Source organism: Megascapheus bottae, chromosome X, assembly GCF_031878675.1.
Source record: "Megascapheus bottae isolate mThoBot1 chromosome X, mThoBot2.hap1, whole genome shotgun sequence".
In the NCBI taxonomy this organism is placed as follows: domain Eukaryota; kingdom Metazoa; phylum Chordata; class Mammalia; order Rodentia; family Geomyidae; genus Megascapheus; species Megascapheus bottae.
The window spans coordinates 81,000,826-81,072,914 of NC_143547.1; the positions used below are offsets into that span (position 1 = coordinate 81,000,826).

General features: G+C 40.0%; 1 protein-coding gene across 3 annotated transcripts; it reads right to left on the reverse strand.

Annotated features, from left to right (window-relative positions):
• Positions 1–2,992: 2,992 nt before the first annotated feature.
• On the reverse strand, positions 2,993–54,569 carry Lamp2 (lysosome associated membrane protein 2). 3 transcript variants are annotated; one of them, XM_090326461.1, is made up of 9 exons: positions 54,386–54,569; positions 37,487–37,605; positions 34,197–34,410; positions 30,525–30,674; positions 28,909–29,096; positions 25,408–25,530; positions 18,534–18,597; positions 17,820–17,984; positions 2,993–3,281 (listed from the first exon to the last, which is right to left on the reverse strand). In XM_090326461.1, the coding sequence occupies exons 1-9, from the start codon at positions 54,447–54,449 to the stop codon at positions 3,139–3,141; spliced, it is 1,230 nt and encodes a 409-aa protein (XP_090182587.1). In that variant the 5' UTR covers positions 54,450–54,569; the 3' UTR covers positions 2,993–3,138. The 3 variants fall into 3 exon arrangements, with proteins under 3 accessions (XP_090182587.1, XP_090182588.1, XP_090182589.1); XM_090326462.1 differs by lacking the exon at positions 2,993–3,281 and adding an exon at positions 5,912–6,418 and having other exon boundaries at positions 54,386–54,568; XM_090326463.1 differs by lacking the exon at positions 2,993–3,281 and adding an exon at positions 15,383–15,576.
• Between the last annotated feature and the right edge of the window lie 17,520 nt (positions 54,570–72,089).

Below are 72,089 nucleotides of genomic sequence, written 5' to 3' on the forward strand. Positions count from 1 at the left end.
CCTTGATCCTAAGATCTTGGCCTCCTGAGTAGCTAGCTAGGATTACAGGTGTGAACCACCGCCTGGCTTAAAGACCTTGAAACTTTTATCTCCAATTAACCACTAGGAAATGGGGAGTGGGGCTGAGGCTCTAGGGGTAGTACAGTAACCTTGAGCTGAAGGGCTCAGGAACAGCACCTAGGTCCAGAGTTCAAGTCCCAAGACCGACCCCCCCCAAAAAAAATGAACCTGTAGCTGGGTATGGTGGCTCACTCCTATAATCCTAGCTACATTTAGGAGGCTGAGATCTGAGGATGGCAGTTCAAAACTAGCCCGGGCATAAAAAGTCTGTGTGAGACTCTTATCTCCAATTAACCACTAGAAAACCAGAAGTAGCACTGTGGCTCAAGGGGTAGGGTGGTAGCCTTGAACTGAAGAGCTCAGGGACAGCACCCAGGCCCAGAGTTCAAGTCCCTTGATTGACCCCCTCCCCCCCAAAAATGAACCTGTCATTTCAATTCATATACTTACCAAGGACACAGGCTGACTTAACTAATCTGACTTTTAGAAAATCACCCCTAAATATGGATGAGATGAGGCACCTGTTCTTCATGGTACTATCATTTTATTTGTTATTTGCTTTTTTCCCAAATAACAAATTGTAGATGTTCTAATAGGAAGACATTTTACAAGAAAGCATTCTTGACCTATTAGGGTAAATAGAGAAGTTGGGTCAGTAAGGCAGAGCTACATAGTGATAACGATGGAAGACATGCTGACATGATGTATATACACCTCAGACAGTGAGGAAGTGTGTTGAAGAACTTTCTTTTCAACCAAATTTCATGATCCCAGTCACTGGAAACGACTTCTGGCATCAGTGAGAATACAGTGGTGAGCACCTGAATTGTGCTGAGAGGTAGATTGCAACTGAAATCTTGGGTTGAATAACAAACTAGGGTCATGTAAGGTTGACTACACTCATTTACTTAGGGGTAAACTTCAAATTTTCATCGAAAGAAATTTCTGAAGTGAAAACAAGATCTTCAGGAGTTTGTTTTTAGTTCAGTGGAGAGATAAAAGAGCTTCATAAAATACTCGCCAAATGCTTTTGAGAGGAGTGCAAACTTGCCATTTGGGTCCTTGACAACTATAGCAAATAAAAGGGCAAGTCACCAGCTGAACAATCAAGCAAGTACAAGGATGAGGGGTCTCTAATACCTTATTTCAGAAGATGGCAATTTTATAGATCCCTACAGAAATATAAGTCTTTCTAAGATCAAAAACTTTACAGAATAAATCTGGGGCAGTTTTAGTTAAGCAACCAGCTGACTGATGATATGTCAGGGCCCACTAGCTTCTAGAGTTAGTACTTGCTGCTATGAGAAAAAAATCAATGCATGAGGAATATTAATGTGAAGTCATAAGGAATCAGAGAGTTCAGGAGGCACACGAAATATATAGATCTTGTTAGTGCATGGTGAATCAACTTTTGGAACAAGTTAAGGCTCTACAGGGAAAACCTCTAAATCATAACCTCAAAAAACCATACATCAAATCCCCTTGTATGACTAAGGTATGCTGATAAGTATTTTTTAAAGTAACCTGTTTTCAATCTTTAAAAAAAGTGATGGATTGACTTATTTTGTCCTTCAGCATAAATAAATCTGAGATAATATTTTACAATTTCTAGAAGACAAAAATATGATAAAAATAAATAAAAGAAGCTGGGTGCTAGTGGCTCATGCCTATAATCCTAGTTACTCAGGAAGCTGAGGATCATGAGGATTGTGGTTTGAAGCCAACCCAGACAGGAAACTGTGAGATTCTTATCTACCAATTAACCACCAAACAGCCCAAAATGGAGCTGTGGCTCAAGTGGTAGAGCACTAGCCTTGAGTAAAAAAGCTCAGAGACAGTGCCCAGACGCTGAGTTCAAGTCCCAAGACTGCCCCCCCCTCTGACACACACACGCACACACACACACACACACACACACACACACGCACGCACGCACGCATCCTGCTAAAATATGATAGCCATAAATAGTAATGGAAAAATCTACTGGATTTCTTTTGCTACTAGATACATTATTGTGACTGTTTTTGGCTGTGCTGGAGATAGGAGCCAGAGTCTCACACATGCTAGGCAAGTGATCTATCACTGAGCTATACCCTCAACACTTTTTTTTGACTAACAGAATGTCATAGATTTAGGGGAAGGAAGTATTATTAAGAACCAAAGTTTGTGTTTGTCACCAATGAAAATGAATTCAATATGTTCTTGAATTTATTTCCAGAAGCAACAATTCTCTAGCAACTTGATTTTTGCAAATAACAAAGTAGCAAAATACAAGTAACTGCAACATATAAAATTATACTTCAGTAAAAATGCTTTTATAATTGGATCCAGAGGCTTGAAATCATTATTTACTTTAGAAAGACATAGAGCAGGCCAAGTATTGACAGTTAAGTGAACGATGCTATGAAAATCTTTAACTTTGTGCTTCCAGATTTTTGTTTATTGGTATCTTCTCTATTAAACTAATTGGTGCTGCATATTTAGAATGCTATGTTGACATTTCACTTATGTTCAGTAAGTATCTTAATTTTGCCCCACAAAATTTACATAATATTATTAGCCCATTGTTCTAAGTAACTGTGTTTTGTTTGGCTTACTCTGTCACACTAGTGCTCTAGTTAATTTGTTTTTCTTTTTAAAGAAATGATTTCGGAACATAATAGAACAGCAGTTTCACATTTCAGCTCACTTATACCAGTTTGAACACATTTGGACTGTTTTTTTCCCATATGTTTAATTTGGATTGTGATTGACATATGCTAACATTTAGTGTTTTATTTGCCCAGTTGACAACTGAGAAAATAATAGTTGTAGCCAATAAATTACTAAAAGAGAGAAAAAAGACATATGCTAAGCCATAATTTTTCTTTCAATTACATCTTAACAAATGAAGAAAGTAAAGATGGAAAAATGGTCCTAATACATTTTCTTGTTAAATAACTGTTACTCATGCCCAGGTTAACTAGCAACTCTGAGGTTAGCTTGTATATCTTAAACAATCTATTGCACAGTGTTTCCTGGCTTTAAGCCAATGGAAACATAACTTCTGATTGCAAAATAAGCGCTAGATTTATTTGTTTATACAGTCTGATAACCAGTACGACTTTTTCGTCTTCCAATCATATAAGATATAAACACAACAATTATAAGGGAGCCCAAGGCCACACCCACTGCAACAGGAATAAGAAAGTTGAGGTCAGAGTCAGCAGAACATTCTTCAGCTGTTAGAAAAGAACAGACAGAGAGCAAGGAAAGGAAATTAGTAAAGAATGCATTTAAGTAGAAACAAACAAGCAATAAGCATTTGAGTGTGCATTGGATTCATCTTTTCTAGCATTAACCTTATTTTTTTTCAATATCCACCTGAACAAATCACAGCAACTGGACCATGCCATATCTAAGTATCACTTCATTTGAAATCACACTCAATTCCTCGGCATCAAAAGCAGACATGAAGAGCAGAAAAGAGAGAATTGAGTTGGCCCAGTATGGCATGATTTTACATTTAATTTTCTAATAGCAATGGACAAAAGAGCAATCACCTACACGTAAAACAACTGCCTGCACATTTCCCCACTGTTTCTCCCTTGCCATATCTGTCACTGAAGTATAAATAAGAATGCAGAAGTAAATGGGGCTGAGGGGCTGGGAGTTTAGCCTAGTCTTAGAGTGCTTGCCTAGCATGCATGAAGACCTGGGTTCAGTTCCTCAGTACCACATACATAGAAAAAAGCCAGAAATGGTGCTGTGGCTCAAGTGGTAAAGCTCTAGCCTTGAGAAAAGTCCAAGGACAGCGCCAAGGCCCTGAGTTCAAGGCCCGGAACTGGCAAAAAAAAAGAAAGTAAATGTGGGCTGGGAGTATGGCTGAATGGTAGAGGGCCTGAGGCCCTACCTAGCATGTTTAAGACCCCCAAGTTCCATTCTCAGTACCACATAAAAAAAGAATTGTCCATAGCAATTAAGTTCAAATACTTCGGATAAATAAATACAATATAGCCAGGCATTTGTGTTTCACGCCTTTAATTCTAGCTACTCATGAAGCTGGGATGTGAGGATTGCAGTTTGAAGCCAGCATGGACAGGAAAGACAGTGAAACTCATCTATAATTCACCACTAGGAAACTGCAAGTGCATCTGTGACTCAAAGGTGACAGATCACCACACTTGGGCAGAGAAGCTCAGGAACAATGCCCAGGTCTGGAGTCCAAGCCCCATGAATGAAAAAAAAATTACAATATAATGTTTTTTTTTACACCAACATTTTATTAGGTAGCTATGAGGTCGTATAAAATTATTCTCTGCTGTTTGGTGGCCTGAAAAAAATGGCAGAATCGATTACACACAAGTCCACTCCATTGCACCACCAGAAGGCAGCCCGGGCAGGAAAGTCTCAAGAGACTCTCATCTCCAATTAACTAGCAAAAGCTGGAAATGGGGCCCAGGCTCTGAGTTCAAAACATAGTATAGCATTTCCAAATGCCCAGCTGTGATCTCATCATCATGTGTATAAACTTGCAGTTGCTTCCCTATTTCCATTTCATTTGGGGGAAAATACTAGCATCTTTGTTGTCCATTGTATGTGGAGGCTCAGTGAAGTTATTCCCTAGTTTGCAAAATTATGGTGTTTGAGGAGATAATCCCAAGTTCCTTATCTTTCATCCTCTTATAATTTTGCCATTCACACAAAATTTGTTATGGTTCTGAAAACAATGTGGATTTCATTGACCACATTAGCCTTTCTGGGAGGACTTATGGCATTTTACTGAAAGCCCTCAAATACATCCAAAGCTGAGTAACAAGAGAAAATGTGCTGTTAGTCAGTAAATTCCAGAAACCTTAACAAGCCAACATACACATGAGAATAACCACTACAATATGAAACTCTTCGCGTCTATTAAGCTTCTTTCTTATTTATCTATACATTTAAAACTTGTGCTTCAATAGATGTGCCATGTTTCAGTAAGGGCTGTTTATGTAGCTCATTTTAATGTCAACAGCTTCTGTCTATGTCCCCACTCATGCTCTGCTCCATAGGGGCCGTGTGGAAGAAGGAAGAGACTCACGCTACTTTAGCACCTCCCTTGTGAGATTGCTATTAGCTTCCATTTCATAAGTAGCAGCATGATGACAACACTAAATCGATTTGAATGCTCCAGAGATCAACAACATGAAGTTGAGAAACACAACACAATCTGCCCTAATTAGTTCCTCCACTATTTCTATCTTACAATGCTAATCAGGTTTCCAAAGGAAAAAAAGGAAAACAATGCAAGTGTTTAAATATGTTTGACTCTTTTCAGCCTATATGGATGAAGAAGAAATAATAAAAGACGTTTTAACTTTAAAAAAGTATAAGTTCTGTGAAAGCTTCTTGGGACTATTTTTTTTTGCCAGTCCTGGGCTTGGGCTCAGGGCCTGAGCACTGTCCTTGGACTTTCTCAAGGCTTAGCAATCTACCACTTGAGCCTCAGCACCACTTCCAGCTATTTTTCTATGTATGTGGTACCGAGGAATCGAACCCGGGTCTTCGTGCATACTAGGCAAGCACTTTAACCACTAGGCCAAACTCCCAGCCTCTTGGGACTATTTTTACTGAAGGGAGGGGGGAATCACAAACCAGAGGCACTAATTTTGTCCTTGACATGAATGAGAAAAAAACAACAGCAGCAAAAGTCACACCATTAAAAACGTGAATGGTCTTTAGGACAGTCTCTACACTCCACTGACAAGCAAGGTTGCAATGATCTGATGGTTATGAATTCCACATCAGTACTTACTGAATGAACTATCTGCAAAGGTACAGTGATGAATTTAAACTGGGATGGTTTTCATGCATTGAAACAAAACACCAGTAGTGAAATAGTATTTATTAATTCCAGTAAGATACAACTATGTGTTTTATTCTTATAATGGCTATGTTAATAAGTTTAAGGCATCTTAGGTTAGAATCAAAATTTGACCAAAGCTTAAGACATATCTTAAAACATTACATATCAACAGTCTAACAAGTTGTCTCCAGGGCCTGTAAATTCAACACTTTCAACTTTATCCTAATCAAGGGAAGAACAGTTTTTTTTATTAGTAAATACTAATCTCAAAATGCTGGAATTTAAAGTTAAGAATTAAAAGTTATCAGCATAGCAATTTGAAGGAACAGAGGGTTTCATATGCCAAGAAACACAGAAGCTTAGTTATTTGCATGTATTTTTGTGTCATGACTCAGAATTGCTCATATCCAGCATGATGGCGCTTGAGACCAATAAAATAAGCCAGCAACACTAGAATAAGTACTCCTGCCAAGGCTGCTCCCACCGCTATGGGTACAAGGAAGTTGTCGTCATCTGCACTGCAGTCTTGAGCTAGATGTGGAGAAAGGACAATTGAGAACAGAAACAAAGACAATATTTCACATCTGCCTTTTTAAGTTAAAATGACACATTTCCCAGCACACATATTTTATTCTGTTCTGTTGATAGGACTTGGGCTTTGAACTCAGGGCCTTATATATACTATGTAGGCATGCTCCCACTTGAGCCACACTCCAGTATTTTTGACAGGTAGGGTCAGATACCTCCTCTTATGCAACTGATGTGAGACCACAATCCTCCTATGCCTCCCAGGTAACTAGAATCACAGACACACACCATCACATCCAGCCTGTTTATTGCAATTGATTTCCACCACTTATTGCCCAGGCTAACTTTGAATTTCAAGCGTCTCCATTTCTGCTTCTAAGATAACTGGGATTACGAGTGTGTATCACCATGCCCAGCCCTACATTTCCTTTTTGTAATGAAGGTAACAAGTCATTGGCATTTATTATCAGCAAATAAGGCAGCTGTTCATCAAGAGTGACTTTTGTTTGCCAGTCCTGGGCTTGAGCTCAGGGCCTGAGCACTGGCCTTGGACTTTCTCAAGGCTAGAGCTCTACCACTTGAGCCTCAGCACCATTTTCGGCTTTTTTCTATGTATGTGGTACCGAGGAATCGAACCCGGGTCTTCGTGCATGATAGGCAAGCAAAGAGTGACTCTTGATAATCAAATCATACACATGTTGGAACAAACAAGGTCAATTATTATTGTAAAAAGTATACAGTGATCACATACTTCCCGGATTCCTTATGCAGATGATAATGAATATAATTAGTTTTTCTTTGGGTGAGAAACTTCAAAGGTAAAAATGTTATAATGCTGAAAAAGTACATGACCTAGAGTACTGAACACTAAGAAATTATAACTCACCAAGCAAACAACCATGCAACGCAGACCCAAAAATTGAATGAGTAGCAACCTGAGGTCATTTCATAATGGAGAGAGAGCTATAAACTGACCCTGGTACTGTAAGTGTTCATTTAAAGATGCTCAACCTGGAGTGGCAGCCAGGCAAGGAAATCAATAGTTATAATTTGAAAATATGCAGAGTGGTAGGGGAAAACAATGCACAAAAGTTATCAGGGAAGTGTTTGACATGCACACTCAACTCAGCCTTGTTACATAGCATTTTGAAAAAGTGACATTTGAGCTGATGTGTTAAAGATAAGTGGGAATTAACCAAGCAGGTAATTGTTATAGAGAAAACAGTCAAAAAAAAGAGGATAAGAAAACAAGCCAGTGTGGTGGCTCACACTTGTAATCCTAGCTACTCAGGTGGCTAAGATCTGAGGATCTCCTTCAAAGCCAGCCAGGGCACTACTAAAGTCCTACAGTCCTTGAGACTCTTATCTCCAATTAACCCCCCCACCCCAGAAAACTGGAAGTGGCGCTGTAGCTCAAGGACCACGCCCAGGCCAGTGTTCAAGACCCATGACCATCAAAGGAAAAAAGAAAAAAAAACCACAACATTCTAGGGGCAAGGCAACCAGGTTAACATAGCCACAACATTGAGCCAAGAGACAGAATATATACTAGGACCAGCTCACAGGACCAGCATGGTATGTATACTTGGTAGTTTTGTCTTATCCCGATGGGAAAAAAATTCATTTGTTTCAGAAATTATGAAAAAGAGAAGACTAGCAGTAATTAACTGAGGATGCATCCATATTGCTAGAGGCCAAGTACCCTAGGACACAGTCCTGAACTGGGTGAGTGAAGTACAGAAGCAGGAGAGACTGCATACTCATTTCAAAGTTAAACTTGACCAAATAGATATACAGGGTATAGGAGGAGGTGATCACAAGATAGCTTCCAATTCCATACTTGATTATGTAAATACTGGTGCCAGCCAATATGATAGCAATCCAAGAGGAAGAACATATGCATTTCAGATTTGTTATGTTTGTAGGTATTGAGAATGGGCGGAGGGAGGTTAGGAAAGGTTATGTGGAAGAGAAAGACTGTTTTTGATTGAGTTTAAGGTATCTGAAGTGGCTATATAAACCTAAGTGTCAATAAGAATCACAGAAAAACATATTCATAATCAACTTTGTTAACTGACCACTTTGTACAACTACTTCAAGATGATAAAAAAAAACGTAGACAAAGATAGTTATCCATTTGGGTAAGTAGAATAAAATTAGAACCAGAGACAAAACCCTTAGGAACACCAACATTTGAGGACAAAAGGGGGAGAAAAAAAGGCATGTAAAACAATGGTCCCATAGATGCCGGGAAGGAAAGAGCTTCAATTAGCAAAGAAGATTAGCATAAAATATTACAGAAGCCTGAAAAATGTCCATTAGGTCTAGCAATACAGAAGGTAGAGATATGAGTTAAATTCTGCAGGTTTAAGAATGTAGAATGATTGTTGAGCAAAGTCAATAATCTGGAATATAAACATAATACTCCCCTCAATAAGTTGAAGGTTAAGAGAGGATAATAGGAAGGGATTTCGAAGGAAAACATGAAGAGAAGATGCCACTTTTTGGAACACATATATGCTTATAGAATGAGACTTAGATGAATATAGGATGAGGAAAATAGCCATTAGTAAATGGTAAGCTGAAGCAGGAGGGAGGAGATTCCAAAAGCCCTGACCAAGAGAGCTTCCTATGACACTGGAAAAAAGGAATGGTACAGATGGATGGACACACACCTGCAAGGATGTTCAACTGCCATTTCTATTCCCATTCCCTACCTCTCATCATTCTATTTCTCTTCTTGGCTTGCAATCTACCAGAGATCAATCAATCAGACAATTAGGCTTATTGAAATTATATTGAAAACCAGAATGGACAGGCTATGAAGCCATTCTAGTGGTGCTTACACTAAAGAAATGGGCCAAGCTTGGTTTTGTTTGTATGTTTGTTTTCTTTTATTGCCTCAGCCTCTGGGGCAATAACTGAGAACAAAAGATGCAACCCTGGCATTTATAGTTTTTGACATTGAGTTTGGCTGCCAGTTCAATTAACTTTTAAAACTTAGTTCTATTAAGAGTCCAGATAGCTACAGTTGCCAGATGTGAGTTGTGAATAGATGGTGTTAAAAGTCCCCAGTTAGCTCATCCCCTTCAATTTCCCAAATTACCACACAGCCAATAAACTATTTGGTGACACGTACCATAAAGTATTATGCCTTGAATTTAATATGTCTTGGATTTTAAAAAATTCATTAGTAGATTAATTTCTTATTCTGGCAACAGACTCATAGTCCTCTTTCCCAAATTGGGTATTTGACCTAGTACTGAAATGACTTTCATAAATACTGCCAATAAGGCTTTCACATAAGACAAATATTCCCAGAGTAGATCAAAAAGGCAATTCCACTAATACAAAGATGTTTCTAGATGCTGTCACTTACTTAAAATGCTCTCAATTAGTATGTGAAATATTAATTTATAATAACTATTGATTTTATGAATCCATCCTTTAAAATTCTTTATGTAATGGAAAGAAATTGTCGTAAAATAGTCCGTTTTAATGGGATTGTATCCTAAAGAAACAAAATGCTCATTGTGTAAGTCATTTTGACCTGATCTATTTGTCCAATGTACATATAATACCTACCATAAGGAAATTATTTCTGGAGAAAGGAAACATGCATTTATGTCTTATTTTTCATAGACTTGAGGATCACATATGGTAGGCAAGTGTTCTACCACTGAAGTACACCTTCAGAAGTAATAACATATATACAACATACAAGGTAACAAAGTCAGATACAGTTTTTAAATGTAATGATGTATTTTTTAAAGATTAAGACGTTTCATGACTACAGAAATTTCATTGGAAAATTTCATATAGATTTAAAATACTGTTAAAGCTGGGTGCTGGTGGCTCACTCCTAGCTACTCAGGAAGCCGACATCTGAGGATCATGGCTCAAAGTCAGTCCAGGCAGGAAAGTCTGTGAGACTCTTATCTTCAATTAACCACTAAAACAGCCAGAAGTGGAGCTGTGGAACAATTGGTAAAGTGCTAGCCTTGAGCATAAAAGCTCAAAACAGTGCCCATGCCTTGAGTTCAAGCTCCAGGATTAATACCAAAAAAAATTAAATACTGTTAATCCTCAATTTTCAGTTCAGAAATTTTTAAAGATAATTTTCAGCCTAAAAGTTGGAAAGCTGAGACATACACTTAACTCTCCAAAATGATTACTCACGTGAAAATGGAACAATGAAGTTCACTGAGATTGGTTTGAGAAGGAATAAGGATGGTGAAGAAGAGTGATGGAAGAGGTGAGTCTAATTAAGGCTATATATATGTAATATATGCATATAAAATATATAATATATGCATATAAAATATAATATATATACATGATCTGAAATTCCCTGTACAAGTTAACACTAATTTTTTTTTTGCCAGTCCTGGGCTTGAGCTCAGGGCCTGAGCCCTGTCCTTGGACTTTCTCAAGGCTAGAGCTCTACCACTTGAGCCTCAGCACCACTTCCGGCTTTTTTCCATATATGTGGTACCGAGGAATCGAACCCGGGTCTTCATGCATGCTAGGCAAGCACTTTAACCACTAGGCCAAACTCCCGGCCCAGTTAACACTAATTTTTAAAATGAGGAAAAAGAAGTAAAGCTGTGGGCTTAAGTGCTAGAGCACTAGCCTTGAAAAAAGGTCAGGGAAAGAGCCCAGGCCCCAAATTCAAGCACCAAGACCAGCCCCCCCCCCCAAAAAAAAAATAAGGGAAAAGAATTACGAAGATAAATTAATGAAATCTCATTTGTGAACACACAGAAAAATATTAAGATTTTTCTTTGGGTTTGGCATGGTGGCTCTCACCTGTAATCCTAATCTTACACAGGAAGCTGAGATCGGAGAATCACAGGTGAAAGCCAGCCTGGGCAAGAAAGCCAATGAGACTCTTATCCCTAATGAACCAAGAGGGAAAGTGGTACTGTGACTCAAATCAGTAGAGTGCTAGCCTGGAGCAGAAAAAGCTCAGAGACAGTGCCAGGCCCTGAGTTCAAGCCCCATGACCAACAAGAAAAAGAATCATGAAGTATAAAACATGCAAAAAATTTAAGATGATGCATGCTACACTGAATGCAATGTATGCTCTTGATATACAACAGCTTTTTTTTTACCAGATTCTTTCTGAAAATATTCAAATGTGTGTTAAGTCTTCTGTGAAATAGAAGTTATCATTAAAAAATATAAGAATTAACAAGGGCCGGGAGTCTGGCCTAGTAGTAGAGTGCTTGCTTAGCATGCACAGACTGGAGTTGAATTCCTCGGTACCACATACATAGAAAAGCCAGAAGTGGTGTTGTGGCTCAAGTAGTAGAGCTCTAGCCTAGAGAAAGGACAGTGCCAAGACCCTGAGTTCAAGCCCCAGGACTGGCCAAAAAAAAAAAAGAACAGGATTTTAAAGCCGCCAGAACCTAGAACTGAGACCCTAGAAGTCAAGCAACCTGCCAAAGCACATGGTAGCTAGTAGTAACATTGGGAGACATAATGGCTAAGTACGTTTACATTGCTTAACTGGGTAACACAGAGGAGGAAAATCACTGCTAAGGTTTTTAAGTTTTCTTGTGTGGAGTACTAAAGGGACTGAGAAACTAAGTAGAAATTAGAAGTTCCACTATTTGACTCTGCAGTACTGGGGTTTGAATGAAGGGCCTTATTCTTGGTCGATAAGGACTCTATTTCTTGAGTCACACTTAACAGCATAAAGTTTAAGCATTTTACAGTAATCTAAGAAATACACTGGACACATTCTCCTTTGGTCACATCAACAGTGTCATATGGATGTCTGCAGTGTACATGTGCACATTAAATAGCAGCCTTAACTTACAAGGTGAGAAAGCATATAAAGAGACTATAATATCCTGAGTTGATGTGATTCCACTGAGCCATGCTACCAGCCCTGAAATAAATATTCCAGATCATAGTTTCCCTCACTGGCTAGGTATCCTCCCTCCCTCCCCCCCCCCTCTCTTTCTCTCTCTCTCTCTCCCCCTCCCTCCCTCCCTCCTTCTCCCCTCCCTCCCCCCCTCACCCCAAACCTGTTAAATGAAATCCTGTCGTGATGGGAAAATATATACTTCCCTAGTGTTTCTTAGACTACAGTCAACCTAGTATCAGTTGAGGCCTACATAATTCAGAAAACATTCTGGTAATAACTACCTTCTAAGCATTTCTAAAGTTTTTACTTTTTTATTGCCAGTCCTGGAGCTTGAACTAAGGGCCTGGGCATTGTCCTTGGACACTTTTTGTTCAAGGCTAGCACTCTACCATTTGAGCCACAGCATCACTTCTGGCTTTTTCTGTGTATGTGGTTCCAAGTAATTGAACCTAGGTCTTCATGCATGCTAGGCAAGCACTCTACCACTAGGCCACACTTCTGGCCCAAGTTTTCACTTTTGAAAGAAATTTCCACTATGTAGCACATAAAATCTTAAATTTAACCAATAGGAAAAAATGTGAGCAAATTTCCTTAAGAAACAAAAAGAATCTTTATTGTTTTAGAAGCAATGTTGAGCAAACAAGACAGGCGAGTATCTAAAAAGAGAGATCATACATCAACTAGCGGCTTAAACATTTGAGAGAAAAAACATGAAAGGTATTTACATGGACCAGTTATTTCATACAGATGCTAAAACATGAAAAAAGACCTGAAATGAAATAGAGTGTTACCATTAAGGTGTGAACTCAGTAAAAATAAAGCAAAAAATTTACAAAAGGTACAAAAAGCATGTGGTTACAGGCAATAATAGTGTAAATATCAGTATATAAACTGGCCCATGTAAAATACAAAAATATTCACTCGTCATATTTTTCTATAAAACAGTGCTTAATAGTACTTTAATATGTATTGGATTTATAATCTAAATGTAGAAACTTTTAGAAACATTAACAGCCTTAAGCCAGTGCCAGTCACTTATAGTTCTAATATTTCTTAAAAAAAAAAAGCTACTCTGTTTTGATTCATTTGAAACACCTAAGGCCAATGTTCATAAAAGCATAATCAATGCTTATAAGATTAATCATTTTACACTGAAACATAGTTTAAATGAAAGTAATTTGTAATATCCAGGTTTAGATTTGGTTTCTAAGAAATGTTTTGAAACTATTGATGCAGCTCAATGAAGCTCTAGGAGAGAATCAGTGAAGAATACAGTCTGGACTAATAAGTTTTTAGGCTAAAGAGACAGCAAATTTCAATGAATCAAATAGTACTTATTCCAAAATAGCTCAAAAGACAGTTATGTATACACCTAGCATGCAATCTCCTATGGATATATGCACATCGTGGGTGTACGTGTGTCTTGACACATTCATTCAATACCCAAACTTTGAAACCAGATAATTCCTCATTTTCAGGTAAATAGGAGACATTCAATCTGTCCTCCTCAAATTACCTAAGAACCTGCCACGTATAGCTGAAAGTTAATATTTTTAATGTTTGTTCAGCTATACCTGTATGTGTATATATATAGTATATGCATATATGTATAGAGATGTATGTGTGTATAAATATATATGCATGTAAAAGATCTCCTAGAAACTACAAGGAACAGGTCCTGTGCTATTAAGCTGAAGCAGTTTGCTTTTTTATATAAGCATTAGAGATTGCACACTCAGTAAATGGACAACTGGTGCATCTCTCTGAATACTAAGTTGAATACAAAATACATGAATTAATAATGCCTCTATCATAATGAACAATAACGATATAAGTTTTGATTAGACCAGAACAATTTAAATGTGAAAGGCAAATTAGTAAATGCTGCAGCAATCAACGCCATCTAGAAATGAGTAACATTTTAATGGATAAAGGAAAAACTAAGTCTTTTGGATTAGATGCAAATTATTTTCTGAGTGTAAGTGCACTTCTTATCTAGGTTCTCGGATATACTAGCATTTCTTAAGAAAAAGAAGAGGAAAAATTACATTACCACCAACAAGGAAGACAGGAAAGTTAAAGAGAAAGCTGCATTAATTTGAGTGCTGTCTGCAGAGGCCAATATACAGGCACAAAAGAATAATGCCCTCCATTGGCACTGTCTAGCAATTATCTCAAAAGCATCTAAAATATAGATTGAAATGCCTAGTTGGAATCGTGTTGTAGCTAGCAATTGAAAAGACTGGAATACCCATTTTTTAAACAAACAAAAAAAGCAGATTAAGTAGTAAGTTAAACATTTATTCTAAACTTTAAAAAATCTTCTCTATCTTTTGCTGTTACAGCAACATTAAAAACAAGTGTATTTAAAACACAAGAGAAAAGAATTCATTAGGAAGAACATACTACTACTTACTAGGCCCTGAACAAATATACTAGCATCTCCTTCCTAGATCAAATATGCAGCAAGACAAAGTAGCTAAATTAACCTGCAAACAAAATCCCCCAAACTGCAAAAAGAACAAGTACAAACCCATTATAGAATATATTGTCCCAACTCAATGTCATGCAGGGAAAAATCTTTTAAAAAATTATTTTGTTGGCAGACTACTGTTTGCTCACACTTGAAATCTTGCCAACTCAGGCAGAAAAAAAGTTTGTAAGACTATCTCCCAATTAATCAGAAAAATGCCAGACTGGAGGTGTTGCTCAATTGGTAAAGCTCCCAGCCATGAGTGAAAAAGCCATAGAAGAACTCAAAGCCTGGTGCTGGAACACACATAAAATATTTTTTCTTGTGTATTTCTATTTAGAACATACAGGTGAAGACAAAACACTGAATCCTAATTCAAGACAGTAAAATAGAATTGATAATCTAGGTAACTTTGCACATGACTTTGTTATAGAACTCTGTTACATTCCATGGTTGAGGACACCAAAATTGAGGCCATTGACACCATGGTTGAGGCCTAATTTGTAGTTTATAGTTTTAAATATATATATTTTTTGCTTCAGGTTGAAATCTCCCATACCACCCATTTTTAAGAGTACTACTAAAACTAAATGTACCTTAAATTGAACATTATTACATGTTTGTACTTGTACTTGCTTTATTTTTTGTAACAGACATCATGAATGGATTAGTGTTACAGAGTCTGATATCCAGCATAGCTTTTTCTTCTGCCAATTAGGTAAGCAATCACTATAACGATAATCAAGCCTGAAAGACCAGCACCAACTATAATTGGTATTAGAATGGTGTCATCATCCAGCGAACACTCCTGGGCTGTAGGTGAGAAAAAGTGTGTAATAAATAGTGAGTATAAGAAATTTCCAAAAGTAAGAGATGTTGATTTAAAAGTCAGAAATGTTCTTATATAAAATCAATTTCAACAGGTATATTTTTTGGATAAAGCTGTAGAAAACTATGGACTAGTCTAAAAATCTTAAACTGTAATCATCCTTTCATTTATGTTGGTGTATATATAAAAGATATATTCATAGATAAAGCTATAAATATATACTGTATTACATGATATATATAGGCATATGTATGTATGCTTGTGTTTGTTTATATTTCAAGTCTATTCCAAAATAGCATATTTATCAAAATGAAGAGTATTTATCTAATTGAGCCTATTTCCCTAATGCTAAATCAGGCTTTCATCAGTAGAAAAAAAAATGTCTCTAGTGACAATGGAAGCATTATAGCATTATGCAATTGGGTAGTCAGGCTGGTTTTGAAATTTCTTTATAGAGAAGGTCAGTTTATGTGCTAAACCTTGCCAAAGAGTTTAAAATAAAAAAATAACATTTTTTTCAAATGATTGGAGTGGGAGAAGAGGATATATTATAACATATAACTTGCACATATATAAGTTGCACAGAAGTTCAGAATCCATAAATAAAGTTTTTATTAGAACTCAGCCACATTCATTTCTTTATGTATTACCTATAGCTGGTTCTATATATAACAATAGCAGAATTAAACATTTTTTGACAGAGACTCTCTGTTTTTTGACTCCCTGTTTGGGATTTTTCCAAAAACGTTTGCAGATCCCTGATGCAGAAGAGTCAAGGAACTTAAGAGTGGCTATAAGAGTGAAGGAACAGGGATTTCTTCTTAATTTGAATGTGTTTACTAAATTTCTTATTACTCTAGACCAGGCTGACAGCGCACAAGAGCTACTTTTTTATGTTTCTAGAGAGTGTGCAGAATGATCCAGTAAAATTCTATCAACACACTTCTGCCTTGTTGTGATTCTATTTCCTCCCCAAATACATTCAAGTATTACCTGGCATTCTATTTATAGATACTCATAACCAAGAGCCTAGTTCCACAAATAGATTATGCAGCCAATATCAGTATTAAATGTTATAAATTACTGTGGGGAACATCTTAAATTCTGTGTACATAAAAAGCACAATTTCAAACTAGACAAAGATAGAGCTCTACTACAGCTGATGAGATGCATTAGGCCTGAGCTGGTAACAATACCGCATATGATTTTCAATTCTAAACATAAATCTGGACCTAAAATTAAGGTTATGATATAGAGAAATTAGATGAATTCCAAAATAAATCTCTCAAAGGACCAAAATAACTAGCGTTCATAAACAAAATCAACAAAAGCGAAATGACTTTTCATGTTGTGATTAAATTGACCAGTCTCAAGAGAAAAAGTGGAGAGCCTAGTTTACTTTGGCCTAACCAAAGCAGAATTAGGTATTCACCACCTCTGCAGAAGCAGATGGATGGCTCATAACACATTCACTTCATTCACTTTGAAACAAAACTACATTTCCTTCCAAACCATAGAATTAATTGTTTAAAAGGATGTAGATGACTAGATTGGCTTTGCTCAGCAAGATTTGTGATCCACAAACCTCCAATTTTAAGTAATTACTTTAAAAGGATCTGACACTTAAGGAATTTTGTACACTCTTTCCTTTTTCTTATATGCCATTCACATGATCACACTATAATGAGCCCCACACAGTTTTCATTAAAATCTGATAGATTCTATCATTAGTGCAGAGGAGATATTCCAAAAGCCTCATCCACACTGACACATGCTTGGGGAAATCTCCAGATCATTTTGTCAAAACCATAGGTAATGAGATTTGAGGCTTTGCGGGCACTCTTTTATCATGTTTCATAACAAATCAGACCAAACTGCTTTCAGTCAGGTATGAACATTTGCCAGTAAGAAGATGGCCCCAAGAAGGCAAATGTAAAATGCTCAAAGCTGAGGTTTCAAGTGCCATCCTCTCCCCACACTCAAACCTAGGGAGAGCATCTTATGCCTTACATAAGCTCAGCTTAATGCTCCAAATGAGTTTCAGACTTGAAAACTACATCTAGCTTGAAGCTTGAGCAAAACAATAAGCCAAATATAGTTACACAATGTACAACATGCTATGAGAACTAAACATCAGAGTCAGGAGGTGAGTTTGTATTTTTCTATTTCAAAGCCATCTCTTGGTCAACAGAACATAAATTCTTAATAAGGTCTATTTGATTCTTACCTGTAGAATACTTTCCTTCCTTCACATTGAAAGGTTGGATCCTGAGATTAAAGGTATTTATCTGAAATATTTCAGACACTGACAGAGTCTGCTCTTTGTTGCACATATAAGAACTTCCCAGTGGGGCATCCCAGTAGCTAAGGTTGTTATTTGCAATGCTGAAATCTTCACAGAAAAAAAAAAGATCAGTAACTTTTAATCCTCTCAAAATAAAAAAGTGAGTCCCCCCACTTTTTTTGAGACAAGGCCTTACTATATAATATCCCAGGATTACTTGGAAATAGCTATCTAACCTAGGCTGGCGTTGACAGTAGGATCTTCCTGTGTCAGCCTCTCAAGTGCTGGAATTACAGCTATGCCTCACTATAGCTGCAATTTGCCCTTCTCTTTCCATAGCTGTTTCTAATCTAAAAATCCACCATTAACTATTTCCCACCATACTTTGAAAGGATGGATTACTCCAAAGATAGAATACCACAGTTTTAAACTATAGCCACAGCATACTTTTTATGTAACATCCTTTGTCCCCATGTTACAGACTCTCTATCGTGATATATATATAGATAGATATCTATATCTATATCTATCTATATATATATATAGTATTTTCTGTCTGATTAAGTAAGGGCACTATCTGGTAATGGACTAATTATAGTTCCACTTTTGGTATAACCCACACTCCTCATTCTACCCCCAGGACAGTGCTTTGCTTACCAGAGCCATTAGTCAGAGATATGCTGGCATTCACTTCCTTCAGATAGAATCGGTTTCCATTTTTCTATGTGTAAAAAAGATTTCCCAGTTAACAGCATATCACAAATGTCTAAAGATAGTTACAATCTAAAGAAGAAAAGCAATCTAGTATTAGCGGCTCAGAAGAGGAGCTAGGCATTAGGCCTGAGCTAACCAAATAAACTGCTACTAAACTTTGTCATTGTTTTGGCAGTACTAGGGTTTGAACTCAGGTCTCAACACTGGCTAGGCAGGCACTCTACCACTTGAACTATGCTTCTTTCCCTTCTTTTTGGCTGATTGTTTTGAGGATAGGTTTTGCTTCCCACCTATCTATTGCCTGAACCATCTCCTCTGGGCTTCTCCTCATTGTCTGCATGACAGACATGTGCCACCTCATCCAACTTCTCTCCCTCTTGGAGATGGAGTTTCTTGGATTATCCTGCCCAAGCCCATCTTATACTTCAGTCCTGTCAATCTCACCCTCCCATAAGACTGGAATGACAGGTGTGTATATCACTGTACCTGGCTATGAGCTGAAAAGGGGCTGCCCTCCAACTGCAGTCCTCCCAATCTCATCCAGCAAAGTAGCTAGGATTACAGAGGCAAGCCACTAACTAGCACCAAACACTTGTCACACTTGAAGTGGCACTTTCCATTGCATTTTTTTTGCCAGTCCTGGGGCTTGAACTCAGGGCCTGAGCACTGTCCTTGAGCTTTTTCTTTTTGTTTTTTGGTTTTTTTTTTGGCCAGTCCTGGGCTTGAGCTCAGGGCCTGAGCATTGTCCTTGGATTTTCTCAAGGCTAGAACTCTACCACTTGAGCCTCAGCACCACTTCTGGCTTTTTTCTATGTATGTGGTACTGAGGAATCGAACTCGGGTCTTCATGCATGCTAGGCAAGCACTTTAACCACTAGGCCAAACTCCCGGCCCCCATTGCATTTTGATTTAACTCTTTATTTTATTCCTCCTGTCCCCTGCTGAGTTCATAATACCTCTAATGTAAATCATAGTATCTTCTTCATCAGGCTCCCAGATTTTGTCTTCTAGCTCTACCTTTCCTATTCAATGCTATTATCTCTTTTTGTTTGTGTTATTCTTTTAGGAAAACCTCAGGAGTCTAGCTGCTTCTCTCCTACTTTGCAAGATGCGCACAGAAATCAGGGTGAACAATGAATGTAGAGTTCACAAAGAGCAAAAGAAAAGCCAGCCACAGTGGCTCATGCCTGTAACCCTAGCTACTCAGGAGGCTGAGATCTGAGGATTAAGTTTCAAAACCAGCCTGGCATAAAAGGACCTGAGACTCTTATCTCCAATTAACCTCTAGAAAATGGGAAGTGGGGCTTGGCTCAAGGGTAGGGAGGTAGCCTCGAGCTGAAGAGCTCAGGGACAATACCCAGGCCCAGGGTTAGGATAGTAGCCTTGAGCTGAAGAGATCAGGGACAGTGCCCAGGATGAGTTCAAGCCCTATGATCCACAAAAAATAAGGTAAAAGAAGCTGCAGTTGTAGGCTGCCCTCCGTGGGGGTTGTGCAGCTCAAACTACCCTGCCATGGGACCTTGTTGGCCAAAGTGAACCACTGAAAGCTGCTGAGGAAAAAACTTCCTATAAGAAAAACTAAGGGGGGAGTAGGGGGGAGGAGAAGTGGGAGAAAAACATGAGAAGGGGTATCAGTGTTCAAGAAGAAATGTACCCACTACCTGACAAATGAAACTGTAACCCCTCTATACATCTCCCTGGCAATAAAATACAATTTAAAAAGAAAAAAGAAAAAGAAAAACTAAATGAGGGAGATAAAAATTGAGATTATGGGGGAAGCTGTTTAAATGGTCCAGGCAAGAGGTAAGCCGGCGGGAGGCAATCCAAAGCAAAAAGGAATAAAAATGAGGACACACTGGAAAAAAAAGTTCTGGCAGAAACATAAAGGAGGACTTGACACCTCATCAAATTATCCCTCTGCATTCAAGGCTCTCTATCATTTATCTCAATGACATTTCCATGCATTCATTAAACATGGCTACATGCATCACTTTGCTACTTGGTTTTAAGTTCTTGTAGCCAACAATGACCTCTACATTTTCCTTTACTGATTTGCCTGTGTACAAATCTGACCTGTCCTTGAAGGCTTGAGTGATCTTTTCCTTTGAAACTTCCTGACTCTCTTCCAGCTAGAATTAACCTCTCCTTTAAAAAAAATGCTGGTGTTTTATGTTAGGATCTGTGCTTACAATACTGGTGCTCTACTCTTTGAGCCACAACCCCAGCCCAACCTCTTATTCTCTTACAACATGTGTGAATGTCTGGCCATCCCAATCTGTATGTACCTTTCACAAGTCAAGAATGAAGTTTACAAGCCTGATGTTGCTGTCATGACTTCCACAAAAATGGCAAGTATTTATAGATTTCTATTCTGACCACTAAACTGTGGGTTTCCTAAAAATATAGCCTTTCTAATTCATGTTCTGTATGCTTCCATTTGGGAGTTATTAGATAATGAGACAGGATTCTGACAGTGGTTGCACTGTAGATCTTGCCTAGATGTCAGAGTGGTCTATCAAAGATCTTGTTTTAAAGCTGGGCGTAGTGGCTCACACCTATAATCCTAGCTACTTAGGAAGCTGAGATCTGTGGTCACGGTTCAACCAGAAGTGGCGCTGTGACTCAAGTGATAGCCTTCAGCTGAAGAGCTCAGAGACAATGCCCAGGCCCAGAGTTCAAGCCCTATGACGCAAAAAAAAATCTTGTTTTGTTACACTTGTTACCTGTGCAACATTTGAATTTTACTGGCAGTGAATCACTAAGTTATAGTTGCTAGGGTTACTATTAATATTGTAGTGATTCTTAAGCATGTCATTCAGACTTTGAAAAACAGAATGTATATTTTAAGCTTTGTAGATCTTAAAAGAAGTTCCCTTGTAACAAGTATGGGCATGTATTATCATTGTCATGTGTCAAATCATTTATGCTATAAAAATTAACCTTTGTTTAAAGAAGAAAAGGGTAGAGTCAGGTGCTGGTGGCTTATACCTTTAACCCTAGCTACTCAGGAGGCTGAAGATTACAATTCAAAGAGAGCCCAGGAAGGAAAGTCTGTGATTCTTATCTCCAATTAGCCAGCAAAAAGTCAGAACTAGATGTGTAGTTCAAGTGGTAGAGGACTAGCCTCAAGTGAAAAAGCTAAGCAAGAGTGAAGCCCTGAGTTGAAACTCTAGTACTGACAGAAGTAAACAAAACACATAAATCTGTCTTTTCTGAATTGTTGAGTGATGTGCCACTATAATATACTGTGCATTTAGAATGGAAATTTAGTATCTTAAGTATAGAGTAATAAGTTTAACCAAAAACAGTAGCAATTTATAACTGTTTCCTACAAAGTTCTTAAAAGCTACACATGCCAGTACAATGACTTTGAGTGTAGGAATCCAGATTTCTACATACTTGGCTATTTTAAATGGCAAAATGTGCCACTGTGGCAAATTGTGCTGACATTTTTCATAATGAAATGAGCTACTATTTTTTTTTGCCAGTCCTGGGCTTGAACTCAGGGCCTGAGCACTGTCCTTGGACTTTCTCAAGGCCAGAGCTCTACCACTTGAGCCTCAGCACCACTTCCAGCTTTTTTCTATGTATGTGGTACTGAGGAATCGAACCTGGGTCTTCGTGCATGCTAGGCAAGCACTCTACCACTAGGCTAAACTCCCGACGAGCTACTAATTTTATAGTAGATGTCATTTAAACTACTGGAGAGGCTAACACTGGAGGATCACAATTCAAAAGAAGCCTGGGCAAGAAAGTCCTTGAGACTCTTATCTCCAATTAATCACCAAAACAAGCTGAAAATGGAGTTGTGACTCAAGTAGTAGAGCACTTTCCTTGAGAAAAAAGCTCGGGACAATGCCCAGGCCTTGAATTCAAGCCACATGATAGAGAAAAAAATCCATGTAAAATAAAAGTTGTACAGTGTTGTTGTTTTGTCAGTCATGGGGCTTGAACTCTGGGCCTGGACACTGTCCCTGAGCTCTTCAGCTCAAGGCTACCACACTATCCCTTGAGTCACAGCGCCACTTCCGGTTTTCTAGTGGTTCACTGGAGATAAGAGTCTCACGGACTTTAGTATCTGGGCTGACTTTGAACCTCCATCCTGAGATCTTAGCCTCCTGTGTATCTAGGATTACAGGTGTGTGAGTCACAACGCCTGGCTAGTTTTTTTGTTGTTGTTTTTTGCCTTAAACTCATTATTCTTCTGCATAATTACAGAAGTATAGCACCTTTGCTGGCCATGTCTACTCTCTAATATTTCAAATGTTAAGATGTTTCCCCATCCTTAAATACAGTGACCTGATTGAAAAGCAGTACTTGCTTTTACCTAACTATACAATAGCTCATAGTTTGCAAACTTGCTGGTCATTCAATATTTTTCTTCAACTGTCACTCTCTACTATTCATCCATCCTATTTTCTATAATATATACAGACATACATCCACTTACCAAAAATTATAAAGCTGCTGTATGCTAGTGGCTCACAACTATATTCCTAGCTACTCAGGAGGCTAAGATCTAAGAATCATGGTTCAAAGTCAACCAGGTAGGAAAGTCAATATGAGACTCTTTTCTCCAATTAACTACCAAAAAGCCAGAATTGGAGCAATAAAAAAAGAAGCTTAATGACAGTGCCCAGACCCTGAGGTTCAAGTCCCAGGACTAGCACAAAAAAAAAAATGTCTAAAGCTAGTCATTGTTTCTGAGAAAGTGCAAATAAAAGTCCTTAGTAATTAATTTATGCTAGCAAGAAGTAGAATAAGTAGGATCTTCTGTTTAGGGTTCAGCTTTTGATATAAGCATGAACAAAAAACCTCAAAGCAGCATTGCAACTAAGTGTGATTTAATAAAGTAGTATATGAACTTACCTATTGTGTAGATATAGTAAGTTGTCAACCCTTCGATCCTCAAGAGGATTGGTTCCAGGACCCACTAAGGATGCTTATCTGCCTTTTATGAACTACTGTAATATTTGTCTATGACTCATACATATCTTGTGTTCTTTAACTCATCAACATGGCATAATTAATGCTACTGCTTAGGGATTAATGACAAGAACAACAGTCTATCGTGTTTATCGGAAATGCAATTATTGGGGGGTGTTGAGGATCAAACATAGGGCCTTACACATACTAGACAAGAACTCTACCAGTAAGCCGCACTCCTTTCCCTTCTTCGTTTAGTATCTTTGTGATCCAAGGTTACTTAAATCGATAGAATCAGGATCTACAGAAACAACATGTAGTATATGTACTACATAAACAATACATAAACTGGGCAATGGTGGCTCACATCTGTTATCCCATCTACTCAAGGAGGCTAATATTTGAGGATTGTGGGTTGAAGCCAGCCTGGGCAAGAAAGTTTATAGGACTCTTATCTCTAATTTACCACCAGAAAACGAAAGTGATGCTGTGGCTCAAGTGGCACAGTGCTAGCCTTGAGCAAAACAAACAAAAACAAAAATGAAAACAAAATAAAACCCTCATATCTGTAATTCTAGCTACTCAGGAGGCTAAAATCTGAGGATTGTAGTTCAAACTCAGTGTGGTCGGGCTGGGAGTTTGGCCTAGTGGTAGAATGTTTGCCTAGCATGCATGAAACCCTGGGTTCGATTCCTCAGTACCACATACATACAAAAAAGCTAGAAATGGTGCTATGGCTCAAGTGGTAGAGCTCTAGCCTTGAGAAAGCCCAAGGACAGCACTAAAGTCCTGAGTTCAAGCCCCAGGACTGGCAAAAACAAAACAACAACAAACCCACCGTGGTCATGAAAGGAAAGCTGTGAAATGCTATCTCCAATTTACCATCAGAAAACCAGAAGTGGCACTGTGGCTTAAGTGGTAAAGCAGTAGCCTTGAGCTGAAAAGCTCAGGGACAATGCCTAGGCCCAGAGTTTAAGCCCCGCAAGTGACAAAAAAAAACCCTCCAGGACAGTACCCAAGCCCTGCATTCACGCCCCACAATGGACCAAAAAACTCATAATATATATATACTATGTATAATATGGATACATAGTATACTACACACAGTATATATGGTATAGTTATATACGAGACATGGAATATATGTATGTATATGTAATATACATACATACATAGTGTATATATATAGTATATATAATGTACATATGTATACTATGTATAGTGTACTATATTGACTATGTTAGTGGTTATTATCAATACCACCATTACAAAAATATTAGCAACAAATGGCTTAAAATATAGTAGACAAAAATGAGCGCTGTCTAGCCAATACTAAAGAAAAAGGTCAGCCAAGTGTGGTGGCCCATGCCTGTAATCCTAGCTACTCAGAAGGCTGAGATCTGAGGATCAAAGTTCAAAGCGAGCCCATGCACTAAAGACTGAGACTCTTATCTTCAATTAACCACTAGAAAACCAGAAGTGGCACGTGCCTCAAGGGGGTAGGGCAATATCCTCGAGCTGAAAAGCTCAGGGATAGCACACAGCCCCAAAACCGACAAAAAAATGAAAAAGAAAAAGATCCATCACAGGATTTACTTATTTATGCAGAGATTACACAAATAGTTTTCTGGTTTTTATGTAAATTAATTCTTACTCCTACCATAGCATCTATATAAATGATAGTGGCCATTCTTGGTGATTATTAATTCAAGAGTCTAGCCCAGAGACCACCAAGTAGACTGAAAGATAACTAGGGCCATGGGACTATCCTTATAATTCAGTTGTATTGAAACAAAAATAAATATAGTCCCCATAAAGACACATCACCATTTAGACTTTCCAATATGATTCTCAGAGAATGACCCTAACTTTGGAAATATGTGTTACTCACCGTGGCAAAGACAAAGTCAAGATACTTAATGATGCTGTTGTTCAGTCTAAGTTGAGCTGTTTGAGGATGACAACTGCCAGTGAAGTTAGTTACATTGGGGTTGATATTAATAATGAAAGGACTCTGTAAGGGGAAAAGAGTGAGAGAAGAGAGAGATAAGCTATAAATTGCAACACAAATAAATACTATCTATTCCGAAGGCTGAGATCCGAGGTTGGTAGTTTGAAGGCAGCTTAGGGAGGAAAGTCCCTGAGAAATTTATCTTCTAATTAACCACCAAAAAGTCAAAAGTAGAGCCGTGTCTCAAGTGGTAGAGTACTATTCCCCAGCAAAAAGACAAAAAAAAATCTTCAGGGACAGTGCCCAGGCCTAAGTTCAAGCCCCCAAACTAGAACTAAAAGAAAAACAAAAAGAAGGACTGGCAGCATGGCCTAGTGGTAGATGTTTGTCTAGCATGTACAAAGACCTGGGTTTGATTCCTTAGTACCTTTCAGAAAAAGCTAGAAGTGATTTCTGTGACTCAAATGATGGAATGTTAGCTTTGAGAAAGCCCAAAGTCAATGCCCAGGCCCTGAGTTCAAACCTCAGGACTGGCAAAAAAAAAGGAAAGGAAAACAAAAAGACAATAGAGCCTAGCACTGGTGGTTTATGCCTAAAATCCTAGCTACGCAGGAGGCTGAAATATGAGGATTGCCATTCGAAGCCAGACCAGGTAGGACAGGCCATAAGACTCTTGGCTTCAATTAATCACACAAATAAAGCTACAAGTAGAGCTGTGGCTCAAGGGGTAGAACATTAGCCTTGAGTAAAAAAACTCAGGGACAGAATCCAGTCCCTGAGTTCAGTCCTCTACTGGAAGAAAATAAAAAGCAACAGAAAGCATTATATTCGAATTAAAGACCAACTCTGGTTCAGAACAAAATCTGTTTGTATACTTAAATCATGATGTCTTTACTTTCAAACAAACTTGGCATAGGTCTTCAAGCTGAGTCATACAACTTAAACAATGACAAAAACAAGAGGGAAGCTTCCTCAGTAATGAGCCAAATGAAAACACATATTTTTACAGAGCATGAGAGCCATCTGTCTATTTTCAATCATAGGATTGTAGAACTGGTATTTATTTATTGGCACTCCCTCTAGAGCCCCAGTGGAAAACTGCATCTGGAAGAGCCATGGAGTAATTGAGCCTGTCTGTGATATGAGTCATCAACTAACTGGAAAAACAAATAGCTACACTGTTCTGCACATCAACCCACGGCGTGTTTTCACAACCAACTGTGAAGGAGCTAGTCTTGTTGAGATATTTGGCAAGGCTGGGATGATGAGATCCACAGTATTTAGAGGAAAATTTTAAAGGACTTGGGCAGATAGTGAGGGTTGAGATAGGCTGGGCACTGGTAGTTCATGCCTGTAATCCTAGCTACTTAAGAGGCTGAGATCTGAGGATCACAATTCAAAGCCAGTCTGGGCACAAAAGTCACTGAGACTCTTACCTCCAATTAACCTCTAAAAAACTAGAAGTGGAGCTGCGGCTCCAGGGGTAGGGCGATAGCCTTGAACTGAAGAACTCAGTGACAGAGCCCAGGCACAGGGTTCAAGCCCCATGACCATGACACACACACACACACACACACACACACACACACACACACACACACACACACACACACACACACAAAATAGACTGTATACATAAACTGACAGGCGGAACTGCTCTGTAAAACTATTTAAAGAAATGATACTATTAAAACTTATTACTGGGCTGCAAGTGTAGATTGCTTGCCTAGCATATATAAGGCCCTGGGTTCAATTCCTCAGTTCCACATACTTAGATAAAGCCAGAAGTGGCGCCGTGGCTTATGTGGTAGAACACTAGCCTTGAGAAAAAAGTGTCCAAGGATAGTGCCCAGGCCGAGTTCAAGCTCCAGGACTGGCAAAAAGAATTTGTTTTATTACTAAAAAATTTAAAAGTGGCTGGGTACCAGTGGCTCATGCCTATAATCCTAGCTACTCAGGAAGCTCAGTTCTAAGGATTTTGCTCCAAAATCAGCCTGGGCAGGAAAGTCTGTGAAAATCTTAACTCTAGTGAACCATCTAAAAGGTGGAAATAAAGCTGTGGCTCAAGTAGTATAATGCTAGCCTTGAGCAAAAGACGTTCAGGAGCAAAAGAAGTTCAGGAACAGCATCCAGGCCCTGAGTTCAAGCCCCAGAACCAGCACAAAAAAATAAAAATAAATACAGAGCTGGGTGATGGTGGCTCACACTTGTTATCCTAGCTAATCAGGAGCCTGAGACCTGAGGATTGAGGTTTGAAGCTAGCATGAGCAGGAAGGTTTATAAGTCTCATATCTCCAGTTAACCATCAAAAAGTCAGAAATGATACTGTGGTTCAAGTGGTAGAATGTCTGCCTAGCATACACAAAGATCTGGGTTTGATTCCTCGATACCACATACATAGAAAAAGCTGGAAGTGGTGCTGTGGCTCACGTGGTAGAGTGCTAGCCTTGAGAAAGCCCAAGGACAGTGCTCAGGCCCTGAGTAAAAGCCCCATGACTGGCAAAAAAAAAGAGTATGATGCCTTGAGTTCAAGGTTGAACACCAGCCTCCCCCACCAAGAAAAGCCAGAAGCTGGTGGCTCATGCCTGTAATCCTAGCTAATGACACAGGTTAACATCAGAGGATCATGATTTGAAGCCAGCCCTGGCAGGAAAGTCTGTGAGACTATTATCTTCAATTAACCACCTGAAACCAGAAGTGGAGCTATGGCTCAAATTGGTAGAGGGCTAGCCTTGAGCAAAAAGTCAGGCATAGAAGAAAACAAGAAAGAAAGAGAAAAAAAGAACCACAAGCAGTACAATTTTAAAAAGAGAAACCTCTTGTTTCCATTTCTTAGACTTCATTTCAATAAGCATCATTTTATATGAGCAATGCACATGGCTATTGAGTCCTTATGAACCTCTCCTAAGAATATCCTCCTTTGGTGTCATTGTGTCAATGTTTACAGTCCTGTTTCATTAATCATATCCAAGTGTAATTTTTTGTCTTTTACGATCAAGTATGTTTGCTTATAGATTTATAGTCACATTCCAATGTAAGTTTATCTGACGTTGGGGGAAGTGAAGGGAAAGCACAGAAACAATGGGACAGAGAGTGAACTAATTTAGTAGTGATACTCACAGACACTGTGTTGAAAATGAACTATACAACTTACAAGGGAGGAGGTTCAGAGGGGGAAAAACCTGGGTGAAAATGAAGAAGGGAGTAACACTGTTCAAAAAGAAATGTACACATTCCCTGACTTATGTAAATGTAACCACTCTGCACATCACCTTTACAGTAATGTTTAGATAATAATAATATTCATAATACTAAAAATACTAATAACACTCAGGGACAGTGTCCAGGCTTTAAGTCCTACGACCAAGAAAAGCAAAACAACTTTTAAAATGCTAAAAACATTCATATTTACTCATTTAAGAAAAAAACAGATGACCATACCTTGTCTTGAGTGATGTTCAGTTGCAGCCCCATGGTAGCCAGTAGACAAGTGCCATTGACATTAGTAATGGTATAGTTTCCCACCGCTGGGTTTCCCTTTGGAGTAGGCATTGTAGGAGATGGCACAGTGGTGTGAATGATGATGGGTGCTATTGTTGTGGAAATTTTATCTTCATCACATAAAAATTCTAAAACAACCAAGGACAAAATAAATGGAGGTGGTCTTTTTCTTAATTCATGAGGCCAGGGAAGAGGAAAATGGTACAAAATAGTTCTCATAGTTAGAAATCCAAGAGAGTTAATGAGGAGAAAGGTACAGCTTGTTGGTGCATAGCCTTGTAATCTCTACAAATCCTGTCACAGCAGATAAACTTAAGATATATCCATGGGGTTGCAAGAGAATGATGGAAAGAGCGATATGGATCAAGATGCATTGTACTCATCACTGACATGTTGAATTGCACAATTAAAGATTAAAAAATAATAATAAAAATTGCCGAGCACCTGTGGCTTATGTCTATAATCCTAGCTACTCTTCTAGAAGGCTGAGATCTGAGGATTGCAGTTTGAAGCCAGCCCAGGCAAGAAAATACAAGTCCATGAGACTCTTATCTCAAATTAACCACTAGAAAACTGGAAGTGGTGCTGTGGCTCAAAGTGGCAGAGCACTAGCCTTGAGCTGAAGAACTCAGGGACAGCACCTAGGCACAGAGTTCAAGCCCCACAACTGACAAAAAAATTGAAATTAAAATTAAAAAGTCACATCCAACGGTTTTAGCTACAAATACAGGGTTACACACTCATCTCTTCCAGACTCATCAATGCCATTATTACCAAAGATCTCATCTGCCTCCAATTCAAAAATCAGAAGTAATCTGAAAATAGTTAATCCCTACCAAGTGTACCTACTATAAAACACTGTTTTCTAGAAAATACGCTTAGAAACCACCATGGTCATGGTGCATCTTGCCTGTAATCCTATCTATTCAGGAGGTGGAGACTGGGAGGATCTCACTTCAAGGCCAGTGTCACCAAGCAGTTTTATGAGATTCAATCTCAACTAATAAAAAGTTGGGTACCCAGCTATGCAGGAAGCATAATTAGGAGGTCAAGGTCCAAGCCAGCTTGGGGAAAAAAAGAGACTCTATCTGAAAAGTAACACAATCAAAAAGAGTTACAGGTATGACTCAAGACGTAATGCTCCTGCCAAACAAGTACCAAACCTTGAGTTCAAATCCCAGTACCACCAAAAAAGAATCATTAAAGGATTTTTAAAACAAATGATCCTTTTGGTTCATATTACTTCTATAGCAAATCACAGGCATTTCAGCTCAGGCTGGAAAATTCATGAAGCTAATATCTCCAATTAAACACCCAAAAAACCAGTAGTAGAGATGTGACTAAAGTGGTAGAGTATTAACTTGAGCATAAAAGCTCAGGGACAATGCCCAAGCCCTGAGTTCTTCAAGCTCAAGGACTAGCACAAAAAAAACCACCCTAAAATACATACATTTATTTAAAAAAACAGTTTGATAATGACCTCGATGAATGCTACCTGGTATGCTCTACCCTTAAAGTAAGATCCAAGTATAGAAATATATACTTTAAGTACTCACCATTTTTGCTCTTTTTGCCAAAAGGTTGTACAAGAATATCCCAATATCGCTCCTGAACTTCATCAACTGGTACAGTTAATACACTATTACACCTGAAGTTGTCATTTAATGGAACTTTGATTGTCACAGGGTGATCAACAGTCACACTTCCTATAAAACAAGAATAACAATGGTTGTTTCCAAGAAAAGAGAAAAAAAATTACAAATAGAAATGTTTGTGAGGAGGGGGTGGGGGGAGAGAAATGGGGACAAAAACATGAGAAGGGGTATCAACGTTTGTGAAGTAATGCACCTACTATCTGGCGAATTTAATGTAACCCTTCTATTAATTACAATAAAAAATTATACCAAAAAAATCTATTCACGGAAAATGTAATCATCAGCTTGCTTAAGATAAAGGGTATTGCCAGGCAGTGGTGGCTCATGCCTATAATCCTAACTAATTAGGAGGCTGAGATTGATTGAGGTTTTAAGTCCAATCAGAAAAGTCCCTGTGAGACTCATATCTCCAATGAACTACAATTAACTACTGAAAAATAAAACTAGAAGTGGATCTGTGGCTCAAACTGGTAGAGAACTGCCTTGAACAAATGAGCTCAGACAGAACCCAAGCTCCAAGTTCAAGCCACATGACTGACAAAAAAAGGCAGTGCGGGGACAATGCGACTCTCCAGACTATCCCTGTAATCCTAGCTACTCAGGAGGAGGCTAAGACTTGAGGATCCATGTTTGAAGTCAGCCCAGGCAGGAAAGTCTGTAAGACTCTTCAATAAGCTACCAAAAACCTGGAAATAGATGTATGCCTCAAGTGGTAGAGTGTTAACCTTGAGAGAAAAATAAAAAGTTCAGGAAAAGTATCTCAGCACTGAGTTCAAGCCCAAGGACCAGCAAAGATAGATAGATAGATAGATAGATAGATAGATAGATAGATAGATAGATAGATAGAATAAAGAATAAAGAGGGCTAAGGAGAAGAGCTGTTATTTTAGTTTTTCTGTCCTATCATGTCAGACTAAATCTCCCTCATTTACCATTGTACCTTGAATATTCTTCTTTTCAGAAATGCCTCTGAAGCTGACACCTGGTCTTATAGTCCATCCGCTTTCATATGAATCCTGTTTTGTTTCACCATTCTCTCACTTACAAAACTTCAAAATGGTTCCCTTTTGCCTATTCCCTCAATCTAAATGTTGTCCTTGGCTTCAGTCCCTTATAATTCAGTCACGTGGTATTTGGCCAACTTTCATTTCTTTTCCATTGTACACACAATGTTGCAATTTTCATCAGGCAACTGTCCAATTACTACTGCCCATACTCTGCTTCCCCCTGGTGGAAACATCCTAGTCAAATTCCACCATTTACATGGTTTTAGCTCAGGCCCCACTTCTTAAGCAGGCTTTCTCATCCCTGTCACACACTGGCCTTATCTTTCGCTAACTCCTGATCAGAACCACTAAGGGAGGACACTTTTAACGCAGGCAGGGACCCACAGATAGGATCAGGGGATATGACTCACACCCACTCCTACCCACTTCATCTTGTTAGAAAAAATGTACACACTAATCCCTCAAACCAAATCAGACTGAATTCCATGTTTTCAAATTTCTCCACATAACTTGGGGACAAAATTTAGCTTGGTCTCAACTTGTTTTCTAAGCTTCTTAATGTTTTATTTCATAAATTAATATGTATCTATGATATATAAACCCTTAGCCTAATTTTGATTATGTTCTAAAAACTAAGTGCCAGTGATTGTATATAGAGATTTCCATCTTGAACACTTGTTTGTTAAACATGTCATTTGAAATATGATGTAAAAATCAATGTTAATAAATTCTTTAATAAAAAAGTGAAAAATTATGAGTTATTTTTCACTCACCCCAATTCTCAAAGACAATGCAGGACATAAAGATACATATCTAAGATACCCAATAACAACTTTTGCTTCAGTCATCTGCTCAAACTAACAGATTAGTAAAAAAAGAAAACTTTAAGTTTCAGTCTGTCCTGTCTCCGAAATATAATGTGCTCCTCATTTATTTCTTGGTTTATAAATTATGATCTTTTCCTATTTGTACGTCAAATGATTATTAATCCACAAGTCTTGGTAACTAATGCTAAATTACTACAAAAAAGCAATTTAATCTAATGTCATTGGAGGGGGAGGAGGGAGAGGATTATCTCCTTAAGAAAATTGCAAGTGGCTCATGCCTGTAATTCTAGCTGCTCAGGAGGCTAAGATCTGAGGTTGGCAGTTCACAGCCAGCCTGGGCACTAAAGAGACTCTTATCTCCAATTAATTGCTAAAAAAACAAACAAAAACAAAAAGAAAACTGGGGGTGGGGGGGGAGGGTAATGGGTACCAAGACATGTGAAAGGGTATCAATGTATGTGAATTAATGCACCTTCTATCTGGCAAATATCATGTAACCCTTTTACTAATTACAATAAAAAAAGAGGATATGGAAAAAGAAAAAGAAAACTGGGAAGTGGGGCTGTGGCTCAGGGGTAGGGTGGTAGCCTTGAACTGAAGAGCTCGGGGACAACGCCCAGCCCCAGAGGTCAAGCTCCATGTCCCACTAAAATTTCAGACCATGAGTGTAGCCTACCATGCACAAAGCCCTGGGTTCAGTTCCTTGGTACCATATATGCAGAAAGTGTCAGAAGTGGTGCTGTGGCTCAAGTAATAGAGCACTAGCCTTGAGAAAACTCAAGGGCAAGTGCCCAGGCCAAGCTCCAGGACTGGCAAAAAAAAGTGACCTTTCAAACTGAGTGTGGCAGTGCATGCCTATAATCCCAGCACTTAGGTAGCTCAGGCAAGTAGAGTATGAGTTCAAGGCAAGCTTGACCTGCCTCAAAAAGAGAACAAAAATTTAAATATCCATTATCTGTTCTTTTCAAAAATATTTATTACATATTTCAATTCTGGGAATGACAATGACCTAATTGCCTGTGCTTTCCCAAGTTCATTCTGACCTGAAATTGTCTCAAAACAGCAGTAAATGTTGACCTTAGTCATTTAAACGTTAATCGCTATTTACTTTTCAGTTAAAATATTATCTGAATGGTAGAAAAGATCTAAAGACAAGCCATTTCTTTTAGTCTCAGGTTACTGAACTTGTACACAGTGATTAGGAAAGGATTTTTTGCCCCCTCATTCATCATTTGTCCACTGAATCTCATCAAGTCTTATGCTCTTTACTGGTTGAACTGAGATATCTTCTTCCCAAGTTGCTGCAGGGAACTTACTCCAAGTACAGAGTAAAGTGGCTCCCAAATGGCAGGGAACACCATTACTGACACTGCTATGCATGTGATCAGGAACAGAGAGGGATAGAAAGATTTGGTTTCCTAGTCTAGTTAGTAAGACAAATGTCCATAAAGATGACCTTGTATGTGTTTTACTACATTTTTTTCCTGTGGGTCATGGGGCTTGAACTCTTTGCCTGGGTGTTGTCCTTGAGCTCTTCAGCTTAAGACTACTGCCCTACCCCTAAGCCACAGCCCCACTTCCCTTTTTCTAAGAGTCCCATGTCCTTCAGTCTCTGAGCTGGCTTTGAACCATAACCCTCAGAACTCATCCTCCTGAGTAGCGAGGACTACAGGTATGAGTGACCACATTATTATTAGTAAAAATCCAAGAATATAATACCAAACCAATTCTTAAGGTTACCTGTCTTTGCAGCATCAGGAAATATTGAAGCATCACTCAGGTTGTAGGTGAATGAAACAGCATCAATTAAATAATTAGATGCCTCCATGGTAAAATTCGCAATCCACGAGAAACTGGATCCAATCTGTACTACAATTTGGGAATGATTGTTGTCATCCCTACATTTGCTTTCATTATAGTTCATACCGGTAAAGTCTGAAATGGTTGCAGTTTTCTAAAAGCCAAAAGAAGTTGGAGGTGAGGAACAAACAGGAAGCAGTGAGTATTAGCTTTGGGAGACTAGTTGGGCAACACACATTGGCACAGCCAACAGCCAGCCCTTTGCCTGGTGTGCTTAGATGCTTCAGCCATACACCAGTCATCAGAACTGCGTACAATTAAAGAGAAAAAGGAAAACTTGCCTGAACTGCTATTTTTCAGCTGGTTGGGTTTGGTTGTTTTGCAAAGCTAGGGATGAAATCCAGGGCAATACATATGCTAACCATGTGAAGTACATTCCTGCTTTATCAGCTGTTTTTTCCTTAAAAGTTTGACTCTGAGCCAGGAGCATGGCCTAGTGGTAGAGTGCTTGCCTAGCATGCATGCAACCCTAGGTTTGATTCCTTGGAACCACATACACAGAAAAAGCTGGAAGTAGTGTTATGGTACAAGAGGTAGAGTGTTGGCTTTAAGAAAAAATGCTCCAGGATAGTGCTCAGGTCCTGAGTTTAAGACCCAGGACTGGCAAAAAAAAAAGCTCAGGGACAGCATCCAGGCTCTGAGTTCAAGCCTCAGTACTACCCTCCTCTCCCCCAAATTAAGCTGTTATATTAGATACAATTTTTTTCTATGTATATGGTACCGAGGAATCGAACCTGGGTCTGAGTATATGCTAGGCAAGCACTCTACCACTAGGCCAAACTCCCAGCCTAGATAGGATTTTAATAACAAGGAAATAGAGCAATAAGACCAGGGAGACCACCCTGGAGGGGGGTTCTAATAGTAAATAAATTTTTAGGTACAAGCCTTTAATGTTACTACATTTTAAACACATTGACATCTGAACACCATGTGGCCTTCAGATCAATGTCTTTAAACAGCTCCAAGAAAAACTAAGAATCAAGGAATTAAAAGAAATATTCACTCCAGCATCAAACAGAAAAACTACAAGAACATGTTTCAATTCACCGGGAGTTTGGCCTAGTGGTAGAGTGCTTGCCTAGCATGCACTCAGTATCACACACATAGAAAAAAGCTGGAAGTGGTGCTGTGGTACAAGTGGTAGAGCTCTAGCCTTGAGAAAAGTCCAAGGACAGTGCTCAGGCCCTGAGTTCAAGCCCCACAACTGGCCAAAAAAAAAGAAAAACATGAAATTCACCTGATCTAGGATTGGAAGAACCAGGATTTAGAGGTGAACCAAATCATTTAAGTGGCCCAGCAGGATTTGAAGCGGGGGAGGGGGGCTCAGAATTTTGGAAATGGCCCTGGTAATTTAGGTGGCCCCTGGCTTTGGAAGTGGTCCTCCTGGTCTTGGAATTGCCCCTGGGCATTTGAGTGGGCCTCCAGCCTTTTGACCTGGCCCTGGCTCAATCCACACTGGTGGTCCCCCTGGATTTGGATCTAATTCTGGAAAACCAGCACTTGCTGTTATTAAAGTACAGAACATGGCCTTCACTGTGTCTATTGACAAGATTTTAGATTTCTTTTATGGTCATCAAATAACCCCAAGTTCGGTGTGTGTACAATGAGAAAAGGTACGCCTACAAGTGAAGCTATGGGAGCCTTCGAATCTCGAGATGAAGCTACAGCTGCTGTTATTGACTTAAATGATGGACCTATAGGCTTATGAAAAGTAAAACTTGTACTAGGGTAGCCATTAACATCAATTTTTGGGGTGGGGAGTGGAAAAGATGTTTTATTGAGCAAGAAATGCCTGATACATCAGGATGACATCCGAGGTCGGGATCTCAGAATACCATCACATCAATTCTTTATGGGCAGATTTTCCTATTCCTGTGATGAATACATCCAGATTGTTTTCTTAGAATTTCCAGGTTAGAACCTGTAGATTGTCCCAACTGCATACAGATTGGTTTTTATAACACAGAGCGTTGGTTGACTGTTTACAATTCACTTCCAAGACTAATATTGCTGTACATTACAGTAAATTATCTGGAAAGAATACAAAAATGATTTGGGCTTATAATTAGGGCAACCATTTGTAAAATTCAAGGACATATATAGTTTATCAAGGAGTCTAGATTGGCTTTGTTTTATACCTTACGGGATTAAAATAACAGAAATGTCAGTGGAACTCATCAAGGGTACTCTTGCAAGCTGGTAAAAAATTGAAATTGGCAACTCTTGGAATGTGATTTAAAGCTGGACAGATTTGCTTTGCTATAGGGTCAAAATTGTCTAAAATCTTTATCTTTTAAATTGAATAAAATTTCTGTATACAGATTCATTGTCTGTGCCTTTATTGATTCTTAAGTTTTTCTCTTTTTTTTCTTTTTCTTTGTTGGTCATGGGGCTTGAATTTTGCATCTGGGTGTTTTCCCTGAGCTCTTCAGCTCAAAGCTACCACCGTACCCCTTGAGCCTCAGCCCCACTTTCCATTTTCTACTGGTTAATTGGAGATAAGAGTCTCTCAGACTTTTTAGTGCCCTGGCTGGCTTTGAACCGAGATCCTCAGATCTCAGCCTCCTGAGTAGCTAGGATTACAGGTATGAGCCACTAGCCCAGCTTTAAAGGTTATTCTGTATAGCAGCCCTGCTTCAGCTGTTGCTGCTTTGTTTGCCCTATTTCTCTCTAAATATAAAACTCTAACTTGATTTGTGCTATAACCCTGAACTTTGATTTCTAATGTCACATTTAAAAGTGTGGAATGAGTTTTGTCATAAAACATAAACTATGGCCAGGCACAGTGGCTCAAGCCTGTAATCGGAGCTACTACGCAGTATGAGATCTAAGGATCTTGGTCCGATCCAGCCAGGGTACTAAAGTCTGAGAGACTCTTATCTCCAACTAACCACTAGAAAATGGGAAGTAGAGCTGTGACTCAGGGGTAGGGCAGTAGCCTTGAGTTGAAGAGCGCAGGGACAGTGCCCAGGCTCATAGTTCAAGCCCCATAACACCCACAAAAATAAAAATAAAAATAAAAAAATAAACTATGAAGTCCTCTACCTAAAAAAAAACAACAAAAAAACAACACAAAGAATTTAAGTGTTAACATCAGTTAATGTGAAATGTTATTTGTATACATAGCAAAATGATAAGTCAGAATTAAAATGAAAGAAAAATATACTTACAGAAGTTTTGTTTTCAGCTTCATAATGTATCGTGAAATTCATCTGCCATTTCGCATAAAGGCAAATGTCTCCGCCTGAATTTTTCAAAGCAATTTCTATTGCATAGGACTGAGAAGCTCCTAGATTTAAAAAAAAATTTTAAATTGTACTATAAAAACATATATAAATAATAGCAAATTCTATCCAGTACTGAAAATCCAACAAGCTCTAAGATGAAGGAAAATGATTTTTAATATATATGATTTTCTGCTTATTTTCTTATAAAAACTATCAGTACTGAAGATTGAACCAAGGGCCCCCCACTAACTGGGGAAGCATTGTACCACTTGAGTTCCACCTCTACTACACAGCTTTTATTGAGACTCAGTTTCATTACATACACCAATTTATGATTCCTGTTGTCTCTGCCAGTCAAGAACTGGGATCACAGGTATGCAGCACCATACCCAAAAATGATTTGTGTTCCTTCCTAATTTTTAACAGAATCTTACTGGCAAAGGTAGCATTTGTCTCTTCCCAAAACAATGGTTACTAGACTTGAGATGCTGAGGTAATAGCATTGGCTACATTCACCTTCTGCTTCCTAATAATCATATTCACATTTGTGCCTTGCTAGTTTGGCTTTAGGCAATTATAGTATGCCTTTCTTTCTGCACTGCTGGGATCAAACCCAAAGCCTCCATACATACTAGCTAAGTATTCTACCAGCAAGGTACTCTCTGCCTTTCAGGGTTTTTGAAGTAAATAAGGCATGGGGGAATCTTTCAAGGGTTCTTTGTTCATTTGCTTGTTTTTGTAGGTTATGGGGCTTGAACTCTGGGCCTAGGCACTGTCCTGAAGTCTTCGGCTCAAGGCTAGTACTCTACCACTTGATCCATAGCACCACTTCCAGTTTCCTAGGTTAATTGGAGATAAGAGTCTTGGGGACTGTCCTTTCATGCCCCAGCTGGCTTTGAACCACGATCCTCAGATCTCAACCTCCTAAGAAGCTAGAATTAGAGGCATGAGCCACCAACCCCAGCTCAAGGGGCTTTTAAAACTCCTGTTTCTCCTCAGGCACATGCCTAGAATCCTAGCTACTCAGAAGGCTGAAATCTGAGAATCATGGATCAAGTCTATTCAGGGAAGTTCATGACGCTCTGATTTCCAATTAACCATCTGGAAGTAAAACTGTGGTCCAAATCATAGAATACTAACCTTGAGCAGAATACACTCAGGGACAGTGCCGAGGCCCTAAGTTCAAGCTCCAGAACATAGGCATGCACACATGCATGTACGCATGCATGCACGCATGCGCATGTGCGTGTGCGCACAGACACGTGCACGCACACACACACACACACACACACACACACACACACACACCTCCCACTTTTCCTAAATAATGATGGGATAATCTGTGGTCTACTTGCATTAAATCCAGTTTCATATGACCTAAGACACTTGAGTGTATTCCCAAATTCTTACTAACAAGTATAAAATATCACTTGTAAGCATAACCATGTATAAGAAATAACACTGAAATGAGCTGGTATATTCACAAGAAAAAGTTTAATCTTTAAAAATGCAAAGTTCACTATTGTTTCATTTTAAAATCAACTTGACTAGAAAGGCTGATGGTTCTTTCCTACATTTTCAATCTCCTACCTCGTTAGGCAGAGACCTTACAGACACAAGAAAACTTTCGGATTTTTGTATCTAACTTGACTCTGATCCTTATACTTCTACATTGCAAGAACATTCCCTATGAAATTAAAGTGAACAAGGCCTCAGTACTCTAATGCTCAGTGGAAAACATGCCAACAAATACACCTGCAGCATAAACAATGGACAATCTTAAAAGTTCCTTCATGCAGTAGTGAAGAGGTAAGCTGTTTCTTCTTAAATTAGCTGTACAGCCTTAAATGGTATCTGAGCAATTCACATCATCTACAGGCAGGGGCATGCTCTAGACTACAGAGAATAAAGTCCCAAGAGGAATAGCAAGCCAGCGTGCCTCAGCAACAGCTTTCAAGCTGTATACAAGCTGTCATGCTCCAGAGACCTGGCTGCTTTAGCAAGCCTAGAGAGTATGCTAGTGCTTGTGGCTACTGACAGTGACTAAGTATTGGCAAAAGCTCCAAAGGACCTTGTAATAAGAACTATATGTTGGTTTTCCTACCGTAAGTACAATATGAGCTAAAGCTGTCAAGCAGATCCAAAGCCACCCTGAAGTTGTACTGAGAATTGGAACTTGCAATTTTGCTAATCAACTAGAGTTTGGCTTGCTGTCTTTTGGGGACTGGCTTAACCTCCCCAGCTTCTGAGCCACCCTCAGAAGAGTGTCTGGGAGAATTCTCACTTGATCATAATAAATGTTTGTTTGTTATTGTGGTGGTTTTTGATACCACTCCTGGGGCTTGAACTCAGAACCTGGACACTGTCTTTGAGCTTATTTGCTCAAAAGACACTTGAGTCTACCACTTGAGTCACAGCTCATGTACTTCTTTGATACATGGTTGGATATGATTTGCCAGGCATTGTACATTAATGAAGATTTGGCCTCTATGTTCATTAGAGAGATTGGTATACAGTTTTCTTGGTTTTTCTGGTCCTTAAAATTTGTTAAGTATGCTGGGCGAGGTGGCTCAAGCCTGTAATCCTAGCTACTCAGGCGGCTACGATCTGAGAATCTCGGTTCAAAGCCGGTTCAAAGCCAGCTCGAGCAGTGTGAGATTCTTTATCTCCAATTAATCTCTAGAAAATGGTAAGTAGGGATGTGGCTCAAAGGTTGAGTGGTAGCCTTGAGCTGAAGAGCTCAGGGACAGTGTCCAGGCCCAGAGTTAAAGCCCCATGACTCAAGAAAATTTTTTGTTAAGTAGAATGGTGGTTACCAGAGGCCAAGGAGTGAAGGAGAAAAGAAGGATGGGAAATGCTGATTGAAGGGTTCCAAGCCACAGCTAGGGCTAAGCATCTCTGATTTGCCACTGTACAATAGAGCAACTATAGATAATAATGTACTGTACATTTCAAAAAGCTAGAAAGAAAGCTTTCAAAGTTGTTACCATAAAAAAATGATCAATCATTGAAATTAAATGAAACATTTTAATCTGATTTTTTGCCAGTCGTGGGGCTTGAACTCAGAGCCTGGGCACTGTCCTTGAGCTTTTTCTGCACAAGGCTGGCCACTGTGCTGCTTTCAGCTTTTTCTGTTTATGTGGTACTGAAGATTCAAATCCAGGGCTTCACACATGCTAGCAAACACTGTTATCACTAAGTCACATTCCCAGCCCTAATGTGATTTTTAAACATTACACATGCATCCCTGCTTTGAAACATTATCACACAATATCCCTTCTACAATGCTTAACGGTTATGTTCTATATCAATGTTTAAAAAATAGTCAAGCTCTAGCAGCTGACTGACTGCTCCAGGGATTGAGGTCTGAAGATCTGAGGACCAAGTATTGAGACAGGCTGGTGAGAAATAAATAGTAGTCTCCTGGAGATATCACCAAGAGACTCTCATCTCCAATTAACCCACAAAACTCTGGAAGTAGAGTTGTCTCAACTTGCAGAGTGCCAGCATGGAGCAAAGAAAAGCAAAGCAAGATCATGAGACTCTGAAATCAAACTCCAGTATCTACACAGACACAGACACAGACACAGACACAGACACACACACACACACACACACACACACACACACACACACACACACACTTTTTTTTAAAATAAAGCCTTTAGCTTGAGGATATTCTCTTTCTTGTTTTGAAGACACTTAAAACAATTAAAAAAAAAAAACAATTGGGCCAGGAGTTTGGCCTAGTGGTTAAAGTGCTTGCCTAGCATGCAGGAAGACCCGGGTTTGATTCCTCGGTACCACATACATAGAAAAAAGCCAGAAGTGGTGCTGAGGCTCAAGTGGTAGAGCTCTAGCCTTAGAGAAAGTCCAAGGACAGTGCTCAGGCCCTGAGCTCAAGCCCAGGACTGGCAAAAAAAAACAAAAACAAAAAAAACAAAAAAAACAAGAAAAGCCTTTCATGTATTAATCATTTTCTTGCCAAAGATATTAGGGTAGCAAGAAGGCCAATTCAAATAGTAACAGGATCAACATGTCCCTAGGAGAAGTGCAAGTTTATGAAGCAGAAGGTACAGTACACTTATCACTTGAAACTAAATTCTAGATGGTCTATCTACCCTGTGGCCCATGACCATGCCCTGAGAAATGCCCAGAGGCCCCAGCACACAGCTCAATTGCTTCCAGCCTTTCTGCCTAAGAGTGATTATTATTCTTATTATAAAGGTGACATGCAGAGGGGTTACAGTTATGAAAGTCAGGTACATTTCTTTTTAAACAATGACACCTCTTCTTTCCCTCTCCTAGTTTTTCTCTCGTCTTCCCACTGAGAAGTTATATAGTTCATTTTCAACATAGTAACTAGTGAGTGCTGCATTTGTTCACTCTTTTGTTCTTGCATATCTGTGCACCCTTTACACTCCCAAAGACAACAAACAAGACAAACAAGACAAAAACAACAACAAAGAAAAAATTCATTTCCATGTATGAATTTCATTTTCATAATTATTTTATATGATCAGAGGCACAAAGGCCTTGCATCTTTGGGTTCCTCCTTTAAAAATATTCTCCTTTGGCTGATTCTTTCCTTCTAGTCTCCATCTCCAACTGCACAAGGATCATTTTCACTCACTTTTCTTTTTTGCCAGTCCTGGGACTTGAACTCAGGGCCTGAGCACTGTCCTTGGGCTTTATTAAGGCTGGTGGTCTACCTAAGCCACAGCATCATTTCTGACTTTTCCTATGTATGTGGTACCAGGGAATTGAACCCAGGGCTTCATGCATGCTAGGCAAGCACTCTACCACTAGGCTATGCTCCCAGCCACTTTCACTCACTTCTAAGACTAACATTAATTCTTGTACTTGTTCCTTCAGATGGGCTCCCATAGGCCCTCAATCTCTAAACTAAAGACATTAAGGCTCAAAAGTTTTGGAAAGTTGGTGCAGTGCAGTGGCTCACCCCTGTAATCATAGCTACTCAGGAGGCTGAGATCTGAGGATCAAGGTTCAAAGCCAGTCAGGACACAAAAGGACCTCAGACTCTTATCTCCAATTAACCTCTAGAAAATAGGAAGTAGGGCTATGGCTTGGGGGTAGGGTGGTAGTCTTGAGCTGAAGAGCTCAGAGACAGCCCCAGGCCCAGAGTTCAAGCCCCATGACCCACAAAAAAAAACGTTTTGGAAATAGCTTCTACTACATTCTCTTCATGAAATCCTATCTTTTTTTCCTTTCAAATTCTTCCATAAATCCAATCTTTGCCATTTATTTCTGCTCTCAATCTACCATTCACCCCTAAATTCCTATAGTGCTTCAGAGCTACCCCCCAAAACCTGCAACATTCAGACACTACTATGGTTTCATCAAATGTTTACTGGCTCCAAAACTGCTATAGGACCTCAGCCATCCTTTTAAAGTAGTACTTAATCTTGTCACACCCTAATTCCTCAGCAACTCACAAATCATTTTTCCAGAACACACACCCTTTTAATCTGGTTAAACTTGTTTCCAATGGACCTAAATGTCTCACTAAGAGTCAACTTCTACCCCTAGGTTTCTATTATTCCTCTGCACTAGAAATCTTTATTCTGCTAACTGCTGACAAAAATGTTCATCTTAGCCAGGTACCAGTCACTCACACCTGTAATCCTAGCTACACAGGAGGCTGAGATCTGAGGATTGTGATTCAAAGCCAGTCTGGCACAAAAGTCTGGTAAGAAAGTTGGGGGGACTCTTATCTCCAATTAACCACCAGAAAACCTGAAGTGGCACTATGGCTCAAGAGGTAAGTGCTAGCCTTGAGCTGAAGAGCTCAAGGACACCCCCCAGGCCCAGAGTTTAAGCCCTATGACTGAGAAAAAAATGTTTATCCTAAGGATATCCCTGCTGCAAATCAGATACCCCTTGTATGGATTATAATTCCTGGCCTATATGACTGGGTGTTACCTGAAGTGAAACATTGGACACTTCTGTCTTACTTTCCCTTAACACAGGAAAGAAATATTCTAGGTTTTACTTAACAATTTCATCCATCCCAGATTTTACAAAGGCTGAAAAGGGAGCCATCAGTACAAACAACTCCCGTGAGGTGAAGGAGTAACTGCAGTAGAATTAAGCGTCCAGACTTAACAAGGTGACAGTGGCCAGTGGTGCCAGTTAAGTTCATGCTGGGTGGCAGTGGTACAGTTCTCTCCCATGGCTTAGGGTATTAAACCAGGCTTTGGAATAAATAGCCAAAGGTACCAGTCATTCTGAGTTACTTTGATAAAGTCAATGTTTTGACATGTAACATACACTGAGGAAAGTGCACATCACAAAATACATAAGGAAGAAGCACACATAATGTGAAATGTATGGTCCAAACCATTTTCACCCACTGAGCCCTGTTGTGTCAAAAAAAACATTATAAGTACAGGGTCCTACCAGTATAAGTACAGGGTCCTACCAGGTGAAATGGCTCACGCCTGTAATCCTAGCTATTCAGGAGACTGAGATTTGAAAATCAAAGTTCAAAGCCAGAACCCAGAATGGGCACTAAAGACCTTAAGAATCTTATCTCCAATTAATCACTAGAAAATGGGAAGTAGGGCTGTGGCTTAAGGGGTAGGTGGGTAGCCTAGAGCTGAAGAGCTCAGGGACAGCACCCAGATCCACAGTTCAAGCCCCATGACTCACGAAAATAAATAAGTACAGGGTCCCTCAGTATCTGTGGATTTTGGCTCCCACATATTGATATGAAAATCCAGTTATTCCAGTCCCTCATATCAAATGACAGTATAGAATGGACAGCATTTGTAGAGAATCTATGCTCATCCTGCTCTATATTTTATCATCCCTAGCTTACTGATAAAATGACCTAAACATGGGGCCAGGAGTGTGGCCTACTGGTAGCGTGCTTGCCTAGCATGCACAAAGCCTTGTGTTCAATTCCCCAGAACCACATACACAGAAAAAGCCAGAAGTGGTGCTGTGGCTCAAGTGGCAGAGTGCTAGCTTTGAGCAAAAAATGTCCAAGGACAGTGCCCCGGCCCTGAGTTCAAGCCCCTGGACTGAAAAAAAAATGACCTAAATATACTTTTCAAATGAAAAAAGTACAAATGATCAATTAATATATGAAAGTATAGTAGACATCTTAAAGCCATCATAGAAATGCAAATGAGTTATTTTATACCAGTAAATCCTGTCTCACCTTCTATTGAAAGTTCCCAAACTATCATTTTCAACTATCATTTTGCAACAGACTAGTTGTTGCTGTGAAAAATTACAGTCCATAACAAGTAATTCCTTAGTCCTAAAAAAGGTACCAACATCTGTGAATAAATGATAAACATCTGATAGATTCAAGATTCAACACATCTGAATTCCAATGTTCCCTTAATCAGATGGTCCTATCTGTGCCACAGCCCCTGGGAGTGTGTCTTTTATATGAATGTCATCTTCTGTCACTTCTGTCATGGTGGAAGAAGCCAGGTCTATTACTTTTCTCCATCTGCTATCATTCCTAGTAGGGTTGAATACATATTAGATTTTCAATAAATATTGATTACATCAAAGTGAAAATCCCCTGCAATAAGGACTTGAAATAGAGTTTAATTTCATTACAGGAAGACTAGTGCTTTAGCACTTTCAAATCATGAACCTATCAGTCTTGCTAAATACTTGTTCCAATTCCATATTAGGTTTTACTCTAGTAAGTTCTGGCATGGATTTTAAGGTAGCATTCATACTTTTCCCATAAAATCAGCTCATGGTTACTATATTTACACTTTAGTAAAAAGTCTCTAGTGTGAAATTTCCATCCTTGCTGCTACATGTGATGTTAGAATAGCCAAAAACATTTTAACTTTAAAGGCTTTAAGGTATTTAAATGTCATGACTGAATATATCTTAGAATGTATGATCATGGAGCTGAGAGTTTATTCTCCAAAGAGAAGGAAAATCAATATTCTTACAGGCCTCATGCCAGTAATCCTAGTTACTCCGGAGGCTGAGATCTAAGGACGAAGTTTCAAAGCCAGCCCAGGCAGGAAAGTCCCTGAGACTCTTATCTCCAGTTAAACACCAGAAAATGGAAATAGTGCTGTGGTTCAAGTAAAGCACTAGCCTTGAGCAGAAATGCTAAAGGACAGTGCTCAGGCTCTGAGTTCAAGCCTCACAACACCAAAAATTCAACATTCTTAATTTCAAATATCAATACTATTTCCAAAATTTCATTTATAGATTCTTTCAAAACTTAGACCTTATATGTTCAAAATGTAGCAATGTTTTTTTCATATATTTATTGTAATTAATAGAAGGGTTACATGATATTTGCCAGATAGATGGTGCATTAATTCCCATACATTGATACCCTTTCACATGTCTTGGTCCCCATTTCCCTCCCCCCCATCCCCAGTAGCAATGTTTTTAATAAGAAAAACGGAGTTAGTGCCAGGTGAAGTGGCTTACGCCTATAATCCTAGCTACTCAGGAGGCTGAAATCTGGGGATCACAGTTCAAAGCCAGCCCAGCTCAGGCACTAAAGTCCCAGAGACTCTTATTTCCAGTTAATCACTAGAAAAGGGGAAGTGGCGCTGTGGCTCCAGGGGTAGGGCTGTAGCCTTGAGCAGAAGAGCTCAGGGACAAGGCCCAGGCCCAGGGGTAGGAGAGTAGCCTTGAGCTGAAGAGCTCAGGGACAGCGCCCAGGCCAGGAAATCTGAGCACTGAGAGAGGGGCCGGGAATTTGGCCTAGTTGGTAGAGTGCTTGCCTAGCATGCACGAAGCCCGGGTTTGATTCCTCCATACTACATACATAGGGGAAAAAAATTGAAGTGGTGCTGAGGCTCAAGTGGTAGAGCTCTAGCCTTGAGAAAGTCCAAGGACGGTGCTCAGGCCCTGAGCTCAAGCCCAGGACTGGCAAAAAAAAAAAGGAAGAAGAAAAAAATAGAGAAAGAAAAGAAAAAGAGAGTCAGGTAGAGTAAGAATACTAATAAAAAAGAAAATCAAACAGACACAATGACTCCAGACACACTCTAACAAGGTGATTAAGAACACTCATCCCTGAAGCTGAAGACCAGAATTCAAACAGGGAGTCCAACTTACTGCCTGGGAGAAAGTTACCCTTACTCAAAACTGCAGCTGTTAATAGGGTCTTTGATAACATATAAACCCTTCAGGGCTAAGAGAAGTATACCAAATAAGTTAGTAATTCCTGTAGACATGCCTCCCTTCTAATAAATACATTAGCTAAAGGAATACTTGCCAATTTTTAAGAATGCTTACTTTCATCTTTTTTTTCCCCAGTCCTGGGGCATGAACTCAGGACCTGAGCACTGTCCCTAGGTTTTCTCAAGGCTAAAACTCTACCACTTGAGCCACAGCATCACTTCTGGCTTTTCTATGAATGTGGTGCTGAGGAACCAAACCCAGGTCTTCGTGCATGCTAGGCAAGCACTCTACCACTATGCCAAACTCCCTGCCTATACTTTCATCTTATTTGGTCTTTTGGGGGTAATAGACTACAGGTTCTAGGGCTCAAACTCAGGGCCTTGTGCACTCACTTGGCTTTTTGCTCAAGGCTGGTGCTGTGCCACTTGAGTTACTCCTCCACTTCTGTTTTCTTTGCTGGTTCATTAAAGAATTTTGCTACATAGGCTGACTTCAAACCTTGATCCCCAGATCTCAGGGTCCTGAGCAGCTAAGATTCTAAGACATAAGCCAAGAGATCCTGGCTCATCTTATTAAAATCTTGGCCTCAAATTTACCTATTCAGAACTATCTTTTGCTAAAGATCTTTAAAAAGACCATAGAGGTTTACAGTCCTGTACTGCACATATGTTTTTCACAATTCCTGTCACAGGTTTATTCATTACATTCATTTAATTACACTCTCGTTTTTTGGTATCCTAAAATGGAAAGGTAGTATTGTAACTTTATGCTATGGACATGTGTAAAGGAACATTAAAAACAAAACAGGACTGGAGACATTGCTTAAGTGGTAGAACACCAGTCATTAGGGGGAAAGCTAAATGAGAGCTTAAGGTGTGCACACATACACCTCTAACAAAACAAGCTGAGGGCGGGGGAGTTTTACCTAGTGGTTAGAGTGCTTGCCTAGCATGCACGGAGACCCAGGTTCAATTCCTCAGTACCACATATATAGAAAAGCCGGAAGTGGTAGTGTGGCTCTAGTGGTAGAGCACTAGCCCTGAGGGGGGAAAAAAAGCCCAAGGACAGTGCTCAGGCCCTTAGTTGGGTCTCCAGGACTGGCAAAAAAAAAAAACAAAAAAGGGGTTGGGAGTTTGGCCTAGTGGTAGAGGGCTTGCCTAGCATGCACGAAGACCCGGGTTCAATTCCTCGGTACTCCACATACATAGCAAAAAGCCAGAAGTGGTGCTGAGGCTCAAGTGGTAGAGCTCTAGCCTTGAGAAAGTCCAAGGACAGTGCTCAGGCCCTGAGCTCAAGCCCAGGACTGGCCAAAAAAAAAAAACCCAAAAAACAAAAAAACAAGGTGAGCGTAGTAGTGCATGCTACTAGTCCAAGAACTAGGAGGCAGAGGCAAAAAGACTATTCAAAAGAAGACTGATGCTGGGTGCCGGGAGCTCATGAGTGTAATCCTGGTTACTAAGGAGGCTGAAAACAGAGGATTTTCGTTCAAAGCCAGCTAGGGCACTAAAGTCTCTGAGATTCTGATCTTCAATTAATCACCAGAAAACCAGAAGTAGCACTGTGGCTCAATGGGCAGCAGCCTTGAGCTGCTGAACTCAAGGACAGCACCCAAGCCTAGAGTTCAAGTCCCACAACAGACAAGGAAAAAAAAGACTGAGTTCAAGGCCAGCAATTACCCAGGCTTCACCTAAAAAAAAATTAGCTGGTCGTGGTGGGTCAAGCCTGTAATCCTAGCTACTCAGGCGGCTAAGATCTGAGGTTCAAGGTTCAAAGCCAGCCCAGGCACCAAAGAACCGAGACTTCTAGAAGACGGGAAGTAGGGCTGAGGCTCAAGCGTAGGAGCTGAAGAGCTCAGGAACAATGCCCAGGCCCAGGGATAGGGCACTAGCCTTGAGCTGAAGAGCTCAGGGACAGTGCCCAGGTGGAGTTCAAGTATCCCCCCAAAAGAAAAAATTACTAGAACAATTTGAAGTGATAGAATGAATTCATTTTTTTTTTCAGATCAGAGAGCAGGATAGGAAATGAAATTCAACTCTAGTCAACTAATGGAAAGTGCTTATTGCTGAGTGGTATTTGGCAGATCTCCAGAATTCTTTTGCAATGCAGAGTAGGAAACCAACAAGTACTTACAAAATAGTGGTGGAGCCGGGTGCTGGTGGCTCATGCTTTAATCCTAGCTGCTCAGAAGGCTGAGATCTGAGGTACACGGTTCAAAGCCACACAGGCAGGAAAGTTAGTGAGTCTTATCTCCAATTAATCACCAGAAAATTGGAAGTTCAAGTGGCAGAGCGATAACCTTGAGCAAACACTGCTCAGGGACAGTACCCAGGCCCGAGAGTTCAAGCCCCACGATCAACAACAACAAAAAATATATCTGAGGGGATCTCTGATCACTTTAATATGAACTTATGATCAGAATGCATTGGATAAACAGTCTTCCTGAACCAAGAGATGCTCATGTTACCTCCAAAGCAACAATCCTTAGTTACAAAGTCCATGTAAAGATATATAGAAGAATAGATCTGTGCACAAGGCACATATTTGAATATTTATAATCCTATCAGATATAACCAGTGACTAATGGACTAATGACAAGTCTGTTCTTGCAAGTAATTCTATTATAGCTAGATTTACTTTAACAAACCTTTATGTCAACGCTGTTATTAAACCAATTAGGGCAAAGCTACAGAAAATTCTCCATGTTTACATCAGATGGCCTCAAAATGAGAGATGTTGGTTCTTCATGAAAACCTCTCCAAGGACTTCTTAGTTCTCTATATTAATTTTTAAACGTTCATTATGGATGTTTATCTAAAAGAGTCCAGGTAAGAGACTAGAATTATTATTGATGATTTTATTTCACAATGTGCTCTATAATTATGTGCACTCTTAGCATTGACCTTGAAACTCCCAATTTAAACACACAAAAGAACCTTTTGGAAAGCCGTATATAAAGTTCACAGAAGAGGAATATATATTGGGTCTAGTCCACAGTCATATCCCCAGTGCCCACCAATGGCTATCTGGTACTCATTAAACCGTCAGAGCATGCAAGACAGTGTGTGCTCTGAGATTAACATCATAAAGGAGGCTTGACTAGAACTAGGAGCAAAAAGGAACAGAAAATAGTCTAATATAAAAACCTAATAGTTTGGGAAAGACAAAATGTGTCCTCTTCTGTGTGTGAGCGAGTTATGGAGTTTGAAACTCCAGGTCTGGTAGCTGTCTCTGAGTTTTTTTGCTCAAGGTTAGTGCACTATCACTTGATCTACAGGTCCATTTCCAGGTCATTTAAGGAGTTTTTTTATAGTTAACCATGATTTTCTCATTTTGTTTTGAGGTTGTTTTTTTTTGCCAGCCCTGGGGCTTGAACTCAGGGCCTGGGCAGTATACTTGAGCTTTCTCAAAGCTAGCACTCTACCACTTGAGCTACAATACCGTTTCTGGTTTGTTCTGTGTGTGTGGTACATAGGAATCAAAGCCAGGGCTCTGTGCATGCTAGGCAAGCACTCTACTACTAGGCCATACTCTCAGCCCCTTAACCACACACACACACACACACACACACACACACACACACACACACACACACACACAAATATATATATATATATAATTTAATGTTACCATTCAGTTGTTATACAGAGGACTTACTGTTTTATAAGTCAGGTAATGAGTATAATTTGTGTTTGAACAATGTCACCCTTTCCTTTACTGATAAAGCTATTTCTTAAATAGCTACTTGGTAGACCTGGGATAGATACAAGTTTCCACAGTGAAACTGGTACAGCAAGAACATTAATGGTAATGAGAGGATAAATTCAGGACAGTATCCTTTACTGGCACCCACAGTAAGTACCAGGCACAAAGCAGGTACTTCACAAACTTGTTGCTTTCAAAAGCCTATTCTTGAGGGTAGAGAGTTTGGCCTCTAGTGGTAGAGTGCTTGCCTACCATGCACAAAAACCAGGGTTCAATTCCTTGGTACCACATATATAGAACAAAAGTTGAACGTGGTGCTGTGGCTAGAGCTCTAGCCTTGAGAAAGCCCAAGGACAGTGCTCAAGCCCTGTGTTCAAGCCCTGGGACTAGCAAAAAAAAAGTTATTCTTGGTAAAGAGTAAACAATTGTATAATACCTTGCAAGTATGTGTGCAAACAACATAAATTCAGTGAAAGTTATGGATGAATTGCAGAATGGGGGTGAGTAAAGAGAAATGGATTTTGGAGGGAAGGATACTAACCAGAGGAAGTGAAGCTAAGGACGGAAAAATGATTATGTATGTAATCAAAATAAGATTACTTTGCAGCTATAAAAACAGAACAATGAAACTTGTTGAAATTGTTCTGGGAGAGAAGGGTGGGAGCAGGGAGAGTAGTAAATAGAGATTGGAGTGTGATATAAACATGTATGAAACTGAAACAATGAAATCCTCCCCATAGCTAATAGAAGTTTTTTTATTAGCTTACATGAACTTTTTCTTTGTGGGTTATAGGGATTTAACTGGGCCTGGTCGCTGTCCCTGAGCTCTTCAGCTTAAGGCTTCCACCCTATGCTTGAGCCACAGCCCCACTTCCTGTTTTCTAGAGGTTAATTGGAGATAAGAGTCTCAGGATTGCGTCCTTTTGTGCCCGGGCTGGCTTTGAACCTTGATCCTCAGATCTCAGCGTAATAAGTAGCTAGGATTACAGGTGCGAGCCACCACCCTCGGTCTTACTATCAAGTTTTATAAAGAAAAGTAGCATGCAAAATCCACAAAGCAATCAAAGACTTTGGAGAAGGATTTTTCTTTTTGTAGGGGGGCAGTCATGGGGCTTGAACTCAGGGCCTGAGCACTATTCTTGAGCATTCTTTTTTTTTTTTTTGCCAGTCCTGGGCTTGAGCTCAGGGCCTGAGCACTGTCCTTGGACTTTCTCAAGGCTAGAGCTCTACCACTTGAGCCTTAGCACCACTTTCGACTTTTTTCTATGTATGTGGTACTGAGGAATCGAACCTGGGTCTTCATGCATGCTAGGCAAGCACTTTAACCACTAGGCCAAACTCCCGGCCCCTCTTGAGCATTCTTAAGGCTAGAGCTGTACTACTTGAGCCATAGTAACACATTCAGCTTTTTCTCTATGTATGTGGCACCAAGGAATTGAATCCAGGTCTTCACACATCCTAGGCACTCTAGCACTAGGCCAAACTCCCAGCCCCTTGGGAGAAGTTTTGAATTGCACACTGAATCGGGAACTATCAGGAAAAGCAACCATATTGCATTCTGCAGCTTTTTGCAAACTAGATCTAGATACATACATTTTAAGTCCTCCAAATTCTGTTCTGAAATTGAAGGCATAGGGAATGGATCTTAGAAACAATGCAAGAGGATGAATCTATGTAGTGCTGATCAATAAATGGGAAACTAGCAGATGACCTGCTAAAGTTCTTCTATGTGCTTATTTTTGCCTGTTTATTTTCTACATTGACCAAACACTGCTTTTGTAAAAACCAAACAAAAGCATTCGTTTACAAAAAAATAACACATAAGTGCCCCGAGTTTGGCTTAGTGGTAGAGTGCCTGCCTAGCATGCACGAAGTCCAGGGTTTGATTCCTCGGTACTACATACATAGAAAAAGTCCCAAGTGGTGCTGTGGTTCAAGTGGTAGAACTCTAGCCTTGAGAGTCTAATGACAGTGCTCAGGCCCTGAGTTCAAGCCCCAGGATTGGCAAAAAATAAAAATAAAAATAAAAGAAAAGAACACATAAGCTAACAAGTAGCATGCAAAATCCACAAAGCAACCAAAAACTTTGGAAAATGATTTTTCTTTTTGCGGGGGCAGTCCTGGAGCCAGAACTCAGGGCTTGGGCACTGTCCTTGGGCTATCTCAAGGTTAGCATTCTACCACTTGATCCATAGCACCACTTTCAGCTTTTTTGTGTGTGTTATGTGGTACTAAAGAATGGAACTCAGGGCTCCGTGCATGCTAGGTGAGCACTCTACTACTAGGCTGTGTTCCTGGCCAAAGGCTAATTATTACTTTTGTCCCACTTTCCCTAAAACAATAAGTGCTGTGTTTGTGACTCAATTGGCAGGGAAGTACTGCTTAACAGATACCTTAGTCAGAAGTGCCTCAGTGACTGATAAGGTGCTTTCCACCCTTAACAAGCCTTTGTTAGGAACAACTAGTATCAGTGCATTCACAGTGCAGGCAAGGATTAGTGTTCCAATATAGGGTCTCATTGGCCTGGTCCAGAAATGCTTCAGAAGTATTCCTTACTACATGTGGCCATGTGGAGTATTCATGCATTTCCAGTTGGTGTGAAATTGGACCCACTTTACTCACCTGTCCATGGAGACCTTCACAGAATTTTCATTTGTGTGAATTATTTCTACTGGTATTTAGTGTATTAGAAATTAAAAGTGAGCAATAAATAATGACATTAGAACATTCTGGGTGGTGGGTGATGTCATCACACATTATTAACCTCTGAAAAACAGTGTACTGAAGGGCAAGGGGGAGAGGGAAGAGAAAGATCTTCACAGTACTGGTCTGAAAAGTTGTCAGGTTCCCTTAATGTGTCTCATGTCCTCTCCTACATTCATATGGGTCTGCACCACACATAGCCAGAGTCACTGGTTAACAACGATGGCAGGATGAATCAGGTCAGGAAGACACTGTGATCAAAGGTCATTCTTAGACTTTTAAAGCTTTTAATGGACTACTTATTAGAACAGAGGAGAATTAGCCAACATTGCATTCATGGTGATATTCTGAAGGACCTAGTAATAATAACAGAATCCTTAGAAAGTTAATAGCCCTTTCTCCTACATGATCCTAAGTAATAGATCAATTGAGTGGTAGAGAAGATGAGAGAAAACTGTGGAGAACAGGTGGGTAGTCGACAAAAATTGCACCACAGACCAACAAAAACCTCATATAGTGGAAGCGGTGTCAATGGAAGCGTAAGGGGCTTTTTCTGGCGGGGTCTGGCTGAGAGGAAGCAGCAAAAGTCATAGAAAATTGAGCTTCCCCGACATTCCCCGCCGAAGTTTACCCGCATTGTTTGAGAGTTAGACAGACTTTTCTTTCCTGAAAATTGCTCCAGGCACCATGCCTGCTTTCACCTTCAAAACTAAGATCATTCTTCATCACTCACCCTTTTTTCTTTAGCATCAAATTGGTAAAAAGCCCCCAAGCCTGTCTCTGGCGTTAAAGCTCTCTGTGCTTTCTCTCCCCCACCCCCATGCTCTTCTTTCTGCTGATCCGATCTATTTTGTTCTAATTTTCTTTCTGACCGTTGTGGTTTCTCTATCATCTTCAAAACTCTTTCTTGATTTGGGAAAACAAGAGTCTCTAAATTGTCTCTGTCGTTCCAGAATCTGCATATACCGCCCTCTTCAGCTCGGTGTTCACTGTCCGCCCCAAGTTGCTCTTCTACCCCGATGTCCTCCTCTCTTCGGTCTGCTCTGCCTACTCCCCTTGGCATCTGCCCCCTTACTTGCCCCATTTTATTGTCAGAGGCCCTCCTTCCTTGCCATCCCTCCTCCGTCAGGCCTTCTGTAGGTCCCAGCTTCACTCCCCTAGGGAATCAGCCGCCACCCAGAATCAGCTGCTCCTTAGGTACGCATTGTCTGGACCAGTCTTTCAGGTTGTGAACTTTGAACCCGCGCTCCAGGCCCGGGTGGGGAAGACAAATCCCAGGGCCCCACAACTCACCAAGGAGGAGGCAGAGAAGAACGAGCCCCAAGCTCGGAAGTAGGGAGAGCCGGAAGCACAACATGATCCTGAAAAGCTGGAGGTAGCAGCGGGAGCGGCGAAAAGAGCAACGATACCAGTGAAAAGGCTCCGGGGACCTGGAAGTAGAGCTCCGGTGACCACTGACCACAGCGCAGCTTCACCCGAGTCATAAGACCAGGGGTGGGGCTCTTCTTCGCTTTCAGCCAATCGCAACTCTACAAAGCTGCGCGAGGATTGGTGATGTACGAGCCTATGGGCGGAGAGACCACGCCCTGGCTTTTTGGTTCACACCACTATTATACTACTAAGTGGTTTGCGCGGACGGCACTTTCTAAGGCTTAAGATGGAGGAGGAACTTTTCAGCCAGGTAGACAGTAGGTTATTTATGTTCCTGTTCCTACTGTTAGGAGAGAATAATTGTATCTGGCATTAAAAAGTGCATCTCAATGTAATTCATACAAAAATGACACAAAATTGATCTCCAAACACGCTTGTTACCCATGCACTTCATGCACTAGATGTACCTAGAAAGTAGGGGGTGATATAAACTCACTAACCACCAAAGGAGGACGTGCTCTTCAACTGCACCAAGTTACGACATCGTTTCCCATATAGAGAAACTGAACTCAGAAAGAGGAAGTATCTTTTTAAAAAAATACAGTAAGGCTTTCAAAACTGACGAACAAGGAAAAAAGACACTTAACATCCATACCACTACGCAAATGAAAATTATATATATATATGTATATATGTTTTATTATGTTTATACATATAAATAATCTATACAGTTTATATTAAATACAATGTTGGTTATATTTACCAAATGAACAGTGAAAAGACAAAACCCAAGTCATCAGATGAAGGCATTCAAACACAAGAGTAGTAACTGGAATCAAGTATTGACTCTCTAATATTTCCTTCCAAAACAATCATTGCAAAGTTTGCAAAAACAAGAGTCCTACTTCTCACTCCTAACTTTATGAAATAGAAGCTTTTCAGCTACTTGGTTGATTTTCCAAATTTTCTTTTCAAATTATCTCTGTCCCCTTTTTTTAAAAAAATGTTGTTCTTCTACGATAAAACTAGTGCATATGTTGAACTCCTTCATTTTATTATACAAATTCAATTCCTTTTATTTATTTATATTCATTGCTTTTTTTCTATTAACCAGATTTGATCATGTTCATTGTACTTTCTTAAATTTTTTGTAATTCGTATTTCTACTCAAATCTTTTGAATTGCTTTATTGATTTATTTCAATTGAGTTATTATACTTTGTAGCAACCAATACTTTCTATTGTCCTTTTCATAGTTTCTGTTAAATGATTATCTAAAAAAATTTTTTGGCAATCCTAGGCTTAAGCTCAGAGCCTGAGCACTGTCCTTGGATTTTCTCAAGGCTAGAACTCTACCACTTGAGCCTCAGCACCACTTCCTGCTTTTTTCTATGTATGTTGTACCAAGGAATGGGACCCAGATCTTTGTGCATGCTAGCCAAGCACTCTACCATGAGGCGAAACTCCCGGCCCCAAGAGTATCTAAACTTTTTATAAATTTTTAGATATTAAAAAAGTGACAAACAAGAATACATAGGGAATTAACAAACATCCATATTACTACTCAAAGCAAAATTATATATATGTAGAGATGTGTTTGTTATGTTTATACACACAAATAATCTATAATGAGTTTATATTAAATACAATGTTATATTTACCAAAAAAACAGTGAAAAGACAAAACCCAAGTCATCAGGTGAAGGCATTAAACCATAAAAGTGGATAACTGGAACCAAGTATTGACTCTCTAATATTACCTTCCAAAAGAATCATTGCAAAGTCCACAAAAACACAGATTCCTACTTCTCACTCCTAACATTATGAAATAGAAGGTTTACAGCTATTTGGTTGCTTTCTTCGCAATAGGAACTCACTATGCATCATATGCTAAATCTGAACTCCTGGTGATCCCCTTGCTCAGCCTCTGTAATGCTGAGATTACAGGTAAGCACTACCATGCCCGCATCAAATGTCTTATTTTCTTAAACACTCCAAGTGATTCTGATGGTATAGTCTATGTTTCACAGCTCGACAAACACTAAAGTGGAGCTTCAAAATCTCCCAATCCAAGAGATTTTAAGTCTGGAGTCTATGCATAAACTTGGGCAGGGATGTAGACAGTACAGACCTCCATGAATTTTCAGAAATTACATACACCATTTGTTTCTGCAGGAAATTATGTTAAACAATTTCACTATAAATAACTCCAACATAAAAATTAAGACTCACTTATCTAACCTCACTTTCATTTGCGTTGATGTTATTAACTCCTGAAAGTGAGAAAACTATAGATGTTATCTATCTGGGGCAAAATTAAGTCATGGAAAATTGACTTGCCCAATCCAGAGCCAAAATATGCTGTACCATTACTCATTGTCTTTAGTAAAACACCATTTGACTGCCCCACTATCGGCAAGGTTTGGCTACAGCTATCTTTTGGATATAGCCATCTTCAGTACACATAATTGAATTCAGCCCTCAAAAGTGGCTCCACCAATGCTTACTAATGGACTATGGCCTTACTCTTCAAATTGTATGTTGTGTAACTTTCATGTTTAACCCTCTGTTCTTGAAAAAAAAAGACAAAAGAACATAGTGGTTAGCAGATGTGGTAGTGCATGTCTATAACCTCTGAACTTGGGAGACTGCGGTAAGAGGATTGTGAGTCAAAGGCTAGCGTGCCGTACATAGCCATTGTGTCTCAAAAAAAAAAAAACATGGAGAAAGTGGTCAATGCGGAAGTCAGAAGTCTGTCAATGTCAGCTGGCAAGGCTAACGGGAAGGAAAAAGTCATATAACCTGGTCACTTTCCCTTATGTGACACAGCTGGGAAAAAATCCAGGAAATAGACTGGGGAGATCTTTCTACCAGCTCAGCACTGAGGTCATATGATCTCTAAAAGCTAGAACCTATTCTTATAGCTTCTGGTTATTTATTAATTCAGCAAACATTTCCTGAGCACTTGCTAGGAGGGGAGATTAATGGAAAAAAATGAGCCGTGCTCTCCACCTTAAAGAAGCTCACATCGTTGGGTGCCAGTGGCTCACGCTTGTAATCCTAGCTACTTAGGAAGCATAGATCTCAGAACCACAGTTCAAAGGCAGTCTGGGCACAAAAGCCATGGGACTTTTATCTCCAATTAACCACCAGAAATGCGTAAGTGGCACTGTGACTCAAGTGGTAGAGCGATAGCCTTGAGCTGAAGTGCTCAGGGACAATACCCAGACCCAGAGTTCCAGCCCCACGACACTCTCTCTCTCTCTCTCTCTCTCTCTCTCTCTCTCTCTCTCTCTCTCTCTCTCTCTCTCTCTCTCTCTCTCTCACACACACACACACACACACACACACACACACACACACACGAATGAGTCATGGTTCAAGTGGTACAGTATTTGCCTAGCAAGCAAAAGGCCCTGAATTTAAACTTGATTGCCCCCACACACAAAATTATTATAAACCCATCAATTTGTTCTGTAAATTTACTAAGAATACAATAGAAGTTCCTTTCCCCTCACCTTTTAGTTCCACTGAGAAAGAGCCTAATGCAGACTCCATTGTCTTCCCTCAGATTTGCTCACACTGCACTGTGAGACCCAGAAATTTGTGTTGTCATAGAACCTGCTAGGCGATTGGAATGCACAATCATAATTGAGAACCATTTCATATTACCAAATTGAATTGGATCTTTTCACAGGGAACTTGAGGATAGTTCTGCTGGGAAAACTGACAAATCAAATGCCATGTCTCCACTTACCGGGAGAACAAGAGGTAGAAACGCTTTGAGCACATTCTGAGTTGGACTGGTGACCACTCATACTGCCACAGCTTAGAGGTATCATCCAGAAAAGGCAGGAATGGTAAGAGAACAAAGAGGAATCAAATTTTAAAGTAATCAGGAAGACATGGTAGCAAGTATAGATCACTAACACCATGGGGAGGGAAGCATTTGCTCATCTTCTTTCCTTCCTTCCTTTTTTCTTCTCTCTTTCTCTCTGTTTTGCCAGTCTGGAGCTTGGACTCATTACCTGGGCACTGTCCCTGAGTCACTTTGTACTCAAAGCTAGCACTCTACCATTTAAGCCACCACACCCCTTCCAGCTTTTTCTGAGTAGTTTTTAGGAAATAAGAGTCTTATGGCCATTTATGCCTAGGATGACTTCAAGCCACAATCCTCAGATCTTAGCCTCCTGAGTAGCTAGGCTTACAGGCCCATGCCACCAGAATCCAGCCTTGTCCATTTCTTTATTTTACTTTTATTTTGTGTGAGCCATGGGGCTTTCCCTCTTGGCCCAGGTGCTGTTCCTGAGCTCTTCAGATCAAGGCTACTGATCTAGCACTTCTTGTCCATTTCTTTAATAGCATATTGTTTTCCATTCACTTAATTTCCATACATTGAAGCTTATTTCTTCTCCCAATCTCTACATTTTAGTGTCTAGCATTTACCAAACCTGATACTTAATATTTCTTTTTCTTTTTTTATTATTACTAGCACATATTCTTAAAAAGTAATGTTTGGAGGGGTTGGTTAGTGTGTGTGTGTGTGTGTGTGTGTGTGTGTGTATATGTGTGTGTGTGCCAGTACTGGTGCTTCACTTCCTAGGTGCTGGCCCCAAGCTCTTTTTCTCAAGGCGCTACTTCTGGCTGCTTTGGTATTTAGAGATAAGAGCCTGATGGAATCTGAAACTGGTGGTTCAAACTTGTAATCCTAGCTACTCAGGAACCTAAGATCAGAGGATCACAGTTCAAAGCTAGCCCAGGCAGGAAAGTCCATGAAACCCTTATCTCCAGTTAACCACTATAAAACTAGAAGTGGTATAGCAAAAAGAGCTCAGGGATAGAATCGCACAGTTCACACCCCACAATGAAAGAAGAAAATGGCTCAAAGACTTTCCTGCCCCCACTAGTTTCAAATGGTTTCTATGATTTTCAGATTTCAGGCCCAGAGTAGCTAGGATTGCAGGCATGAGTCATCAGCATGTGGCTAAAGTAATATGACTAAAGACATACTCATAGAGTCTTTCTTACACTATTCAGCCTTTAGGCAAATGTTTGCCATTTGTTCTCTCCTCTTTGGCCCAAAAGTCATGAGCTTGCAATGTCAATGGGATCACACTTGTAATCCTAATTGTTTGGTAAAAACATTGTTTGCAGGCTTGCGCAGGAAGAAAAGTTCATATGGGAACACTTCTCAAATCATAGCTGGGTCCAGTAGCACATACCTACCATTTAGCACTGTAGGAGGCTGACATAAGGAAGATCAGCCCAAGCAAACAAGGCCATGAGCTTCCAGCTCAGTGGAAGAAGCTGGACATGGTGGCATGTACCTATCATCCCATCCCAGCTACTAACAGGAAGCTTAAATAGGTTCAGACCCATGTCTGGGCAGAAAGTGAAGCCCTGTTTAAAACAAACAGACAAACAAACAAAAATAAGCTGGGCAAGGTGGATCACGCCTGTAATCCTAGCTACTCAGGAGGCTGAGATCTGAGGATCATGGTGCAAAGCCGGTCTGGACACTAAAGTCCAAGAGACACTTATCTCTAATTAATCACTAGAAAACAGGAAGTGGGGCTGTGGCTCAAGGGGTAGAGCAGTAGCCTTGAGCTGAAGAGCTCAGGGACAGTGCCCAGGCTCACAGTTCAAGCCCCATGAGCCACAAAAACAAAAACAAAAACAAAACAAACAGGGACCTAGAGTTTGGCCTAGTGATAGAGTGCTTTCCTTGCATGCATGAAGACCGAGGTTCAAGTCCTTGCTATCACATACATAGAAAAAGCAGGAAGTGGTGCTGTGCCTCCAGTGGTCGTGCACTAGCCTAGAGTAAAGCCCTCAGTGCTCAGGCCATAAGTTCAAGCCCCAGGACTGGTAAAACAAAACAAACAAAAAATGTGTTGGAGACATGTCTCAGCTGTAGAGAGCAGGCCTAGAAAATACAAACCCCAGCACCGCCAAAACCAAAAGTCATAATCTATATATGTGGTAGGGGCAAGAGACAAGGAGCTACTGAGAGATAGGAGCTTTCTGAGAGACAGGAGGTCTGATCAGGAGAGCACACAATAGTCCTGTGGATAAAGCAGGATCAGGACTCAGGCCAACGAATACATAAAGTTAAATGTGGAGGAGATCACGTGGAATTGGTCAAACATCCACCCCAGTCCCATGTGACTGTATGTGGCACAGAAAAGCTCCTTCAACCTAGGGTAGGGTTCCTGGCAGAGCCATGCAGAGAGGGACAGTTCTCAGAGTGTTCACTGAATGGAGAGAAGCTCAGATCAAATGAAGGTTTGAGAATATTTACCCATATTCTGACAAAATACTATTGACATATAACTTCCAAAGCAACCATGCTGTCTCATGAAGGTGTGTGTCCCAGAGAATCAGCATTTGTGTTAGACCAAGGAGCAAAAGTTTGTGATGGACAGGACATGGGTAGCTCTCCACATTTTACCATGTTCCTTGGTTTTTTGGTGGTTTTGCTTTTTCGTGGTGCTGGGGATGGAATCCTCAGATGTCAAGCAAGTGAGAGCAAATGTTCTATCACTGAGTGACATCCTTACACCCCTGTATTATGGATTGTATTATATTTTATGACATTTGTAAAGTATAAACAACAGCAATTCATTCATCTAGATAGGTAATGGATTGGGATATCTTATTTCCTAATATCTTTTAAATAATTGAGCATTTCCTTATATAGACTCCTAGAATTATAAAGCCGGGGGCCATGTACCTTCTGGCTGCTCCATCCATTTCTCAACCCTGGAAAAACAGCATGCATAGGCATGACTCCAGATCACACAAGTCACAGTCTCAAAAGCTAGGGTTGGGAATGTGGCCTAGTGGTAAAATGCTTGCCTACCAAGCATGAAGCCCTGGGTTCTATTCCTCAGTGCCACATTCACAGGAAAAGCTGGAAAGGGAGCTGTGACTCACATGTAGAGCAAAAGAAGCTCAAGGATAATGCTTAGGCCATGAGTTCAAGCCCCAGGACTGGCAAAAAAAATCTCAAGAGCTAGACTAAAGAGCATCTTTGTCTTTAAAGGTCCAAAAGTGGTTTGTATATGCAGCTTAGATTGAAAAACAGCTCTAGCCTCACTATTCCATTTACAGACAAGGACTCCAATAAAGCAACTTATTCAGAATCACACTGCCAGTAAGTGTAAGCTCACAGCCAGCTCCAGTGACTGCCAAACAAATGTTCTTTCCACTGTACTTTGGATTTGCTTTGGATTTGTTTTTTTGGGACAGAGTCTCAAGATGTAGTCATTGTAGCCTTGAACTCATGATCCTCTGGCTGTAATATCTGGTGTTATATCTTTACATGCTTGTGGTATATCTTTATCCCTCTCTGTCTCATTACAGAGCTTTTATTTCTCTGTATGGCTCCCTCATGTTGTCTCTTTCCTCCCTCTCCTCTCCTCTCCTTTCTCTCTTTCTCTCTGTCTCTGTCTCTCTGTCTCTTTGTCTCTCTCTCTCTCTCTCTCTGTCTCTCTCTCTCTCTCTCTCTCTCTCTCTCTCTCTCTCTCTCTCTCTCTCTCTCTCACACACACACACACACACACACACAAATCTTGTATGCCAACTTCACTTGTCTCTCCATTGTGATTTTCATATTCTCTTTCGATTCAATAGATTGGGAAACAGAATTATGACATTATGATTTCTCAAACTGGGAAGTGATGCAGAGCATAGAAACTAATGCTATAGCATGTTCTTCCCTTGCAACAGAGGCTTGGAGGTGAGAGGTCAGATTTAGATATTTTTTTTGCCAGTCCTAGGGCTTTCATTCAAGGTCTGAGCACTGTCCTTGAGCTTTCTCAAGTTTAGCACTCTACCACTTGAGACCCAGCACAACTTCCATCTCTTTTCTGTGTTTGTGGTACCAAGGAATCGAACCCAGGGCTTCATACAAGCTGGGCAAGCACTCTACCACTAGGCCACGCTCCCAAACCCAGATCTAGACATTCTTACCTCCTTCTATAGCACCCTGTTTATGATGATGTATGTGACTGCATACGTTTGATGGCATCCACTTGTGTCTGTCAATATGGAATGTCAAAATAGCCCTTTTCTGACGGAAAAATGTGGAGAGAGAGAGAGAAAGAGAGAGATAGAGGCCGAAGTGGAGACATGATTTGAAAAGAATTGTACTCATTACTCATTACCTGATTATGTAACTGTAAACCCCTTTTTCTATCAAGTCCACAATGACAATTTAAAAACAATATATATTTATGACCTCTCACTTATTTTCCAAATAACTAGAGAGGCATGTTTTAAAATTACACATTGCTGGAAGGTTTAAATATGATTTGGAAATCTCAATATTCCATGAGAATTATTATTATTATTATCAGCAGCAGCAGCAGCACCAACACTGAGGTTTTGAACTCAGGGTTTATACTTTCCTGTCAAGTGTTCTACCTAGCACTTGAGCCAGACTTTCAACCTTCTTTGCTTTTTTTTTTCCTGAGTCTCACTATTTATCTGAATGATGCTCTTCCTATTTATATTTCCCTGTTTAGCTGATGTGATTACTACCTGCAGTCACATTGCGCCTTTTCTGTTGAGATGGTACCTCATGAACTTTTTCATCTAATTTTTTTGGTCTTCAAAATGGTTTTATGGAAAGAGTAATGTTATGGGAAACAAATGTAATAACGTTAGACTTTTTTTAACACATTGATTCCTTTTGGAAATAGAGAGTTAAAAACCGTAACTCTTCCAAGCTCAACCTCCTGAGGATAACACACATGAACTTGTCACAGAAAACTAACTTTTAAATGATATTAGAGCTAATTTTTTAAAGCAATAGCGGTCCTGAAAAATATATCTGGCTGAATTAAAATGACTTCTTTAGAATGCCAATTTTTTTAAAAGAAAAGAAATAAAAAAGAAAACAACATGTAAACACCATGGAAAGTATTTGATTCTCAAAAAAAATAGCCATTTTCTGCTTTAACCCCATCATTTTGCTCAGCAGTCCGGTGACTTGCCCAAGTAGACAGTACATGTGGAAATGGAACTCTCTTCCCTCTGCATTTCTTGTCTATTGCTTTATTTCCAGTTATCTCAAATGTGTGCTCAAAAATGTACCCTTAGGGGTCAGGATCATGGCCCAGTAGTAGAGTGCTTGCCTAGAATGCACAAAGCCCTGGATTCGATTCCTCAGTTCCACATACATAGAAAAGGCCAGAAGCGATGTTGTGGCTCAAGTGTTAGAGTGCTAGCCTTGAGAAAACCCAAGGACAGTACCCAAGCCCTGAGTTCAAGGTCCAGGACAGGCAAAAAAAAGTACCCTTCATTAATGTTTCTTGTCAATAAGAAAGAGCCAGAAAACATGAAGGCCTTGTTCATGTACAGAACTTATTAGCTGGAGACCTTGGCATTCTGTGAATTTAAATGTGGATGCTTCCTAGCAACTCTTTCTTTTCCTGATGTTCTTACTTTTGTTTTGCCTTTGTGTATTCATATAAGTATTTGATGGTTTTACAATGGGTTCTAAGGAAGACAGTCAATCCAGCCAACCCTTTTATTAACAACTTCAGAGAGGTTAATAAAATAAAGCATCAAAGCCTCATGCTTTAGGGCTGGGTGTGAGTCATGTGTTAGAGAGCTTACCTACCAAACACAAAGCCTTGAGTTCAAACCTCAGTATTAGCCAAAGACGATTAATATTATACACCTTGAATGCATACCATTTGTCAACACATTAAATTCGTATAATTTGTCAAATTTGTCAACTATACCTCAAGAAAGGTTTTTTATTTTGTTTTGTTTTTTGTTTTTTGGATTTTTTTCTTGCTACTCCTGGATCTTGAGCTCAGAGCCTGAGCACTGTCCTTGGGCTTTCTCAAGGCTAGAGCTCTACCACTTGAACCACAGCACCACTTCTGGCTTTTTTCTACGTATGTGGTACTGAGGAATTGAACCCAGGCCTTTGTACATGATGGGCAAACATTCACTAGGCCAAACTCCCCACCTGGCACCGACAGTATATACCTGTGATCCTAGCTACTGGCAATTTATGCCTGTAGCTGGTATTCTGCCTAGTAGCTGAATTATACGTATTTACCACCATATAGTGTGGGGAACATTCTCCCTCTCTCTGAATTCTTAGCGTAAGAATGTGCCTGCATAGTTCCTTGCCCTAAAGTCACTAAGCAACTCATGTCTGCTTGTATTGATATGTAAACATCCTACCACCTGACCTCCTACCCTGAGCAGTACCCCAACCCCCTCCTGCCTCTCCTGAAGAGGCATATAAACCCTGTGTGAAAAATAAAATTCGCAGCTTGATCAGAACGCTTGTCTTGCTGCCTTCTTCGTGTCTCCTGTCCCTTTCATTCCTCCCTCTAGGTTCTTGGACCTAGTTGACGTCCCGCTGGGCGGGACAATATAGGGCTTTTTGAGCCAAGGACCCACTAATTATATATCCCAGGTTGGCCTCAAACTAGTGACCCCCCTACCTCAGCTTCCTGAATACTGGCCCCATAGATGTGTGCCATGATATCTGGCCTGTTTTCATTGCTTTATTTTCTCTCCAGGACTGGGACTCAAACTCAGACTCTGATGCTTTCACTCATTGTTTACCACTCTACCAACTGAGCCATGCCTCCAACCTCCCCCTTTTCATTTCTAATTGACACATAGTAATTATAGATATTTATGGAGTACCATGTGATAATTTAATACAGGCATATAATGTGAACTGATAAGTCCAAATAATTAGTATTTTCATCCTCTCCAACTTGAATAATTGTTTTATGATAATCATAATTATATATATATGGGGGGCAGACTGGTGCAACATTTGAGTACATGTACACAATATGATTGATAATATTAGGGTAATTAGCATTTCCATCTCCTTATCAACCTCTTTGTATTTAGAGCCTTGAAACATTTTTTTTCTAGTTCTTCATGAAAGACATGACAAGCTACTGCAAGTTATACTCTCTATTACAGAACTCTACAACTTATTCCTAATTGTACTTTGGCACCTATTATCCCACCTCTGCTATCATCCCCACTCCTAGACTCTAAGAATCCTTATTCACTCTCTTCCTTGAGATAGTGTTTTGCTCCCACATCTGATGAACGAGATCATGCAATACTTGTTGTTGTGTGCCTGGATTATTTCACTTAGGATAATATCTTCCAGGTCTACCCATACTGTCACAAATGCCAGAATCCCTTTCTTTTTTTCGTAGCTGAATAGTTGTCCATAATGGGTATACATCACCTCACATTTCCTCCATTTCTTCATGCTACCTTGCTTGAGTCTATATTCTCACTTTGTGAATGGTACTGCAGTGAAGATGAGGATGTGTGACTGCTGCTTCTGCCACAGCCAGAAGATTTCTGATTTTCTGTTCTAGATAGTGGGTTTTGTGTGACATTTCATTTGACCCTTTGGCTTAAAATTCACAAGCAGAGCTGGGCTAGAGTATTTTCAAGTTAATTTTTTGGTAGTCACAGTGTAAAACTGTGTCTTTTTTTTTTTTTGCATTTGGGACATGAACGTGCCTTTCAATGAAAGATTCTGGTGTGTTTAGCTCTAACCACAGTGAGTGAATGAGAAGAAAGAACACATGCACGACTGGGTGCTGGGATCTCTTCTAAACTGGTGACTCCTCCCAAAGGATAATAGTAAGCCAGGGGCTGACTGCTGTGAGCCTTTCATATGGATTACTTCCCATAACTCTCTCAAGTCTGTAAAGTAGCCATAATTATCTTTGTCTTACAGATGACAGAACTGGCGTACACAAAGCTTTTGTACCCGCGGTCACATGTCTACTAACAGTCACATGTCTACTTCAAGCCATGACAGTTTATACCCAGAGCCCCTGTTCCTAACCATCACTCTAAGCTTGTAGCACCAAGTTTTGTTTTAGGTCCTATCCTGGGACTTGAACTCAGTACTTTAATGCTTTCACTCATTGACTGACCCTTACCACCTGAACCACTCCTCTAACCTTTCCTAGTATTCTTTCTAATGCTTAAAAAATTCCACATATCCACTCAAACATCTCAAAGTTAATATTATCTACATCATATTCATTTTGTTCTTTTTTTCCAGTCTTCCCCAACTTTCTTTTCTTTCCCTCCCTACCTTCCTGTCTCTCTCTCTGTCTCTCTCTCTTTCTGTTGGTCGTGGAGCTTGAACTCTAGGCCTGGACACTGTCCTTGAGCTCTTCAATTTAAGGCTAGCACTCTACCACTTGAGTGGCAGCACCACTTCCAGTTTTATGGTGGTTAATTGGAGATAATAGTCTCAGAACTTTCTTGCCCTAGCTGGATGTGAACCACAATCCTCAGATCTCAGCCTTCTGAGTAACTAGGATTACAGGAGTGAGCCACCAGATCTCGGCTCTCAATTTTCTTTATTATCATGATTCCCCTAGTCACAAGATCTAGAAATCTTGACCTTTTCTTTAATACAACCCCTCAGATACCAATGTCTTTTGCTGTTTGTGGTGAGCAGAGTCCATTCCCCTCATATCCCTTTCTGACTCTGCAGTTGACTCAGACCAGTAAGATTGTAGCCCTGTAGCAGAGGCTGGTGTTGCAGCTTTTCACTGTTGCTGTGGCCCTTCTCTGGTTCTCATCTCAGGAATTTGATGAATGAAGACCACAGACAATGCAGGGTAATGCAGGGTAAGTGTGAAGAATTTTATTCAGAAGAGAAGTGTCTCAGTCTAAGGCCTCTGTTGCTCTCTATAGAGGTGGCAGGGGCGGGGGGGGGGGGAGATGTTAATACCCTGGGCTGTTCTCTGATTGGTTGTCCTGATATAATTAGATGCTTGGCAGGTGGTATTTTTATCCTTTGGCTCTGACAGCATCCTAACTGGTTGTTAATTCCTAATCAGGACCCTTCTGCAAATCCTTTCCCCATCTCAGGGTCAGGGAAGGTGATTGGAACTTGAACTCAAAAAGATTAAGGAGGAGCAGAGACAGGATGTTTTGTTTCCTTTTTTTCCCCCAGTCCTGGGCTTGAGCTCAGGACTGCACTGAGGATATCAAAGCAAAAACATCAAACTATTGATGCTGCTGTTGAGTTGCTGTATTAACTCCTGGACCTCCACTCTCTTCATTTCTTGTTAAGTGGTGCTGGGGGCTGAAAATGTAGATCCTCCTAAAATTCCTGTGTTGAAGCTGTCATCCTGAATGTGATGCAAGTTAGAGGTGGAGTCTATGAGATGTAATTAGGTTTAGAGGAAGTCCTAATAATAAAGACTCTGTGATGGAAATATGGTACTTATTTATAAGAGGAAGAGATCAGATGTGAGTAGAAGGACATAGGCTTCTACCCACAAGGGAGAGAGCAGATCTTGGACAGTCTAAGTAAACCAAGATAAATGGAATAATAAACATCTGTTTAAAATTTAAGCCACTGCTCAATGAGGAATTCTGTTATTTGCATTTGAACCCTTAAAAATTAATGCAGTGTCCTTCCTCTAGGAAACTACTATTTTTCCACCATACATCCATTTTCTATATATCTCTTTTGAAATAGAGAACGGGAAAGGGGAAAACAAGATAATTGAGAGGGGTGAGGGGAGGAAAAGGGGGACAAAAACATGAGAAGGGATATCAAGGCTTGAGAAGCAATGTCCCCACTACCTGACAAATGTAAATGTAACACCTCTATACATTTTCCTGACAATAAAATAAAAAACTAAATCCTGAAATGTTTTCTAGAAGCACTTCAAATCCTGCCTGAGAGGAACTCTTTCCCCACAGCTGCAGACCTCAGAAACCTCCTGCATCTTTTTTTTTTTTTTTGCCTGTCCTGAGGCATGAACTCAGGACCTGATTGCTGTCCCTGAGCTTTTTAGTGCTAGCACTCTACTACTTAGCCAAAGTTCCACTTCTAGCTTTTTCTCTTTATGTGGTACTGAGCAATAGAACCTAGGGCTTCATGCACACTAGGCAAGCACACGACCACTAAGCCACATTCCCAGCCCTGTGGTGGTAGAATTTTTAAGAAGTCTCTAGGTGAGTGCAATATAGCCCAGGCTGGATTTGAAGCACGATCCGCAGATCTCAGCCTCCTGAGTAGCTAGGATTATGGGCATAAGCCACTGCACTTGGCTAGCAGTCTACATTTTTTTTTTTAGTAAATAGTCAAGTAGTAATAATGTACATGGTCTGTGGCAATACTTTGAAAAACTCTGCAACTGAACTTATTATCTAGAAAACCTCTGGAAAGTCATAGTGACTGAATGGTTAAAGTGTTAGATTTGAAATCCATTGTGATTTGCCTGCACAAGTTCAAATCCCGTTTGTGGTGGCTAGAAAAATTCTGATTTATTTTTTTCACTATTTTTAACTTTTGACAAAAATGTTTCAAAAGTATAGTTAATATATACGTAGATGGGAAATGATAATCTTTTTTTGCTCAAATAAAAAAGGAAAAAAAGCAATATTTTTTCTGAAACTAATTTAAATTAAAGTACAATGGATTAGAAAAGAGAATAAATATGGAATAGGAAAGGAAAATTACACTTTTTACTTTTGAATTTGCGGTTATTTGGGTTGCATAGTATGCTGGGGGCAAAACTCTGGTCTTTGAGCTTACAAGGCAGGTACTCTCTACTACTTGAACCATATTTCCAGTCCTATTTTACCTTAAGTTACTATTTAAAGTAGGCTCTCCAATTTTTGCCCAGCCTCAGATTTTGATCTGCCTACCTACACAATGTAATAATACATTGTGTGTTATCACCCTAAGCTTGTTTGTTGAGCTGGTGGGGGGGGCTCTCTAGCTTCTTTGCCTAGGCTGCCGTTGAATCTTGTGCTCTCAGTGTCTACCTCCTAAGTACCTGGAATTACAATCATGGTGCTTCCATGCCCATGTAGGAATTTCCATTTTCTTGTCTTTCCTTTCTTTCTTTCATTTATTTATTATTATTTTTTTTTTTTTGGCTCATGGGGCTTGAACTCTGAGCCTGGGCGCTGTCCCTGAGCTCTTCAGCTAAAGGCTTCCACCCTACCCCTGAGCCACAGCCCCATTTCCTGTTTTCTAGTGATTAATTGGAGATAAGAGTCTCTCCGTCATTAGTGCCTGGATGGCTTTGAAACAAGATCCTCGTATCTCAGCCTCCTGACTAGCTAGGATTAAAGGCGTGAGCTACCACACCCAGTGGAATGTCCATTTTCAAGCACAGAAACATTTTCCTGAATTTTAAGTGATGATAATATTTGCAAATTTCAGAGGGCAAGCTAGTCTGATGGCTCAAATTCAAATCTGTCAGCATTTCTAATTATCTGGAACAGAATTGAGTAGTAGATTTAAGCTAGCAATATTAAAGTAAACAGCAGTAAACCTAACTCTTGGGTTGGGAGGTGATTGCTGGGTTTTTTTATTTGTTTGTTTGTTTTTTGCCAGTCCTGGGCTTGAGCTCAGGGCCTGAGCACTGGCCTTGGGTTTTCTCAAGGCTAATACACTACCGCTTGAGCCTCTGCACCACTTCCAGCTTTTTCTATGTGTGTGGTACCGAGGAATCGAACCCAGTCTTCGTGCATGCTAGGCAAGCTTTTTACCACTAGGTCAAACTACCAACCAAAACTCTGGTTTTAATTTTTATTTAAATCTGCTTTACAAATCAACATCACAAGAGACCATACTTCCATACTTAGCGAAGAGCATGTGAAGAAGTGCTGCAGATCTGATGTCTGACAAGCTCAGTGTAAGTCAACAGTGACTCTAAAACAAAGTGCAAAGTACAAGCCCAGCCACTTAGATGGAAGTTTCCAATTAAGTGAGGTGATAATACAGTGGATTCCACCAGCATCATGTATTCCATCCTGGGTTATTTACTGATGCAGAAACAGATGAACAAAGTTCTAGAGGGTCACACTCTTTCCAGAGGGGCACAGTCACACTGGAGAATAGAGAAGTCTTAGTACAACCATCCTCAAATATCTATAGAATAAATATAGCCCAGAGGTAACAAAATGTCTTCTTGGCCAGGAGCGGTAGCTCACGCCTGTAATCCTAGCTACTCAGGAGGCTGAGATCTGAGGATCATGGTTCAAAGCCAGCTCAGGGCATTAAAGACTGTAAGACTCTTATCTCCAATTAACCACTAGAAAACCAGAACTGGCACCTTGGCTCTGCTGGTAGGGCAGTAACCTTGAACTGAAGAGCTCAGGGACAACGCCCAGGCCCAAAGTTCAAGTCCCACAACCAACCAAAAAAATGTCTTCTTGGACATCTGGAGACAGAGAAGTTCAGTGGTTTGATATCACAAAAGCCAGAGTTCTGTCTGTAGAAGGGAAAATTGCTAAAGTGAACCCTTAAAAATGAACTCCAAGATGAGGGGTGGGGTGGGGGGAGGGAAATGGGGACTAAGACATGAGAAAGGGTATATGGACACTTAGGGAAGGGATATTCATTTGCTTGTTAGAGCAACTAACCCCTGAATAGGGGTACCAGGTCTGTTTTGGTTTGTGTGTTTGCTTGTTTGTTTTGCCAGTCCTAGGCTTGAACTCAGGCCTGGATACTGTCCTTGAGCTTTATCAAGGCTAGCCATCTACCAGAGCACCACTTTGCGCTTTTTCTGTGTATGTGGTACCAAGGAATTGAACACCAGGCTTTGTACATGCTAGGCAAGCACTCTACCCCCAGTCCTTCACGAGTCCTGAAATATCCATCAAAGAAAAAAAAATCTCACTTAAAAAAAAAAAACTCCAGGTCAGGAGTGTGGCCTAGTGGTAGCGTGCTTGCATGCAGGAAGCCCTGCGTTTGATTCCTTGGTACCACATACACAGAAAAAGCGGTGCTGTGGCTCAAGTGGTACTGCCCAAGTCCTGAGTTCAAGGCCCTGGACAAGAAAACAGAGAGAGAGAGAGAGAGAGAGAGAGAGAGAGAGAGAGAGAGAGAGAGAGAGAGAGAGAGAGAGAGAGAGAGAGAGAGAGAGAGAGAGAGAGAGAGAGAGAGAGAGAGAGAATGTAGGAGGGTAAGTACCCTCTGTCATCAAAATTTCTTTGATGGATATTTCAGAAGACATTTGCATTTTGTTAATGGCGAAAGGATTCGTGAAGGACTGGAGGTTGGAGCACAGAGGCATGGTCTAGCATGTCTGAAGCACAGCATTACAGAACAAATCAACATACAAAAATATGCAGGAACAAAAACAGACCCCGAAGCTGGGAGTGTGGCCCAATGGTAAAGGGCTTGCCTAGCATGCACGAAGCCCTGTGTTCAATTCCTTGCTACCACGTACACAGAAAAAGCGCTAAGTGGTGCTGTGCTGTGGTAGACAGCTAGCCATGATAAAGTGTCCAGGCCCTGAGTTCAAGCCCTAGGACTGGCAAAACAAGCAAGCAAACACACAAACCAAAACAGACCCGGTACCCCTATTCAGGGGTTAGTTGCTCTAACAAGCAAATGAATATCCCTACCCTAAGTGTCCATATACCAATCTCTGCAACAAGGGGGATTTAAGGTGCCAAATAAAGCTAACATCAACATCTGCCATTGTTGTTGTTGGTGGTGGTGGTCATGGGACTTGGATTCGGGGGTGAACTCTGGGTCTGGGCGTTTTCCCTGAGCTCTTCAGCTCAAGGCTCACACTGTGTCACTTTGAGCCACAGCATCACTTCTAGTTTTCTGGG

Bases quoted from the DNA above. Each gene is read 5' to 3' on its own strand.
- Lamp2 (XM_090326461.1), bottom strand. From the start codon at position 54,449: ATGTTGTGCTTCCGGCTCTCCCTACTTCCGAGCTTGGGGCTCGTTCTT. The intron at 37,606-54,385 runs GTGAGTTGTGGG...TTTTAAATCTAG, and splicing joins TCTTCTCTGCCTCCTCCTTG to GAGCTTCTCAGTCCTATGCA. The intron at 18,598-25,407 runs GTGAGTAACACA...TTTTACACATAG, and splicing joins TTGACTTTGTCTTTGCCACG to AAAAATGGAAACCGATTCTA.